This window comes from Coregonus lavaretus (genome assembly GCF_964263955.1).
Source record: "Coregonus lavaretus genome assembly, chromosome: 25".
NCBI classification, from domain to species: domain Eukaryota; kingdom Metazoa; phylum Chordata; class Actinopteri; order Salmoniformes; family Salmonidae; genus Coregonus; species Coregonus lavaretus.
Genome location: NC_140012.1, coordinates 7,248,645 through 7,320,733, shown reverse-complemented (window position 1 = coordinate 7,320,733; position 72,089 = coordinate 7,248,645). Strand labels below are relative to the sequence as shown.

The window sequence follows — 72,089 nt, the reverse complement described above, 5'->3', positions numbered from 1 at the left end:
GGACACATCAAACAGCAATAACAACAACAGGATAGCAACAAGCAGCAACACGAACTCTATTAACGACTCTGTCACTCGTATCCTTCCATGTAGTATTATTGTTTTACACACAACATCCATACAGTATACAGTCTATAAACAGTGAAATGTAGTTATTTTCAATTAAATAATGTATTTTATGGGTTTCATGTTTAATTATTGTTGGTTCAAATGGTCTATTTCTACCTCAAGAAATTCAATAAACTCAGCAAATGTATGTGCATGTGTGAACTAAACCATCAGTTGAATCTGGCTATACTGAATTCAGTACTGTACTGTACTGGGCTCCCGAGTGGCGCAGCGGTCTAAGGCACTGCATCTCAGTGCTTGAGGTGTCATTACAGACCCCCTGGTTCAATTCCAGGCTGTATCACAACCGGCCGTGATTGGGAGTCCCATAGGGCGGCGCACAATTGGTCCAGCGTTGTCTGGGTTTGGCCGGTGTAGGCCATCATTGTAAATAAGAATTTGTTCTTAACTGACTTGCCTAGTTAAATAAAGGATAAATAAATGATGCACATTAATCATTAATCAATGAAACACTCATACCGGTAAAAGGCTTAGAGATCTGATTGATGTACTGTGCACCATTTTACACACACACACACACACACATAAAACAGTACACCTACAAGCTGCATTTCTGTTATGTACTTTGAAGTAGGTCTATACAGGAAACCCCTCCTAGCTGTACTGTAAGATCCTTTAGTATTCTCACCAAGACAAAGAAACAGCCAGTACAGTATAGGAACAAACCTCCCTACACACCATGGCACAATGATCCTTCATACATAAATAATCCCAAGAGGGAGAAAATGTGTTCCTACTGTGTTCCTTTCAGTTCGCTTCTGTTTCCTCGAGTTCCTCGTGATGCTTCAAAAACTGTGGGGCGAGTCCACCGGGACAAAAACTGTCAGAAAGAGCTTATACTCACGTTCATTAGTCAATATTTGGAAACAAAGTATAAAATACAAAATATATTTCTTAAGACCAAACATTTTTAGCAGAACTAGCCACATGGTGGGTTCCAAGAAACAGAAAGAGATGAGATATGAGATTGTAAGAAATTAGCTTGTCATACCCTGGTGGAAAAAAAGCTGCTGGGACACTCAGGTAGTCCTAGTGAGAAAGTTTGGGAACCTCTGAATTAGCAGTAGTCTATCCCTCGGTGGTGAGGGAAACACCATGACTGACATTACCCAGCGGTGAAGGGCGCAGTCAGTCAGTCTGCCTGATAGCTGAAATACACAAACTGCCAACCTGACACCAACAACAACCTTTGGAATTACCCCATAGCCAGTTGCTAATGATATTCTAATCTTGTGCTCTGGCCCAATAGTCTTGAATATCTCTCTTTTTAAGTACAAGAACTGGATCGATTTCATATCCATTCAGAGCAATGGTGACCATGTGAGCTGACTAGGATAAATTATGGGCCCTAGTTATAACCTACAGTATAACCTAGCTATAGCCTTGTTATAACCTATAAGTAGGGACCAGAGTTTATCCTGGTCAAGGTCACATGATCAGGAAAACAGCCCAGACATATCACAAATAAAAGGAGAAAAGGAATAGGACGTTTTAGACTATTGGGACGCCTCCCGCCCTCCTCTTCCCCCTAGTGTCTCTGAGAGGTCCTGGTGTCATGGTGGGAGCCAGGCCGTCTGCCGAGGCCATTCCCCTGGGGTTTCTCAAACTGCATTGCAGGGGCCATGACCTGCCGGTCCGTTTGCTGCTGCGGTAGATATTAATTGCCTAATAAGACAGACTCGGGCACAAATAAATGCATGTCCATTTCCCCTCAGTGTATTCTGATAGGAGAGGAAAGAGAAGAGGAGAAATAGGGGAAAGGGGAGTTAAGTAGAGTGGAATAAAACAGAATTGAACAAGACACAGCAGTAAACCAAGAGAGAAAACTCCTTATTCATTTTTGTTCCGAGGGCAGCTCCTCCTGGGCTGAATGAATGTGATTGGTTAAATGAAAGCTCAACAATCAGCACAGTGAGAGTGAAATAAACAATAGGTTCACAGCTTTAACTAGCGACCTTGCCACACACAAGGTCGCTAGTTAAAAGCCCACCCCAACCCCTAAATTGAACCACTTGACTAAACGTTTTTGTTGTTTTCAATTTTTATCATCATATCCAATTGGTAGTTACAGTCTTGTCCCATCGCTGCAACTCCCGTACGGACTCGGGAGAGGCAAAGGTCGAGAGCCGTGCGTCCTTCGAAACACAACCCAGCCGAGCGGCACTGCTTCTTGACACAATGCCTGCTTAACCTGGAAGCCAGCGGCACCAATGTGTTGGAGGAAACACCTGCACCAGGCCCGCCACAGGAGTCGCTAGTGCACAATGGGACAAGAATACCCCTGCCGGCCAAACCCTCCCCTAACCTGGACAACGCTGTGCGCCGCCCCATGAGCCTGGACTCGAACCAGGATCTCTAGTGGCACAGCTAGCACTGCGATGCAGTGCCTTAGACCACAGCACCACTCGGGAGGCCCTACTTGCCTAAACTTAACCAATCACATTGGTTTCTGCCCTCGAGGCAGAGCTGTCCTTAGAACAAGATGGAATAAGGAAAACTCCAATCTGCATTTAATAACTTTATTATCACTATGCAGGTTACAAAGGACACACAATACATACTTGAATCTCTAATTAGAACAAGCAAAAGAACACCATGTAAAATGCTGAATTTGTGTCTATTCTACATGAACTGGTGAGATTTAACACAGAACACGATGATGAGTAATGAAATCGGCTGTTAGAGCAGCAAACCCTACAACTGGGTTTGTCAACAAGGGTATCCCTGAGAGAAAGTATGGGAAGGAATCCATCAACTTGGGTGACCCAGTTCTGGTGGTGAGGAGGGAAAAAGGTGACCACCTGACCCTCTCCGTGTTGCCTGGCCAGGAGGTGACCTGCCTGGGTAGAGCTCGCAGAGTGGCCGCCATCCATTGTCACATCCTCCTAACACTTCCTTAGTCCCTAAGGCAACACCTCAGCTTTAAGAGTCCTCTCTCTCCTGTAGCTTGTTCATCCATTTCGCTTACTCTTACTATAGAGGGTCAACTCAAGGACACTCTAAGACATTATTTAATAAGTACCTTTTTCATTTGTTTGTTGTGATATGAGCACATATAGTATATTCTCTTGTGCATCAGCGTTTCTCCACATCACTTCTCCTCCTGGCTGAGTTTGCTTTACAGGGCAGTGTTATTGATCCTGACAGAGCTTATCTCAAGGAAGCCCAAATACAGCAGGTCCCGTGACGAGCAGGCGGTTCAACAGCACTGAAATATAAATGGTAAGCCTCCCTCGCTGACATTTCCTACCACACACACAGCTAGCTGGCCTGTCCCGCCCTCCCCAGTTAGCATGCTTGTGTATGTGTGTGTGTGTGTGTGTGTGCATGTGAGTATGTGCGTGAGTATGTGTGTGAGTGTGTGTGTGTGGGGTTGTGGGGTGGGGGTGGTAGAGAAGACAGAAATTCTGTGTGTGTTTTGTGTGTGTGACACAAATGAGTGTGTCTGTGTGTGTGTGTGTGTGTGTGTGTGTGTGACACAAATTAGTTCTGTGTGTGTGTACGTGTGTGTGTTTTTGTGTATTTGTGTATCTGCATGTATTTCTTTGTGAGTATGTGGGGCGCCATACGTGTAATGTAACACCCCCTGTTCTCTAGCTGTCGCTGTGGTTAATTGAAATGTACATTTCAGGCTAGCTCAGCTCACCTTGCCCGCCCGCTACCCCCAGACACGTTACACGGGTGTGAGCATTACAACTGCTGGGTAATGGGACACAAAGTGGGGGATAGGGTGACGCATCCAATCCCACAGAGCGCAGCTCCGCAGCCCCACTTGGCATTGTGTTGCAGATTAAAATGTGTCCAGCCAGGGCCTGGTAGCATGGGGGCTCACAGTGAGGGCTTGGATGGACACACTGTTTCCTCTTCCGGCCTGAAGTGAAGACTATTGATGAGCAGTGAGTGAGGATGTCCCTGGGTACATCTCAATAGTGTAAAGTTTATTCCTCTCCTTGTCTGCTTTCCATCACCTTTATAATGACCTGGAAACCAATGACAGGTGAAAGCAATATGGTGGATGCCTAAAATAAATGTGCTTTCACCTGTCCAATTCTTTCAGTGTGAATGAAAGAAAGGAGACCAGGAGAGGAAGCTGTGTAGGACTATTGAGATGCTCTCCTTTCTCTTCCCATTTCCTTACTCTCTCTCCCCATTCTATTGGTACTCCACAGCTCCCCCTGTCCTTGAATATATCTAAAAGGAGGGCAGAGTAAAAAGGCTTCCCCAGTTTTCATCAACATTTCCAAACCTCATTGTCGTGGTTATCTAAGCCAAACACCAACAATTACAACTATACCAGTAATATTGGTCACAGCAGGGTCAATTTTGCAACTAGATAGCAATTTATTTTGATCAGTTTCAACAAGGCTTTTGCCAGGTTATGCCCAGTCTAGTCTATTCAGATGACGTTGCACATACAGTATACAGTATAGGTGCATGAGAAATATGGGTTGGTTTTATGTTTTTGAGGGAAAGAGGAAGGAAGAGTAGGGATAAACCATCTGCTTTAGAACAGACCGATTCTGGGTCTACTGAGAAAAGGATGACATTTTTATCAAAATAGCGAAGCCCATGGGTAGTGCCTGCCGTGTTGGTTCCCATTTCAAGAAGTTGATGTCATCGTTTTGCTCAATACACTCTGTTTCCACAGCAACCAATTATTCTTGCTCAACTCCTCCATGCCTCTCCAGCAAACCGGGAACATTCCCAGAACATTAGCTAAGATTCCCATTAAGTTCTAGTTAGGGTTTTATCTAACATTAGGATGATAACATCCTCCCCCAAAAATTGTTTTTGTTTTAAATTAAATATCCTTGGAATGTTTACCTAACATTCACTAAAATGTTGTGCACAACATCTGTAACAACCACCAAAGAATATTCCCCAAAGGTTCTCATTAGGTTTCCAGGTAATGTAATACACAGGAGGTTGGTGGCACCTTAATTGGGGAGGACGGGCTTGTGGTAATGGCTGAAGTGGAATAAGTGGAATGGTGGTTCCCATGCGTTTGATGCCATTCCATTCACTCCTTTCCAGACATTATTATGAGCCGTCCTCCCCTCAGCTGCCTCCACTGATGTAATAACACAATGTACCAGTAATGTTTTCCTAGCAGACCAAAATTGGTTCTGTGAAAGTTCACCGAACATTCATTAGGTTGCTGCAAATGTTTTCAGAACACAAAAACTGTCCAGTCGTGCTGATGTTTATACAATGTCTGAATAAAACATTCACCTGATGACGCAAGATCATTCCCAGAACACATCTTGTCTGTTCTTTAAAGGTTCCCAGCATGTTTCATTAAGTTGTGGGAACAGTCTGATGGGAACATTGTGGGGACATCACAAAATATATGTTCCCAAAATACAAAAACTGTCCAGTTGTGCGGATGATTCTACAATGTTTATTTTAGGGTGCAAAAAACATTCACATTCAAGAACGTTCCTAGAACACATTTATTCTGTTCTACACTATCAGTCAAAAGTTTGGACACACCTACTCATTCAAGGGTTTTTCTTTATTTTTACTATTTTTTACATTGTACAATAATAGTGAAGACATCAAAACTATGAAATAACACATATGGAATCATGTAGTAACCAATAAAATGATAAACAAATCAAAATATATTGTATATTTGAAATTCTTCAAATAGCCACCCTTTGCCTTGACGACAGCTTTGCACACTCTTGGCATTCTCTCAACCAGCTTCATGAGATAGTCACCTGGAATGCATTTCAATTAACAGGTGTGCCTTCTTAAAAGTTAATCTGTGGAATTGCTTTCCTTCTTAATGCGTTTGAGCCAATCAGATGTGTTGTGACAAGGTAGGGGGGGGGGGGGGGGGGTATACAGAAGATAGCCCTATTTGATAAAAGACCAAGTCCATATTATAGCAAGAACAGCTCAAATAAGCAAAGAGAAACGACAGTCCATCATTACTTTAAGACATGAAGCTCAGTCAATACGGAACATTTTAATAACTTTTAACGTTTCTTCAAGTGCATTCGCAAAAACCATCAAGCGCTATGATGAAACTGGCTCTCTTGAGGACCGCCACAGGAATGGAAGACCCAGAGTTACCTCTGCTGCAGAGGATATGTTCATTAGAGTTACCAGTCTCAGAAATTGCAGCCCAAATAAATGTTTCACGGAGTTCAAGTAGCAGACACATCTCAACATCAACTGTTCAGAGGAGATTGTGTGAATCAGGCCTTCATGGTCGAATTGCTGCAAAGAAACTACTACTAAAGGACACCAATAAGAAGAAGAGACTTGCTTGGGCCAAGAAACACAAGCAATGGACATTAGACCGGTGGAAATGTGTCCTTTGGTCTGGAGTCCAAATTGGAGATTTTTGGTTCCAACCGCCGTGTCTTCGAGAGACGCGGTGTGGGTGAACGGATGATCTCTGCATGTGTATTTCCCACCGTAAAGCATGGAGGAGGACGTGTTATGCTGTGGGGGTGCTTTGCTGGTAACACTGTCTATGATTTATTTAGAATTCAAGGCACACTTAACCAGCATGGCTACCACAGCATTCTGCAGTGATACACCATCCCATCTGGACCCAACACACCTCCAGGCTGTGTAAGGCCTATTTTACCAAGAAGGAGATTGATGGAGTGCTGCATCAGTTGACTTGGCCTCCACAATCCCCCGACCTCCACCCAATTGAGATGGTTTGGGATGAGTCGGACCACAGAGAGAAGGAAAAGCAGCCAACATGTGCTCAGCATATGTGGGAACTCCTTCAAGACTGTTGGAAAAGTCAAAAATCATTCCAGGTGAAGCTGGTTGCGAGAATGCCAAGAGTGTGCAAAGCTGTCATCAAGGCAAAGGGTGGCTATTTGAAGAATCTCAAATCTAAAATATATTTTGATTTGTTTAACACTTTTTCGGTTACTACATGATTCCATATGTGTTATTTCATAGTTTTGATGTCTTCACTATTATTCTACAATGTAGAAAATAGTAAAAATATAGAAGAACCCCGGAATGAGTAGGTGTGTCCTGTGGTAGAAATATTTAACTCAAAAATATCTCTAAAAAAACCGGAGCTTGTGAATTCAGAATATACTTTATTAAAGCGTAACAAAGCCGAGCTGGTCCATGGAGCAACTGCTTGCCCTGACCCGGAGCTCTCCTTTTTCACAGACACAAATGCATAGTCATGCTTATACAACCACACAGTTACTCCATTATATGTACATGATTAACATCCTTCGGTGTCACATGTTGTTTACTCACGAGGGCTACGTGCGCTTCTCTAAATGGGGCCTCTGTCACTTATCTCATTATATTGATGGCGTGACTCAAGAAATTATATACATACATACGTTAAAGAACAATCACACTCTGTATTGACTATATTCACTATCCAGGCATGCATCTGGAGTACAAAGTATCAATCACGTTCATTCTGTTTTATCCTTATCATTTCATAACACATTATAAAACACATCAATTAATACTTAAACATGGTTTACACATGTCATGTCCATAACATACATTTAAGCCTTTCCCAACAGCCATCCTCCCAGGACCCTGAGCCACTATGGTTTTTCCTTGTGACTATGTATATGTGGCTATCTGTGTCAAGTCAGAAGCACAGCGTTTGCACTAAAGAAATGTCTCTGCTCTGTTTTAACCATTTAATTGGTTCTTAATCCATAAGCATTTAAGGCATATAGGCGTTTCATTCTACAACATATGTACCTGAAAATCATCCATATATTCCCCCCTTTGGGACTTTCTAAGTCCCAACCAATAAAACAAAAGTTAACATAAAATGAGTGTAAGCATGTGCATATACTTATTCTTAGCCTTGCTATTTGTGATTTCATTTTATAAGAATATATATTCAGACCAATGTATCTTCCTCATTGTCTGACCCATCACGATGAGGACGAGGAGCCCAGTCAGGTACTGGGTACAAATCCAGAAGGTTTCCCTCTAAGCTAACCTCCAATTGCTGCTGTTGAGCTTTGTAACCATGACAGGCCCATCCACCCCCAGGGACAACACCATACAGACATTCAATTGACATCAAATGTTTTTACACCACTTCCCCCATCTTGTTTGATTATAGTATTTGTGATGGTCAGGACTTCCTAAGAAGGATAAGCATTCTGCAGGGCAATAGGGTCTCTCTGATCTTTTGAGGTGACAGAATTTTCGTTTAAAGTCAGCACAGTCCAGGTGGCTATGTGGACTTGGTATTACCATCAGTTCCTTTAATGGGGAGGGGGAGCATACTAGACTATCCATTTTCTTATTAATTACTTTAGCCGAATACTGTGCCCATCTGTACCAATCATTTTGTAATGCTCCCTCCCATAGTCTCCTTAGTTTTGTTGGTGTTTTCATTATTTCCGGTATTACTGCTGGGGCTGAGCTAGATTGTTTATTTTCCTGGTTTCCCCAATTAGTCAAAAATTCCCATACATTTTGAAAGAACCCAGTTGATTCTGTTGTTTCCAATTTTGTCATTATTGGTTTGGTTGTTACAATAATTGACAGTCCTTTGGTGATTGCCATGGTTGCATTATCTATCCCTATTTTTCTTTCCTGTCTAGGCTGACGTGTGGAATTAGGAGTAATATCAATCGTTGTTATATTGTTCCTTCTGACCATTTAGTGCTGACTATTTCCAAAACATATTTTGCATCATTCTCTTGTGTCAACTCCTCTAAGGTAATTTCCCAAGTAGTGTTTCCCTTATCAATTTCTATTTTACAGCCATATTCATCCCAGATTGCTTCTCCCATTGTTTGATGATTAGCCCACCCACAAAGTGATAGTTCTGGCAGAGGTTTGATCCTCCGTATTGGAAAGGATCTTTGAGTTTCTGTAGCTGTCATTTCTTGGGCTGGAATAAAAATACTAATTCGAGCTGTTTCCAATGGTACCTGCTTTTTGATTCTATTTTTTATTCTAGCTTCAGGGGCCAATTCCTTAAGTACTGGTGAGATCATAAGATGTTTGGCTTGTTTTATATCCATTATTTTTGCATATCTATTCCCTACAAGTTTTCCTTTTTTATTTATTTTTGGCTTAACTTCCACACAATGATTTTTTTAGGCATTTTATTTTAAACAGTGCATATCCTTCTATCTATCTACCTAGTCTAGGCTAGCCTGTGTACAATATTTGGTCTCTGTTCACAACAGATACTCTTCCTAGCTCAGTAAGGCTATCTCTAGAATACTGTATAGTTGTGGGCAAACTCATTACCATCTTTCATAGGTTAACTGCTATTAGTGTCAGAGCAATTCCACAGTTCTTCAGTTGTTGGGGACCAAAATAGGGCAGAGAAGTCAATCGTAGGGAATTCACCTTCCTCAATGGCAGGGGAGTCACTTTCTTCAATGGTGGGGAAGTCACTCTCCCCTCCATCTCCTGTTGTCCCTCCATTGCCTGGGTGATCGCTTGTGCTTGGGGCATCTGCCATAGCAGGTATCCTATCAGCAGTATTCCCTACCTCATCAGGCCCCATCTCCTGACTCTTCGGATTCTCAGGAGGGAGTGGCTGCTGGCCTTCGATGTTGGTGCCAAGGCTCGTGCTTGCTTCTACTTCTTCTTGGACTCCGCCTGGTGCCTCGACATCCTCAGCTTCCTCAGTACTACGTTGTACTTCCTTCCACCTGTATCGCTGTGGGCGTCGCTCGGATCACCGTGTATGGTCCTTCTCTCTTGGGCTCGTTACACTTTCTGCGAAACACTCAGATGTAAACTTGGTCTCCTGGAATCACCGGTTCTGGCTCCTCTGGTCCGGGTTCCGGTTCTTGCCTTTTTTCCTGGAGATAGATCACTTTATGTATAGCAGTTAGTTGTCTTACATATGCTTTAAGCTCCATCTCTAATTGTTCCAATGAGGGTCCTTTGTAGGGCCCTCTCAGAACTGGCACTGGCATGGGTCAACCACGCATTTCATGCGGGGTTGGGTGCGTATTTCTGCTAGTTTGCATGCAATAGCTAATTAAAGCTAGTGGTAGTGCATCCACCCAATTGAGCTTTGCACTGGTACAGATTTTATTCAATTTAGCCTTTAGGGTTCCATTTATTCTGGGTATTACTTCTCTGGTTAGAAATTTGACTACTGTCCCTGATCCTAGGTCTGCTGATGGTACCGCCTCTACCCATCTGCTAAATCTATCTATGATCACTAGCATGTATCTTTTGCCATTCACCTTTTTTTTCGAAATGGTCCTTCTGGGACTGGTATGTGACCTATAGGCGCGGCTATTCCTTTTTGTACATTGTTTTGTGCACACACCTCACATTTTGTTAATGCCTCATCTACCATTGCCTGTAGATATGGTGATCCGTATCCCTGTTTTTAAATTTTCCTTATCACTTCCCCCCTTGCGCAATGGTCAAAACCATGCGCATCAGTTATCAGTAGATTACGCAACACAATCAGCGGGTTTTCTGTTTTGTTCCATTTACTTGTTTTTGCTTGCTTCATCATGGGGCCCAAATCCTTGGCCTCCATTCCCTTGTTTACTAGTAAAGTGATGTGTGGGGCAGCACCAGAAACATTATTCCATTTTGCCACAAAGTCTGAGCCGTCCCTGTCTGTTACCTCCATTGCTGCTCCCTGTTTTCCTATGACTATGTACTGAGACATAATTGGTACTGATTTCCCATTTGTGTTTAACAACCATACGTAGCTGTTCTAAACGATAATCACGATAGGGATATTCTGATTTTCCCCTATCTGCTTCTGGTATCTGAGCCTGAATAAACCTACCCCACTTCTTCGCTGTCTTACCTACTTCTGTCTCAATGCCCCCTAACCAATATACATTTGCTGTATCCTGTGTCATTACCATTTGTAAGTTTAACCCTGCTTTATTTATAATTACCCCTTCAGAGGAACACCGAATTTGTATACCCATTTTGCATAGGGCATCTCTTCCTAATAAGTTGACAGGGGTGTGTTCTGATACGAGTATAGGGAGGGTTGCGGATTTGTCATCCGCTGTCAGGCGAACTGGAGCTGTCATTGGAATTAACTGCGTTTGTCCCAAGAATCCTACAGTTATGGCGTATTTGCCAGACATGGGGAGGTGAGAGGCATAATTTCTATCATCATGGGTGTGCCTCTGTTTTCTATTTGAACCAGCAGCATAGGTTCTTAATCAACTCGCGTAGTTAACACTGGAAACTGACCCTCCCCTGTAGGATTCTCTGGGCACCCCTAGTACCCCTGATTAGGCCCTGCCCATGTGTTCACAGGACCTTGGAATTGTTTCTGATTTTGTTGCCAGCCGCCAGTTTGTTTCCAATTACTTTGGTTTCTGTTCCCCTGTTGTTGCCAGGGGTTTGTGGGGAAGTCTGGTATGCCCTGGTTGTTGGCATTCCCAGCAGATTCCAGGTGGCCCTTGTGGGCCCCGGTTTCCTCCTTTTTGATTGTTTTGCAGAGGTTTTTGTTGTCTATTGTTCCATTGCTGGGGTTGTTGTGCATACACATTCACTACTGGTGGTGTGGGTTGCACTTGAGCCTGTGGCACAGGAAGCATATGTGGCCCTCCGGAGGAGACTGCAGCCACCATTCCTGTATCAGTCATAGGTGCTGTTACTGGAGCCTGGATTTTCTTCTTCCCTCTGTTTGTCAGTTCTTCCAGTTGGAGTTGAGTCAGCTTTCTCTGAATGTCTCTCCCCTGTTCTGTGAGTCTCTGTTCATCCTTTCTGTGTTTTTCTACTGCATGTATCACATGGTCACATAATTATTTGTGTGACTTTGAGGTTAGTCCTACCACATCCTCCAGCCTGCTTTTCACTGGCTGGGGTATGGCCTCTATCACTGAGTTTCGGAACAGAGTTGTCATTAGTGGGTCCCCTTCTGGGTCTCGTTCTGTTTCCAGTCTCCATCGTTTCATCTGTTCGTGTAGATAGGCAGCTGGATTCTCCATTTCCCCCAGTGTCCCCCCTTTTAGTGACTTGGGGTCAATTCTCGCCGGATATTCCAGTCTCAGTGCTCGCCAGACTTCAGGGCGATGTGAGTCAAAGTCCATCCCGTCTCCTTGCGGGTCTGTCACTTCTCTCCTCAGGTCACTGTTCCCCAGTGTATCCTCCATTTTTGCCTTTCCTACCACCCTTGCCAACAGTGCCTTCAGATCCCCCACAGCCAGCAGTTTCCCCATGGTTTGTTCCTCAAAGGTCCTTATCCATTTTCCTGCCCCATCATGCAAATCTGGCAGACGGGCAACCAATCCTTCCAGGTCCTGCGATCCCCATGGAACATAATGTGCCAGGGTACCTTTTATTAAAATTGGATATTGCCCTTCATATTTTTCAGTTTTTTTCAGTGTTCTCCTTGTCCGCACTCTTTCCTCCCTTACTTCTTGGTCGCAGACTCCCCCCCCCCATATTTCAGCCGCTGCTCCTTCCTCCTCCTCTAGTTCCCTGTCAGTCTGTTGTCTAACCCAGCTCTGTTCTCTCTTCCTTTCCTCCCTTTTCCTAAATGTTCTCGTCATTTTGTCTATTTCTCTTCCTGTTAGTTTGTTTGTTGCTTCGATATTTGTCATATCTTCATCCGGAGATTCCCCATCGTCTTCTTTTGTCATCTTCATTCTTCCCAAGGCCTCCCTTAGCTCTCCATAGCAGTCAAATCTGTTTGGCTTTGTTTCTGCCCTTTGTTTGATTCTTCCTGCTTCTTTCGGGTCCTTTTCTCTCCTCCGGGAAGATGTAAAAGGAGTTCTTTCTTCTTCCATTTCTATTTCTCCTTTTATTGATACTACTCTGGACACCTGTGGATATTGTCCACCGGTGTATGGCGGAGGTCCCATGGACCAGTCCACTTTCTTTCTGTTTGTTTTCTTATCATCCTTTCTCAACATGTTTCTGGCTTCTTGTATGTTCTTTAGCAGTCCTTCTCCCTCTATTTTAAACATGTTGAGTACTTATTTTTCTCTTTCTCTTTTGGCCATCCTCTTCTTTCCTGTGTCTTTTGTTTTATAGTTTTTTATTAGTGTTTCCATTTCCTCACACACTGTGACGTCAAACGTTCCTCCTTCTGGCCATTTGGTGCCCATCTTCCTGGTGCGTTGTTCCCATTTAATTTTAGATGTTTCTATTATTTCTACCTTGTGTAGGGGATATCTAGCACTCAGGATTTCTACCGCCGTTTTATTCATGTTTATGGCCTGTATTTTTGAACTCCCCAATGTCAGTCCCATATTCAACCCCCTTTTTTAAATTATAATAATTTTTTATATTATATTTATTTGTTTATTTTTTATCTATTTTAATATTCGTCCTATTTTTGTTCCCTAAATCCTTTTTATATTGGTACTTGCTTTTCTCTTATTGTTGATCTGTTCATGCCTTTGATTATTTTAACCAGAACTTGTTTGGTTATTTCTTATATCTCCGGATGTGCACTTTTCTCGCATGTGGAACACCTCATGAATCTTCCCCTTGCGTATTTCTCCTATTTCCCAACCACTGAATATCTAGTTATCATAAATATATGTTAGGTTTTTCTCTTATCTTTCCTGGTGTCCACTTTTCTTTTGTGTGGAACACCTCATGAATCTTTCCTTTGCGTATTTCTCCTATTTCCCAACCATTGAATATCTAGTTTTCATAAATATATGTTCGGTTTTTCTCATATCTTTCCTGATGTCCACTTTTCTTTTGTGTGGAACACCTCATGAATCTTTCCTTTGCTAGTGTTTTTCTTAACTTCAAACCACTTAACTGTATGTGTGTTTCTACCCCTAGTACTTTAATGGGCTTTCACACACCGTTCACTCTTCCTCTCTTAGTGTGAGACCGGATGCGTCCTCTCTACCAGGTTACACTTAAGCAACGGCCCAGAAGAGGTGTGCCAACCTTTCCCCACCAAAGACAGAAACTTTCACACTTTTTTATTCTTTTTTTTTTTTTTTCTCACCAGAGCAGAATTATTTTCACACTCACTTGCACTCTCACTCTTCCATACACTTGCCTAAGCTACCTGCAAATTCAACCCCCTTCCTGATTCACTTCCTTGACACAAGAAAAACGGTTTTATACAGGATTTTTGCCCACCTATGCAGCCCTCTAAGCGATTCACTTCCTCAACACGCCTTTGCAGGACTTGTACCTACCCTACGCTTTCCTAAGCGACCTGTAAATTCAGCCCTTTTCCTGATTCACTTCCTCGACACAGGAAAAGCGGTATTATACTGGGTTTTTGCCCACCTATGCAGCCCTCTAAGCGATTCACTTCCTCGACTTCCTCGACACGCCTATTTTCTGATCGCCCAAACCGATGGACAGCCGCTTGTGCTGAAGCGACCCAGACAGAATGATCAGCAGGATAAATCAAATGAATCGATCGAATTTGAACAAATGCAACCCGAACGAGACAGATAAAACACCCAACCTGACCACAACTGAATGAATCACAATAACCCAAGCAAACCACCCACCTGCCCGGACCGAGCAGATCTACTTAAACTATTTTATATGTATTGCAACCCTCAAGGCTTTTTATCTCTTTGTCATTTAGCATGCATTTCGAATTCAAAAGCTCCCAGTATCTGGTTTTCTAGTTCTTACATTTGGAGAGACCTACTTGGTGTACTGCAGCTGAGGCCGGGTCCCGGAGCGAACCACACAAACTTTATACTATTAAGTAAGAACTTTAGCTTACCTTTATTTAGTGGCCACTTTGTTTGTGTAGCTCGTACAAACCGTTCACAGCTGCAAGTGTTCACTGTCTCTGGTCCCTGTTTTTCACTCCTGGGCTAACTCGCCATTTATGTGGTAGAAATATTTAACTAAAAAATATCTCTCAAAAAACCTGAGCTTGTGAATTCAGAATATACTTTATTAAAGCGTAACAAAGCCGAGCTGGTCCATGGAGCAACTGCTTGCCCTGACCCGGAGCTCTCCTTTTATACAGACACAAATGCATAGTCATGCTTATACAACCTACACAGTTACTCCATTATATGTACATGATTAACATCCTTCGGTGTCACATGTTGTTTACTCACGAGGGCTACGTGCGCTTCTCTAAATGAGGCCTCTGTCACTTATCTCATTATATTGGTGGCGTGACTCAAGAAATTATATACATACATACGTTAAAGAACAATCACACTCTGTATAAACTATATTCACTATCCAGGCATGCATCTGGAGTACAAAGTATCAATCATGTTCATTCTGTTTTACCCTTATCATTTCATAACACATTATAAAACATATAAATTAATACTTAAACATGGTTTACACATGTCATGTCCATAACATACATTTAAGCCTTTCCCAACAGCCATCCTCCCAGGACCCTGAGCCACTATGGTTTTTCCTTGTGACTATGTGCATGTGGCTATGTGTGTCAAGTCATCAGCACAAACAAGTGACAACACTAGTTCCATTGTTACTCCAATCTCCACACAGCTACAACGAGAAGTTGTATCTCCATCTCATGTCATTGACATACCCAGACCAACTGCAGGGAGTTAGATGGAACTATCCATTATCAGAAGCACAGTGTTTGCACTAAAGAAATGTCTCTGCTCTGTTTTAACCCTTTAATTGGTTCTTAATTCATAAGCATTTAAGGCATGTAGGCGTTTCATTCTACAACATATGTACTAGAAAATCATCCATAGTCCAAACTTTTGACTGGTACTGTAGGTGCACTAGGCAGAAATTGTTCCGACATTTCCTGGTTGCTAAAATTAGAATAGTTCCCCTAATTTCAGTTTATGTGACAAAACAAGCAAGTATAGTATAGAGAATCATTGTACCACCTAAACCGTTGTGAAATGTATTTTGCATAACCAAAAATATTGTATTTTCAGCTGTTTGAAGCTGGTCTACAAAACCGAAAGTAAAAGACGCAAAAACGAAACTTAAGAACGGGAAGCATAGAAAAGCGCGTATAGAACAGATCTACCGCTTCTTAGACTTGCTTTCAATGAGAATGACATCTATAACTCACATTTCTATGTGATTTTGGTCGGGTCGCCCAAAAAGTTACATATTGCAGCTTTAAAGGTTCCCAAAATGTTCCATTAGGTTGTGGGAACAAAATATATGTTCCCAAAACACAAAAACTGTCCAGTTGTGCGGATGATTATACAAAGTTTATTTTAGGTTGCAAAAAACATTAACCTGATGTTACAAGAATGTTCCCAGAACCCCCTTTGTCTGTTTTTTAAAGGTTCCCAGAATGTTTCTTTAGGTTGTGGGAACATTGTGGCAATATGACTAGAGATAGGTTCCCAAAACACTAAAACCGTCCAGATGTGCTGACATTCAGACAATGTTTGTATCAGTGCGCAAAAAACATTCCTTTGATGTTGCAAGAATGTTGACAGAACAGCCTTTCTGAGTTCTTTAAAGGTTCCCAGAAAATGTAACTAGGTTGTGGGAACAGTATGTATACATTACAAGAGATCACAAAACACAAAATATGCTCAGTTGTGATGACATTCATACAATGTTTAAATTAGGTTGCACAGGACATTTCCTTAATGTTGCAAGAATATTATTGTGATATTCACGAAGGTTGCACAAAACATTCCCACAATGTTGCATAATATTTCACTATTTCCAAGTAAGTCTGTTTTTATGCCATTCATAGCATATTTGTTTTAGGTTTAAAATAATATTCCATTGATGTTCAAGCAATTTACATTTTACCTTGTCTTGGAGGGCCTTAGAACGTTTCAAGAATATCTAGAAAATATTATATTTAAGTTTGATTTAATATTACCACAAAATTCTCAGCATGCAAATGTGTAGCTCCTTAAAGCACATTGGAATACATCCCCATTATGTTTCTCTCCAGATTTAATGGAAGTTCGCATTTGAGGACTGTATTGTAGGCCTACTACAAGGTGATACAGTGCATTCGGAAAGTATTCAGACCCCTTGACTTTTTCCACATTTTCTTAAGTTACAGCCTTATTCTAAAATCGATTAAATGTTTTTTTTCCCCACCTCATCATTCTACACACAATACCCCATAATGACAAAGCAAAAAACGTTTTTTAGAAATTTTATTCAGACCTGTTACTCAGTACTCTGTCTCGAGTCTTCTTAGGTATGACGCTACAAGATTGGCACACCTATATTTGGGGAGTTTCTCCCATTCTTCTCTGCAGATCCTCTCAAGCTCTGTCAGGTTGGATGGGGAGCGTTGCTGCACAGCTATTTTCAGGTCTCTCCAGAGATGTTAAATCGGGTTCAAGTCCGGGCTCTGGCTGGGCCACTCAAGCACATTCAGAGACTTGTCCTGAAGCCACTCCTGTGTTGTCTTGGCTGTGTGCTTAGGGTCATTGTCCTGTTGGAACGTGAACCTTTGGCCCAGTCTGAGGTCCTGAGCGCTCTGGAACAGGTTTTCATCAAGGATCTCTCTGTACTTTGCTCCGATCATCTTTCCCTCGATCCTGACTAGTCTCCCAGTCCCTGCCGCTGAGAAATGTCCCCACAGCATGATGCTGTCACCACCATGCTTCACCGTAGGGATGGTGCCAGGTTTCCTCCGGACGTGAAGCTCTTCAGGCCAAAGAGTTCAATCTTGGTTTCATCAGACCAGAGAATCTTGTTTCTCATGGTCTGAGAGTCATTAGGTGCCTTTTGGCAAACTCCAAGCAGGCTGTCATGTGCCTTTTACTGAGGAGTGACTTCCGTCTGGCCACTCTACCATAAAAATCTGATTGGTGGAGTGTTGCAGAGATGGTTGTCCTTCTGGAAGGTTCTCCCAACTCCACAGAGGAACTCTGGAGCGCTATCAGAGTGACCATCGGGTTCTTGGTCACCTCCCTGACCAAGGCCCTTCTCCCCCGATTGCTCAGTTTGGCTGGGAGGCCAGCTCTAGAAAGAGTCTTGGTGGTTCCAAACGTCTTCCATTTAAGAATGATGGAGGCCACTGTGTTCTTGGGGACCTTTAATGCTGCAGACATTTTTATGATGGTGCTTTTCTATCTACCAATTTCTATGTTCTATGTTTGTGCTTTTCTATAAACCAATTTCTGTGTTCATGCTCTGTGTTCATGCAAGTGACTGACTGAACAAATCCTCACTATCAGTAGCTGCAATTTGGCAGTACGCCCAGACCTTGTTTTGAGAACGAAAGATATCTCAGTTTCAAGATATTAGCTTGGAGAGAAGAAGCCTAGTGAGGTATTGAACTGTCACATGTTATGAACCAGTATTGGCCGGTCACATGAACGAAACAAAACAGTAATGATTAATTAATTATGCTAAATCATGCTAATATGACTTGTCTGTGTATAGCCATATATAAGACAACTGCTGGGACTGCCCGAGCAGAGCTTCTGATTGACATGCATTGGTGCATTGAGTTGGTTGGAACCTCTCCAGCGCGCTGACAATAAACAATGATTCATTTAAGATTGACTTCGAGTGTCCCTGTGTAAAAATTTCCATAACATAATTTTTGGTACCCTTCCCCAGATCTGTGCCTCGACACAATCCTGTCTCGGAGCTCTACAGACAATTCTTTCGACCTCATGGCTTGGTTTTTGCTCTGACATGCACTGTCAACTGTGGGACCTTATATAGACAGGTATGTGCCTTTCCAAATCATGTCCAATCAATTGAATTTACCAAAGATGGACTCCAATCAAGTTGTAGAAACATCTCTAGGATGATCAATGGAAACAGGATGCACCTGATATCAATTTCGAGTCTCATAGCAAAGGGTCTGAATACTTATGTAAATAAGGTATTTCTGATTTTTTTTTTTTATAAATTTGCTTTGTCATTAAGGGTATTGTGTGTAGATTGATGAGGGAAATAAATAATTTAATCCATTTTAGAATAAGGCTGTAACGTAACAAAATGTGGAAAAAGTCAAGGGGTCTGAATACTTTCCGAATGCACTGTATAGACACACATGACATTATACACTGAGTATACCAACATTAGGAACACCTTCCTGAATTCCATGCTTCCTTTTTAGCCTATCCTCTGCGCCACTAGGGCACTTATTTTTTCAGTATATAGCCATGGCAGTATGATCAGTCATGAATTACATGCTTCCTTTTTTAGCCTTAGACATAAGTAACCCAGGGATATACTAGTAACAGGGTTATTCACCATCACTTTAACCATCCTCTTTATATGCTGCATACTTCTGGGCCCATATTTACAAGTTATCCACACCTACTCATTGGAAAAGCATTCCAGGTGAAGCTGGTAGAGAGAATGCCAAGAGTGTGCAAAGCTGTCATCAAGGCAAAGGGTGGCTATTTGAAGTATCTCAAATATAAAATATATTTTGATTTGTTTAACACTATTTTGGTTACTAAATGATTCCATATGTGTTATTTCATAGTTTTTATGTCTTCACTATTATTCTACAATGTAGAAAATAGTAAAAATAAAGAAAAACCCTAGAATGAGTAGGTTTGTCCAAACTTTTGACTGGTACTGTATATTGGGAGCATTTTTTTTAAAGTCAATTTTTACACAATGTTTATTTTTTACAGTAAGTCTAAATTCTTCATTTCTGACTGGATTTATACTGTACATCTGGACAAAATAAAGACATCCTCTCTTTTAGTAGTGTATCAGCCTCAATTTCACAGTTTTTCTCAAAAGAATCCCACATGGTTAAAGAATATGTGGGATTGAACCTGCAGTCTTTGGAAATGCAACCAGATCATTAACCCTCTGCACCCCCAGGGAATAGCTGTGACCTTGTGTTTTTCTAATATGCTCAATCAGGACACAGAACGCAATTTCTGAGTTATTAAAATGTTCCCATCCTCTTCATATGCTGTGTACTTGTAACACTGTATTTTATGATTTTGCTCTTTGCTATTGCGCTCTGTTTGTTGTTGACAATTTTAATTGAAAACAATCATAGTAAGGTACTTAATTGTTACCCAGAAATGATTTGGGGCTCTATTCAATCTGTAATGCGTTACAGATTGCGCAATAGAAATGTAAAGGTAATTTCCGATTGAGCCGACATATGCAGCATTTACCGTGAATGCAGTCAATCACGCTGTAACGCAGAATTTCTGCAATACTGATTAAATAAAGCCCTTGATATTGAGTTAAAAACAGCTGCGTTGGATCTTTAAATCAATAAAAGATTATTGAATTGAACCTGAATTGTTTTTTATATATTTATTGTGCCATAATTTTTCAGAATGGGTATTGCCTGCATTTGTATGTGTTTTGATTGAAATTGATAAAAGGTAAAATTGTCTTTTTTTACTTTAATGGTTCTGAGCCTGTATTTAAGAAGCATATGTATACACAAGAATACAAGTTATTTAACGAAAGCTCTATCCAACTAAAATCACTGTGATGAAGAAAGAAAATCATAAAATATAGTGCTTAACAGTACACAGCATATGAAAAGGATGGGAACATTTGAATAACTCAGAAATAACCCTGCAACACCACAATTATCCTTTGGTAGTTCAGAGGTTTACTGATCTGACTGCAGAGCTGAAAATTGCAAGTTCAAGCCCACACATTATTTCAACATGTTTCTTTTGAAAAAGAAAAACAGTGAAATTGCGGTTCAGATATAATCTACTAAAATAGAAGATGCCTTTACAGTGGGGAAAAAAAGTATTTAGTCAGCCACCAATTGTGCAAGTTCTCCCACTTAAAAAGATGAGAGAGGCCTGTAATTTTCATCATATGTACACGTCAACTATGACAGACAAAATGAGGGAAAAAAATCCAGAAAATCACATTGTAGGATTTTTTATGAATTTATTTGCAAATTATGGTGGAAAATAAGTATTTGGTCAATAACAAAAGTTTCTCAATACTTTGTTATATACCCTTTGTTGGCAATGACACAGGTCAAACGTTTTCTGTAAGTCTTCACAAGGTTTTCACACACTGTTGCTAAGATTTTCTATGGGATTGAGATCTGGAGACTGGCTAGGCCACTCCAGGACCGTGAAATGCTGCTTACGAAGCCACTCCTTCGTTGCCCGGGCGGTGTGTTTGGGATCATTGTCATGCTGAAAGACCCAGCCACGTTTCATCTTCAATGCCCTTGCTGATGGAAGGAGGTTTTCACTCAAAATCTCACGATACATGGCCCCATTCATTCTTTCCTTTACACGGATCAGTCGTCCTGGTCCCTTTGCAGAAAAACAGCCCCAAAGCATGATGTTTCCACCCCCATGCTTCACAGTAGGTATGGTGTTCTTTGGATGCAACTCAGCATTCTTTGTCCTCCAAACACGACGAGTTGAGTTTTTACCAAAAAGTTCTATTTTGGTTTCATCTGACCATATGACATTCTCCCAATCCTCTTCTGGATCATCCAAATGCACTCTAGCAAACTTCAGAAGGGCCTGGACATGTACTGGCTTAAGCAGGGGGACACGTCTTGCACTGCAGGATTTGAGTCCCTGGCGGTGTAGTGTGTTACTGATGGTAGGCTTTGTTACTTTGGTCCCAGCTCTCTGCAGGTCATTCACTAGGTCCCCCCGTGTGGTTCTGGGATTTTTGCTCACCGTTCTTGTGATCATTTTGACCCCACGGGGTGAGATCTTGCGTGGAGCCCCAGATCGAGGGAGATTATCAGTGGTCTTGTATGTCTTCCATTTCCTAATAATTGCTCCCACAGTTGATTTCTTCAAACCAAGCTGCTTACCTATTGCAGATTCAGTCTTCCCAGCCTGGTGCAGGTCTACAATTTTGTTTCTGGTGTCCTTTGACAGCTCATTGGTCTTGGCCATAGTGGAGTTTGGAGTGTGACTGTTTGAGGTTGTGGACAGGTGTCTTTTATACTGATAACAAGTTCAAACAGGTGCCATTAATACAGGTAACGAGTGGAGGACAGAGGAGCCTCTTAAAGAAGAAGTTACAGGTCTGTGAGAGCCAGAAATCTTGCTTGTTTGTAGGTGACCAAATACTTATTTTCCACCATAATTTGCAAATAAATTCATAAAAAATCCTACAATGTGATTTTCTGGAATTCTTTTTCTCAATTTGTCTGTCATAGTTGACGGGTACCTATGATGAAAATTACAGGCCTCTCTCATCTTTTTAAGTGGGAGAACTTGCACAATTGGTGGCTGACTAAATACTTTTTTTCCCCACTGTATTTCATCCAGATTCATAAATCCAGTCAGAAATGCAGAATTTAGAATAACTGTAAAAAATAAAATAGTGTGTAAAAATTGACCGTTCAACTTTAAAAAACACATCTGATATAATTCCTACTTTGAGACGCTTGATAAGGTCCCTTCTGTCTTATTTTTCATGATCTGATCTTAGATCAGCACTCATAGTCTTGGGTACCTTAAATATGGGCCCAAACGAACGCAGCATAAAAAGAGGATGGGTGAAGTGATGGTGAATAACCCAGTTACCAGTATTTCCCTAGGTTAGTTATATGTAAGAAGGCTAAAAAGGATGTGTGGAATGAATTCCTGATTCATCATACTTCCATGGCTATATACTGAAAAAATGAGATGTAAGAGAGCTTCCCTGGTGGCACAGAGGATAAAAGACCTGGCTTGGGACCAACATGTGGAGATTGTCAACATACAAAATAATATGGTTGTGTATGTATTATTAAATGCTGTTCAATTGTCCTATGAATGAAAATAAAATGCCATGTGTCTCTATATCACCTTCAAATGCGAACTTCCATTAAATCTGGAGAGAAACAATGGGGATGTATTCCAATGTGCTTTTTAAGCTTTAAGGAGCAACACATTCGCATGCTGAGAATGTTGTAGTAAAATTAGGTAAAACTTAAATATAACATTTTCTAAATGTTCTTGAAATCTTCTGAGGAACTCCAAGACAAGGTAAAATGTATATTGCATAAACATCAATGGAATATTGTGTTAAATCGTAAAGAAATATGCTATGAACATCAAAACTGACTTATTTGGAAATTGTGGAACATTGTGCAACATTGTGGGGGAATGTTCTGTGCAGCGTATGTGAATATCACAAGAACATTCTTGCAACATCCCAGACAACTCCCATAACTTGATGAAATGTTCTAGGAACCTTTAAAGAACTTAGACCAGGTGTTCTTTTGTTGTTGTTAACATTCTTACAACATTATAGGAATGTCCTGTGCAACCTAACTTAAACATTGTATGAATGTCATCACAACTGAGCATATTTTGTGCTTTGGGAACCTATCTCTAGTCATATCCCCACAATGGTCCCAAAATCTAAAGAAACATTCTGGGAACCTTTAAAGAATAGACTAAATGTGTCTAGGAACATTCTTGTAACATCAGTTGAATGTTTTTTGCACCCTAAAATAAACATTGTAGAATCCTCAGCACAACTGGACAGTTTTTGTGTTTTGGGAACTTCTCTTTTGTGATGTCCCTACAATGTTCCCACCAGACTGTTCCCACAACCAAATGAATCATTCTGGAAACCTTTAAAGAACAGATTAAATATGTTATAGGAAAGTTATTGCAACATCAGGTGAATGTTTTATACAAACATTCCATAATCATCAGCACGACTAGACAGTTTTTGAGTTATGAGAACAATTGCCGCAACCAAACGAATGTTCTGGGAACATTCACAGAAGCAATTTTGGTTTCTAACCAACATCAGAGTCAAAGGTTGGATGCTGTGGGATGCTATTCCCGAGACACACGAATCCTGCATTAATTCTGAGGTAAGTAACAGGCTGGGCTTACTGTTAAGGTTAGGGTTAGCTAACATGCTAAGTAGTTCCAAAGTAGCTTAAAAGTAGTAAGTAGTTGCAAAATGCTAAAGTTGTCCATAATGAGATTCGAACACACAACTTTTTGGTTGCTAGACATTAGATTACCCAGCTACCCCGACCACCCACCCAGGTGACGTTTATCAATATATTCGGCTCTATTTACTCTTAGATTTGAAAATGCTTGTTAGCATCAAAGTAGACATCATGCAAGACTACAAATCCCTGCAAGCTCCTGCAAGTGAACATTAGATAGTAAATCCAGAGATTTTTACCTCGATTCGGCAGTCTCGTCCAGATCATGACATTTGTAGTTCTTTATGTGGTCCTCTGTAGCTCAGCTGGTAGAGCACGGCACTTGTAACGCCAGGGTAGTGGGTTCGATCCCCGGGACCACCCATACACAAAAATGTATGCACACATGACTGTAAGTCGCTTTGGATAAAAGAGTCTGCTAAGTGGCATATTATTATTTATGATAGCCATATTAGCAGCTAATTAGCGTTTCATTTTGGGGGGCTGAATACAGGCGAATATATCGATAAAAGTCACCTTATCTTAGAGAGATTTACACGGTTATCAAAACGTCACACCAGGGTAAGCCTACACGGAACACAGACCTTATTTTAAGTGTTTCTAAAATCCCCTATGGGAAAAATGAATGGTGCAAAAATGATTGGAACCATTTCCCTGTTTGACTGCTAGGTTTTATGAGTATTATGACTATATAGATGTTGAATTCACCGATGCCAGCGCATCAGGCTGTAATTTTATAAAGTAGATGACTCAACTGTTGACTCATTTATACTCGCTTGTGTGTCTTATTCGGAATGCGGGCCTTGTGTTTGATATGGCTTTTTCTTTGCAACTCTGCCTAGAAGGTCAGCATCCCCGAGTCGCCTCTTCACTGTTGACGTTGAGACTGGTGTTTTGCGGGTACTATTTAATGAAGCTGCCAGTTGAGGACCTGTGAGGCGTCTGTTTCTCAAACTAGACACTGTAATGTATTTGTCCTCTTGCTCAGTTGTGCACCGGGGCCTCCCACTCCTCTTTCTATTCTGGTTAGAGCCAGTTTGCGCTGTTCTGTGAAAGGAGCTGTACACAGCGTTGTGCGAGATGTAAGTGACCCCAAACTTTTGAACGGTAGTGTATTTGCATAAGTATTCAGACCCTTTCATATCAGATTTGAAATTGAGCACAGGTCCTTCCTGTTTCCATTGATCATCCTTGAGATGTTTCTACAACTTGATTGGAGTCCACCTGTGGTAAATCCAATTGATTGGACATGATTTGGAAAGGCACACACCTGTCTATAAGGTCCCGCAGTTGACAGTGCATGTCAGAGCAAAAACCAAGCCATGAGGTCGAAGGAATTGACCGTAGAGCTCCGAGAAAGGATTGTGTTGAGGCACAGATCTGGGAAGGGTACAAAAAAATTCTGCAGCATTGAAAGTCCCCAAGAACACAATGCCTCCATCAATCTTAAACGGAAGATGTTTGGAACCACCAAGACTCTTCCTAGAGCTGGCTGCCCGGCCAAACTGAGCAATCGGGGGGGAAGGGCCTTGGTCAGGGAGGTGACCAAGAACCCGATGGTCACTCTGACAGTGCTCTAGAGTTCTTCTGTGGAGATGGGAGAACCTTCCAGAAGGACAACCATCTCTGCAGCACTCCACCAATCAGGCCTTTATGGTAGAGTGGCCAGACGGAAGCCACTCCTCAGTAAAAGGCACATGACAGCCTGCTTGGAGTTTGCCAAACGGCACCTAAAGACTCTCATACCATGAGAAACAAGATTCTCTGGTCTGATGAAACCAAGATTGAAGTCTTTGGCCTGAATGCCAAGGGTCACGTCTGGAGGAAACCTGGCACCATCCCTACGGTAAAGCATGGTGGTGGCAGCATCATGCTATGGTGATGTTTTTCAGCGGCAGGGATTGACAGACTAGTCAGGATCGAGGCAAAGATGAACGAAGCAAAGTACAGCGAGATCCTTGATGAAAACCTGTTCCAGAGCGTTCAGGTCCTCAGACTGGGGCGAAGGTTCACCTTCCAACAGGAAAACGACCCTAAGCACACAGCCAAGACAACGCAGGATGGCTTCGGGACAAGTCTCTGAATGTCCTTGAGTGGCCCAGCCAGAGCCCGGACTTGAACCCGATCGAACATCTCTGGAGAGACCTGAAAATAGCTGTGCCGCAACGCTCCCCATCCAACCTGACAGAGCTTGAGAGGATCTGCAGAGAAGAATGGGAGAAACTCCCCAAATACAGGTTTGCCAAGCTTGTAGCGTCATACCCAAGAAGACTCAATGCTGTAATCGCTGCCAAAGGTGCTTCAACAGTACTAAGTAAAGGGTCTGAATGCTTATGTTAATGTCATATTTAAGTTTTGTATTTTTTATAAATTAGCAAACATTTCTAAACCTATTTTTGCTTTGTCATTATTGGGTATTGTGTGTAGATTCATGAGGGGGAAATAAATAATTTAAACAATTTTAGAATAAGGCTGTAACGTAACAAAATGTGGGAAAAGTCAAGGGGTCTGACTACTTTCTGAGACCAGGCTGGGAAACTACCTGGAGTCTATAGTGACTTCTTGACCTGACCAGGAACAACTCTGGGTCCTGATTATAAACTATAAGAAATATGGCGTAAGAAATTAGAAATAAGGCATTATTTTTACATTTGATTTCTCTCCATCGGTGGAGGGGGACCTGCTGAGAGCTGTCCAACAACGCCTGGCCAAAACAGAGAACCTCACTGCACTGCTGACTGATATCAGAGATCTCCATGTCCAGATCAACAGGGTGAGACTCCATATAAAACAACTTACAAACCACACACACACACACACACACAATAAAGGGCACACAATAAAGAGCACACACAAAAAAAGGCTCACATACACACACACACATAGCATTATAAAATCCATTCGATTCAAACACTGTTCAGACATAAATGCTGATTGAAGTGTTCTTTGTATCTCAGATGCTGAAAGCGGTCCAAGCGGACTGTGCAGCCCACAGCCACAAGCCTGGCCTCTTGTTTCAACGGGGACTATGATGTCCAGGTAGCCACACACCTGAGCCTGGTGCAGCTCCAAAGCTCTGACCAGGGCATAGTCTGCAGTTTAAGAAACATAGCCCAAGCCAATGGTGAGAGGGATGATGCTGGACTGTAGCCTACGTCTTTATAGTTTTTGGTATTGATCCAAAAATTACTAATTGCTATGTTTTTATGGTGATGTATATTTATATTATATTTATTTATTATTTTGTCTATTTATGATTGTATGTTTATTTATATAAATGCTTTAAAAATGTTATTTAAAAGCTTTTTTATTGCACATTTCAGTTAAGTCTACTCAATAATTCCCCTGTAAGCTTTGTGAGCTGTTATAAACTTTTTTCCTAATGTGTCATTGAGAACGTTTTTTGGGGGGTATTCTTGAGTAATTACCAGCTTTACAATGTAATATTAAGATTTATTAAGTTATTGTTTGATATTTAATTGTGATGTATTTAGAAAAAATATTTTGATATGTCAAATGCATTCCATGAAGCCACCATTTGTATTTCATAAGTTAGATGAAAAATGATTTTTATAGTGACAATTCCACACACGTATCTGATAACCACAGGGAAGTGCAATTTCATACTGTATGTTGTCCTTCATCTAAGGAATATCGGTACATGTTATTTTGTCACGTGCAATGCATTAGCTCACACCAAATATTATTCCAACCCATGTCCACCCACTACTCCTACTGAACTGAATGGATATTTGAGCCTGAGCTAACTTTCATTTTGTATTTATGGAGTAAGAAGCCCTAAACTCTTTATTTTTTAAAAGTCAGTGGGGATCTAATGATGTAACTGTTTTAGATACATACAAAAGTATGTAGACACCCTTTCAAACTTGTGGATTCGGCTATTTCAGCCACACCCGTTGCTAACAAGTGTATAAAATTGAGCATACAGCCATGCAATCTCCATAGACAAACATTAGCAGAATGGTCCGTACTGAAGAGCTCAGTGACTTTCAACGTGGCACTGTCATAGGATGCCACCTTTCCATCAAGTCAGTTTGTCAAATTTCTGCCCTGATAGAGCTGCCCCGGTAAACTGTAAGTGCTCTTATAGTGAAGAGAACGTCTAGGACCAACAACGGCTCAGCAGCGAAGTGGTAGGCCACACAAGCTCACAGAACAGGACCGCTGAAGCGCGTAAAAATTCTCTGTCCTCTGTTGCGGGAAAGTAGGACAGGGGCTGTCTAGTAAAAGCAGTAGTTCCTTTCTAGATGCTTAGTTGACCGGCTACAGAGGAAGTTCAGGATTATTCAACACAGTGAGTAAGCATCTTCTGCAGTGTGGGATTATTATGGTTACTGTGGTCTTTCGCTGGGTCGTGTTCACTATGCACCAAACGGGAAGAAAACAGACTAAAACAGGGAGGGATGACCTCAATTTGACCAATAAGAAACAATAGTTTTGATTTTCCATTATAAAACATTTTGCTATGTTGTGCCCTAATGAATAAGGCCCTATATGTCTCAAACAGTGTTTATTTCGAGATTTACATAATGTCATGTGATCATCTGTCATGGGATTGTGACATTCACTAGCCATATTTTTTAGGACAAAATTCAAAGCCAGTCAAGGCAGGACGTCACTGTAAACAATGTTACAGGTAACCTATTTTTCTCTTACAAGAAATGCTGAAGGTCAATTAACTTATATTCAACTGTGTTTAAGTGAAAATATTAGAGTTCTGAAAAATATCAGCATAAAGAACATCCCTGGAAAATATATTTTAAAATAAAATACAAAAGTAATTACATTTTCATGATTCTTTATTATAAAAAAAAACCATTATGTACATTTTATCGATAGGATGCCAGGGGAGCAATACAAAACAGTGTACAAATTATGTTTTCACCGATATAGCAACCATTGAGATCAAAATGAAAGACAAAACTATCTTCGAATGAATGATGGATGCAACCATGGTTTAATAACACAACTATTTGGTCACCAACTCAAGAGTATGGTGAAACTGGCATTTCCATGCCAAGGTGATGAAACTACGATAGCATGTTCCGTCTATGAGGGGCCAAGCTTTGAGGAGCAAATCCTTACTTCCACTTTAGTCTAATTTTCACTTAGTCATGCATCGATGTCAATGTGGCCTCCTGTAGCTCAGTTGGTAGAGCATGGCGCATGAACTTCGGGGTTCGATTCCCACGGAGGGCCAGTATGAAAAATGTATGCACTCACTAAGTCGCTCTGGATAAGAGCGTCTGCTAAATGACTAAAATGTAAAATGTAATGTGAGACTACATGAAAATTTGATTTAAGTGGAAGTTGGGTTCGGCCCTGAGTGACTGGGAGAATAGAATCCATGGAGAAGGCGGCGGTGGGTGAGCTGATGCCCGGGCAGTGGGCACCATCAGGGGTCTATAAGGCTGAGATGGCCTTGGCTGCCACCCTCCTCCCCAGGGGCAGAGTCAGGTCAGTGATGCCCAAGACCACCTTGGGCTTGGCCAGCGCAGGAAGCTTCACCAGCTCTGAGACCTGGGGGCAGACACACAGACACACGCAAACAGACAGACACACATGAACAGCTGTGGCATTCTCCACATTCTTCAACACCACTCTAAAACCCATCATGGCAGTAAGTAAATATCTAATGCCAGAGGTCACAATTCCTATCAAAAGTTGTTAATCACTAACAACCAACTGCTATCACATGGTTAACCCTAGCTTTCCTCCCACCACTCACCATGGTGAAAGGCATGAACTGCAGAATGCTTCCGCGGCTGCCCTGCTCCAGACACTCCACACACTCCTCCATGAAGCTCTGCACAAACTGGGTGTGTGGCCCTGCCGTCTTCGAGCCCAGGATGGACGAGATCAGCAGGAAGAGGTTGGCTTCACAGGAAGAGAAAGCATGGCGGATGTAAGCGAGCGGTCAACTAGGGGACAGATTTACTAAGCGTTTTTTAAATTAAACATAGAAGGTAGAATGAAATCGTAAAATGATCATTATGACAAGCAATACAACATAAAGGCACATTGTACATTTTGAAAATATCAAAAGCAAGGGGGCAAACTGTCAATTGCTTAGTAGGAGAACATGCCCTGGTAAGCCATACTGGTAAGCCATGATGCCTGCTAGGTGCTAAAGGTTTGAGACAGGTGCGTTGTTCTAACCTAGGACGCGGTTAAGAGGGTCCCTCATGTTGACCGTGTGGAGCTGGGAGGCCGACAGGGAGGTGGACATGGACCGGTCACCTACAACACAACCACAGGAGACAAGGCAAAGATCAAAGGTCATTATAGTGACAATCAACAGGAAAGGAGAAAGGGAAAGGGTCTTCAATAGCAAAGTCAAGAGAGTAGGGGGTTATTGTGGTTCATAGGCAGGCAAGGTTAACCCCATATGGAAGTTTTGTCAATGTATCAATACGTCACTGCTCTGACATAACGTCCTTATTCAAAGAAACTCTCCTTACGTCTCAATTCTATAACCTTCTGCTCTAAGTTGGCACTGGTCCACTTCCCTTAATGGATTTCAAAGGAAAGGCCTGGTGTCAGAAATGAAGGGTTAAAAAGGCTTAGGTGTCAGAAATGAAGGATAAAAAAGGACTGGTGTCAGAAATGAAGGGTAAAAAAAGGACTGGTGTCAGAAATGAAGGGTAAAAAAGGACTTGTGTCAGAAATGAAGGGTAAAAAAGGACTGGTGTCAGAAATGAAGGGTAAAAAAAGGCCTGGTGTCAGAAATGAAGGCTTAAAAAGGCCTGGTGTCAGAAATGAAGGGTAAAAAGGACTGGTGTCAGAGATGAAGGGTAAAAAGGACTGGTGTCAGAAATGAAGGATAAAAATACAATCAAATGTTATTTGTCACATGCGCCGAATACAACAGGTGTAGACCTTCAGTGAAATGCTTACTTACAAGCCCTTAACACTTATTTTTCTTTAAACTGCATTATTGGTTAAGTAAAAAATAGATAAGTAAAAAATAAATAAGTATCAAATAACAAATAATTAAAGAGCAGCAGTAAAATAACAGTAGCGAGGCTATATACAGGGGGTCCCGGTACAGAGTCAATGTGCGGGGGCACAGGTTAGTCGAGGTAATTGAGGTAATATGTACATGTAGGTAGAGTTAAAGTGACTATGCATAGATAATAAACAGAGCAACGTGGGGGGGGATCGACAATGCAAATAGTCCGGGTAACCATTTGATTAGCTGTTCAGGAGACTTATGGCTTGGGGGTAGAAGCTGCCATGCGGTAGCAGAGAGAACAGTCTATAACTAGGGTGGCTGGAGTCTGACAATTTTTAGGGCCTTCCTCTGACACCGCCTGGTATAGAGGTCCTGGATGGCAGGAAGCTTGGCCCCAGTGATGTACTGGGCCGTACGCACTACCCTCTGTAGTGCCTTGCGGTCGGAGGCCGAGCAGTTGCCATACCAGGCAGCGATGCAACCAGTCAGGATGCTCTCGATGGTGCAGCTGTAGAACCTTCTGAGGATCTGAGGACCCATGCCAAATCTTTTCAGTCTCCTGAGGGGGAATAGGCTTTGTCGTGCCCTCTTCACGACTGTCTTGGTGTGTTTGGACCATGATAGTTTGGTGGCGATGTTGACACCAAGGAACTTCAAGCTCTCAACCTGCTCCCTACAACCCTGTCGATGAGAATGGGGGCGTGCTCGGTCCTCCTTTTCCTGTAGTCCACAATCATCTCCTTTGTCTTGATCACGTTGATGGAGAGGTTGTTATCCTGGCACCACACGGCCAGGTCTCTGACCTCCTCCCTATAGGCTGTCTCGTCGTTGATCAGGCCTACCACTGTTGTGTCGTCCCAGGGTCCTTATCTTAGTGATGAGCTTTGAGGGCACTATGGTGTTGAACGCTGAGCTGTAGTCAATGAATAGCATTCTCACGTAGGTGTTCCTTTTGTCCAGGTGGGAAAGGGCAGTGTGGAGTGCAATAGAGTTTGCATTATCTGTGGATCTGTTGGGGCGGTATGCAAATTGGAGTGGGTCTAGGGTTTCTGGGAAAATGGTGTTGATGTAAGCCATGACCAGCCTTTCAAAGCTACACTCACATGGCTACAGATGTGACTGCTACGGGTCTGTAGTCATTTAGGCAGGTTACCTTAGTGTTCTTGGGCACAGGGACTATTGGTGGTCTGCTTGAAACATGTTGGTATTACAGACTCAGTCAGGTACAGCTGATGCTCTCATGCATGCTTCAGTGTTGCTTGCCTCGAAGCGAGCATAGATGTAATTTAGCTCGTCTGGTAGGCTCGTGTCACTGGGCAGCTCGCGGCTGTGCTTCCCTTTGTAGTCTGTAATAGTTTGCAAGCCCTGCCACATCCGACGAGGATCGGAGCCGGAGTAGTACGATTCAATCTTAGCCCTGTATTGACGCTTTGCCTGTTTGATGGTTCGTCGGAGGTTATAGTGGGATTTCTTATAAGCGTCCGGGTTAGAGTCCCGCTCCTTGAAAGCGGCATCTCTAGCCTTTAGCTCAGTGCGGATGTTGCCTGTAATCCATGGCTTCTGGTTGGAGTATGTACGTATGGTCACTGTGGGGACAACATCATCAATGCACTTATTGATGAAGCCAGTGACTGATGTGGTGTACTCCTCAATGCCATCGGAAGAATCCCGGAACATATTGCAGTCTGTGCCAGCAAAACAGACCTGTAGCTTAGCATCTGCGTCATCTGACCACTTCTTTATTGACAGTGCTTCCTGCTTTAGTTTTTGCTTGTAAGCAGGAATCAGGAGGATAGAATTATGGTCAGATTTGCCAAATGGAGGGCGAGGGAGAGCTTTGTACACATCTCTAGTGTGGAGTAAAGGTGGTCTAGAATTCTCTGGCTGCACAGAAATGAGGTAAAATGGATTTAAGTTTCCATGCATTAAAGTCCCCGGCCAATGGGAGCGCCGCCTCTGGATGAGTGTTTTCCTGTTTGCTTATGGCCTTATACAGCTCATTGAGTGCGGTCTTAGTGCCAGCATCGGTTTGTGGTGGTAAATAGACAGCTACGAAAAATATTGATGAAAACTCTCTAGGTAAATAGTGTGGTCTACAGCTTATCATGACTGATGGTAGAGGCAGATTACCCACTCGCCGTTGGATCCTGACAAGGCACCCCGACCTACGTCCCTGATATCTCAGTCTCTTTCTCCTGCGAATGACGGCGATTTGGGCCTTGTCGGGTGTCTGAAGTAAATCCTTTGCGTCCGACTCGTTAAAGAAACAATCTTCGTCCAGTACAAGGTGAGTAATCTCAGTCCTGATATCCAGAAGCTCTTTTCGGTCATAAAGAGACGGCGGCAGAAACATTATGTACAAAATAAGTTACAAATAATGCAAAAACACACACACACACAATTGCACAATTGGTTAGGAGCCCGCAAAACGGCAGCCATCTCCTCCGGCGCCATTCCCATAAAAAGGACTGGTGAAATGCTTATCACTGGAGTGAGTCTTTAAGGACACTCCCTCCTATTTCAAGTCAAGACAAGTTTCTAAATTACTTTTTTCCCTCCACTACTCTTAAAGTGTGTGTTTGCCCAAAATGTCCCTCTACACCCCCTTTTTGCACATTGGGTTTCTACCTGACACTAATTAGTTTAATTACGCTTACACTAGTGGTGTTTTTACTAATGTCATAATCACCCTAGTGACATCAGGGGAAAAAAGTCACCCTTTTTCTTTCGACATGAAAACGGTTGTTATTGTTGAGCACTGAATTATTACAAAATAACAAAAGCTTTGATGAACCATGAGCCGTGCAACAGTCAACTTGCTGACAAAGTGAGGTTCCGAAGACAGTATTTTACAAAAGTCTTACAACGCTTGGAAGGCTCAGACGCAAGCTCATTTGCGTACGCCTGTCATTTGGTTGAGAGAACTTGTCTACTTGCTTTTGACGGGGGTTCATAACCTTACTCTGTCTTAAAAACCTTCATGGAATCTGGGTGAAGGCATTCATCCCCTAAGGAAATGGGGATGTCACATGAAAAGACACAGTATATTCACAACGTCACAAAGAGACTTTTGAAACTTGCGCTCTCCTGCATTGAGCAGAATATAACAATAATACCATCACCTATTATCTTTATATGTATGCAGGGCTGCATTCAGCAGGCACGAAGTTGTGGAACATTTCAGATAGAAATATATGATGCTGGGAACAAACATGCCTCTCTGACATGTAGAATAAGGAACCATATCAGCTCTATTCATAAATGTTTTATTTGCAACATTCAAAAAGTTTGCTCACTGAACCTGCCGCTGATGTACTTTCTTTGACACCAGAGAACAGCAAACTGACCTGGACTAGAAAGGACCACCGGCTCGTCCTCGTTGGAGCTGAGCAGACGCATGAGCTTGGAGGGCTGCGTGTCGTCCAGAGGGAACAAGCTACTGTAGTCCTGGGGTTAACGAGAGGCATGTTAGACTACATTACCCATAGCACTGGGGAAACATGACAATATAGTGTGTTGTGACTTTATTAAATGCACTTTAAATAAATTGATTTGTTTGTCTGTGTTGTTACCTCAATATCCTCCCGCTGCCTCTTGCGTTGTCGAGCTGAGGCCTGGCCTTTGTGGTGAGTGGAGAAGGAGCTGAGAGCACACCATACAGACAGCCTGGAGAACAAGAGGACAAGACTGTCAACTGGACATCAACAATGGAACACAGCCAAAACCAAAACTGTAAAGATGCAGAGAAGAGGAATACATTTGTTAAAATAAGATTCAGGAAAAACCTATTTATTCAGTAATTCATTACATATATACTGTACAGGGAAGATGTATAACTAGGGCCTGCTTCCAAGGCAAAGATGAAGCCTAGTCCTGGAGAAGTATCCACAAAACATCTCAGAAAAGGTCCTAGGAATACTGTTAAAACCTGTTTTAAGACAATAACAAAAAACTCCCAGCTCAGAGTAAGTATTAATTCAGTCAAAAACATGATTTTCCTGTGTTTTCTATATATTTCCATAATATGAGGTTGGAATAATACTGTGAAAATCAGGATAATGCCCTTTTAGTTTAAGAGCTGTTTGAAAAGGCCGCCTGACATTTTTGCCTGTTTTGGTGGGATGGAGTTTTGGCCTGCCTGGAGACATCACCAGGCGGTAAATTAGTTAATAAACCAATAAGAAAGAGAGTTCCAAACCTCTCTGCCAATAACAGCTAGTTTTCAGTTTTCCCCTCCCCACTCAGACCACTCCGAGATAGTCCTAGCTAAATTTTTGCTTGAGAAATTGCTCTTTGCTAAGAAGCTATTTTTGTTTCTTATTGACCATTTTTATTTAAAACAAATCACAGTAAGGACTTAAAGGGAGTATAGCACCTATTTCTCAATGCCAGAAACGCATATAATAGTAACTTAGAGCACCCCAAGAAAACATTCTCAAATGACAATGAATTGTTATATCATGTTGTTCTAAAAGTTGGGTTTGAGGTTCTCCAAAATCAGCTCTAACTTCGGAAACAATCCCATAACACCCCGCCGACAGCGTCACACAAATGAAAAACTTTGTAAAAAGTGGGATAAATTCGTGAGAATGAGGCGGGCGAATTGCTATAGTTAGCTATCCTCTTCCTCCATTTCTGAATGAATTTATGGCTATTTCTTTCTAGCTGGCAAAGTAAGTGAGCTTGATTTTGTTTGTGTACTGCCATATGTCGATAACATAGCTAAGTTTGTTACTGGTATGGGCTAGTAAATATCCTAAACCTAGCCAGCTAGATGGTGATAACCACAAGCTAAAACCGGGGAGAGAGGGAGGAGGGAATTTACTTTGTTTCATTTGCTGCTGGCTTTCTAATGGTCACTCAAATACGTATTTCCACAAGTAATTGATTAAATTAGATTTGTATTCTATAGTTATGTCAATATGTTGTGAATATTGTACAAAAATCCTCACAGCCGTTTTCCATACTAAAAAGTAGGCTACAGGCAATATGTTCCTCCACCGTGTGAGTCAAAGATATTACAATCTTGCGTTCGGGGCTTTCCGGCAGTCTTCGTGGTTTTTATATGCGGGGAGCATAAATTGTACAATTGTAAACTAACAAATACTTCAAGTTAGAACCCATGTACTGTATATTAGTTAATATACACCACCAACTGTCTCTCACTGTTCAAATAAACCTACCATTAAAATTATAGACTGATCATTTCTTTGTCAGTGGGCAAATGTACAAAATCAGCAGGGGATCAAATACGTTTTTCCCTCACTGTAGGTTAATTAAATAATAGAAAGAAAAATGTGATTATATATTAGCCTAGTGGTTATAAGTATATAGGCATATCATGTGAAATAGACATGTGAAATCAGTGTCAAAAGCACAAGAGATACTGTTGAATGTAGGTCTAGATTATTTATGGATTGATCATATAGAAATATCAAAACAGTCTTTCAACAACTCCAAAGCAAATTGCATGTGGCGCAGGAACCACTGACTCACTGCCCTTTTCAGGACTAGGCCTAATCTGTGTTCTGGAAACTGGCCCCTACAGTCACCTATTAAGCCAGGTAGCTAGCAATATACAGTCCCTATGATTTAGCTAGCTAGCACATGGGAAAGACATAACATTGTCACTGAGAACCCGAGAGCATACACTAGGAGGACTCAGTCTTACTTAGCCAAGGCCTTGCCGGGCGGGTCTGCCAGGCTGTGCCAGTGGGCCGAGTCTGTGAGCAGGTTGGGCAGGATGTGGCCCAGCAGGGTGAGAGTGATCTGCTGGGTGTCCAGGCAGAAGATGCTGTAGAGCAGCTCCACCACCCGGTTGGCCCACTCCTGGCGAGTCTCCTTCAGCAGCTCCTGAGTCACACATAGAAATTAGGAATGAGGAATGGATTGATACACACCTTATACCCTCCATACTCCACCAGCGAGCTGCTGCGCTTCCTTGGTGAGTTCCTGTGTCGTCACTGCTACCGGCTACTGAACCTGTCCCCAACGACCTAGGGCTGTGGCTGCAGAGCGTGGAACGCTTCCTGCTCGACCACGATTGGGGGAATCAGAACATCCTCAGTCCAGCCAACGTGGTGTTTGTCTACATGCTGTGCCGCAAGGTGGTCTCCTCCGAGGCAGCCACCGAGCACCAGCTGCAGGCTGTGGTGATCACCTGCCTCTACCTGACCTGCTCCTACATGGGCAACGAGACCTCCTACCCACTGAGACCCTTCCTGGTGGAGAGCTCCAGGGACATCTTCTGGGAGCGCTGCCTGTCCATCATCAACCTAATGAGAGCCAACATGCTCCAGATGAACATGGACCTGCATTATTTCTTCCAGCTGTTTGCTGACCTGAAGAACGAGAGCCAGAAAGAAGATGAGGAGCCGCTTACTCATCGGTCTGGACCGGTGAGGGGCCCAGGGGAGAGGGGCCAGGCTCTATAGTAGGCTTGGGCGGTATATCGTATACCAGGATATTTGGAAAAAGCCACGGGATAGTTTTTCAATACTGTAAATACCATCAAAACTATTTATTTGAAGTTTTTCAATAAATTGTAATACTTGTAGTTACTTTAAGTTATTACCTGCAGTCAACTTGTGCAATACCTTAGGAGTTAAGCAGATTGCGTACTTCATTTCACCTGTCACATTAGTTTAAATTATGAAACTTACCGTAGTTCCCTAGAACAGTTGAGCCAGTCACATGTTTGTTTGTAAATAGCAAAGGGAGAAAGCGAGTTTGAGAGTCCATAGCCTTCTATATCTATCAACGCTGTGCGGCGCACATAAGGTGATGAAGTTACACTTGTATGCAATTCAGTACTAAATGTTTGCCATCAGATATCTGCCATTTTTCCCCTGTGTTTCCTACTAGCGTTTTTTCCTCTGTTCTACTCCCATCTGCTCTGTGTACACACGCTGATCTTCCTTCAGAAAAGCATGCATTACAACTTTGTTCATTTGCACAATTTCTCTCGTTCACTTTTGTTTGTAAATGTCCACAATCACAGAAAATGACATTGGGTAGCTACAATCTATGCTTGTATAACTTTATGAGCTGGATTTACCTTGTCTTAGCAATTAGTTTCTGAGGTGGAAGTTGGGAGAGTTATATTTGGGAGTTGTGCTGAGGGAGGCCCCGCTCTCTCCTTTCCCAGATGTTTAGTTCATTTCATTCCGATCTCCTCTGCATTATTGTAGCCATTTGCTGCAGCCTGTCAACTATCCCTCTGCCTATCCCTGTTCTCTCCTCTCCGCACAGGCTACACAAACGCCTCACACCGCGTGGCTGCTGCCTCTCTAACCTGGTGGTCCCTGCACGCACCACCCACCTGGAGTTCCAGGTCTCAGGCAGCCTCTGGAACTGCCGTTCTGCTGCCAACAAGGCAGACTTCATCCCAGCCTATGCTACCCTCCAGTCCCTCGACTTCTTGGCGCTGACGGAAACATGGATTACCACTGAAAACACTGCTACTCCTACTGCTCTCTCCTCGTCTGACCATGTGTTCTCGCATACCCCGAGAGCATCTGGTCAGCGGGGTGGTGGCACAGGAATCCTCATCTCTCCCAAGTGGACATTCTCAATTTTTCCCCTAACCCATCTGTCTATCTCCTCATTTGAATTCCATGCTGTCACAGTCACTAGCCCATTTAAGCTTAATATCCTTGTTATCTATCGCCCTCTAGGTTCCCTTGGAGAGTTCATCAATGAGCTTGACGCCTTGATAAGTTCCTTTCCTGAGGATGGCTCACCCCTCACAGTTCTGGGGGATTTCAACCTCCCTACGTCTACATTTGACTCATTTCTCTCTGCCTCCTTCTTTCCACTCCTCTCCTCTTTTGACCTCACCCGCTCACCGTTCCCCCCTACTCACAAGGCAGGCAATACGCTTGACCTCATCTTTACTAGATGCTGTTCTTCTACTAATCTCACTGCAACTCCCCTCCATGTCTCCGACCACTACTTTGTATCCTTTTCTCTCTCGCTCTCCTCCAACACTACTCACTCTGCCCCTACACAGATGGTAATGTGCCGTCGCAACCTTCGCTCTCTCTCTCCCGCTACCCTCTCCTCTTCCATCCTATCATCTCTTCCCTCTGCTCAATCCTTCTCCCTCCAATCTCCTGATTCTGCCTCCTCAACCCTCCTCTCCTCCCTTTCTGCATCCTTTGACTCTCTATGTCCCCTATCCTCCCGGCCGGCTCGGTCCTCCCCTCCAGCTCCGTGGCTTGATGACTCATTGCGAGCTCACAGAACAGAGCTCCGGGCAGCTGAGCGGAAATGGAAGAAAACTAGACTCCCTGCGGACCTGGCATCTTTTCACTCCCTCCTCTCTACATTTTCTTCATCTGTTTCTGCTGCTAAGGCCACTTTCTACCACGCTAAATTCCAAGCATCTGCCTCTAACCCTAGGAAGCTCTTTGCCACATTCTCCTCCCTGCTGAATCCCCCCCCCCCTCTCTGTGGATGACTTCGTCAACCACTTTGAAAAGAAGGTTGACGACATCAGATCCTCGTTTGTTAAGTCAAATGACACTGCTGGTCCTGCTCACACTGCCCTACCCTATGCTTTGACTTCTTTCTCCCCTCTCTCTCCAGATAAAATCTTGCGACTTGTGCCTGCAGGCCGCCCAACAACCTGCCCGCTTGACCCTATCCCCTCCTCTCTTCTCCAGACCATCTCCGGTGACCTTCTCCCCTACCTCACCTCGCTGATCAACTCATCCTCGACCGCTGGCTATGTCCCTTCTGTCTTACATTTACATTTACATTTTAGTCATTTAGCAGACGCTCTTATCCAGAGCGACTTACAGTTAGTGAGTGCATACATTATTTTTTTATACTGGCCCCCCGTGGGAATCAAACCCACAACCCTGGCGTTGCAAACGCCATGCTCTTCCAACTGAGCTACACCCCTGCCGGCCATTCCCTCCCCTACCCTGGACGACGCTGGGCCAATTGTGCGCCGCCCCATGGGTCTCCCGGTCGCAGCCGGTTACGACAGAGCCTGGATTCGAACCAGGATCTCTAGTGGCACAGCTAGCACTGCGCTGCAGTGCCTTAGACCACTGCGCCACTCGGGGACCACTGCGCCTCTCGCTCTTCAAGAGAGCGAGAGTTGCACCCCTTCTCAAAAAACCAACACTCGATCCCTCTGATGTCAACAACTACAGACCAGTATCCCTTCTTTCTTTTCTCTCCAAAACTATTGAGCGTGCCCTCTTTAGCCAACTCTCTTGCTATCTCTCTCAGAATTACCTTCTTGATCCAAACCAGTCAGGTTTCAAGACTGGTCATTCAACTGAGACTGCTCTTCTCTGTGTCACGGGGGCTCTCCGCACTGCTAAAGCTAACTCTCTCTCCTCTGCTCTTGTCCTTCTAGACCTGTCTGCTGCCTTTGATACTGTGAACCATCAGATCCTCCTCTCCACCCTCTCCGAGCTGGGCATCTCCGGCGCGGCTCACTCTTGGATTGCGTCCTACCTGACCGGTCGCTCCTACCAAGTGGCGTGGCGAGAAGCTGTCTCCGCACCACGTGCTCTCACCACTGGTGTCCCCCAGGGCTCAGTTCTAGGCCCTCTCCTATTCTCGCTATACACCAAGTCACTTGGCTCTGTCATATCCTCACATGGCCTCTCCTATCATTGCTACGCTGACGAGACACAACTAATCTTCTCCTTTCCCCCTTCTGATAACCAGGTGGAGAATCGCATCTCTGCATGTCTGGCAGACATATCAGTATGGATGACAGATCACCACCTCAAGCTGTACCTTGGCAAGACGGAGCTGCTCTTCCTCCCGGGGAAGGACTGCCTGTTCCATGATCTCGCCATCACGGTTGACAACTCCGTTGTGTCCTCCTCCCAGAGTGCGAAGAGCCTTGGCGTGACCCTGGACAACACCCTGTCGTTCTCCGCTAACATCAAGGCGGTGACCCGATCCTGTAGGTTCATGCTCTACAACATTCAGAGAGTACGACCCTGCCTTACACAGGAAGCGGCACAGGTCCTAATCCAGGCACTTGTCATCTCCCGTCTTGATTACTGCAACTCGCTGTTGGCTGGGCTCCCTGCCTGTGCCATTAAAGCCCTACAACTCATCCAGAATGCCGCAGCCCATCTGGTGTTCAACCTTCCCAAGTTCTCTCACGTCACCCCCCTCCTCCGCACACTCCACTGGCTTCCAGTTGAAGCTCGCATCTGTTACAAGACCATGGTGCTTGCCTATGGAGCTGTGAGGGGAACGGCACCTCCGTACCTTCAGGCTCTGATCAGTCCCTACACCCAAACGAGGGCATTGCGTTCATCCACCTCTGGCCTGCTGGCTCCCCTTCCTCTGCGGAAGCATAGTTCCCGCTCAGCCCAGTCAAAACTGTTCACTGCTCTGGCACCCCAATGGTGGAACAAGCTCCCTCACGACGCCAGGACAGCGGAGTCACTCACCACCTTCCGGAGACATTTGAAACCCCACCTCTTTAAGGAATACCTGGGATAGGATAAAGTAATCCTTCTACCCCTCCCTTACCCCAACCCCCCCAAAAAAAAAAAAAAAAAAAAAAAAACACATTGTAAAGTGGTTATCCCACTGGCTATAAGGTGAATGCACCAATTTGTAAGTCGCTCTGGATAAGAGCGTCTCCTAAATGACGTAAATGTAAATGTAGTTTGTTTTTGCACGTTAGCATTTAGCTAACAGCGTCTATGTGATTTCGTTATTAGCTTGTGCTAATTTTGTTAGCATTCTGGTAATAGAGGGCCTTTATGTGCTATGCCGCTAAATCCAGGTATATGAAAGTCTGGATAGCAACCAAGCCTACTCTATAGACTGAAGTGAACACCCCTGTCCCACTACTGCAAGGAGAGTAGAGGACATTTCTGCTGCAGTGCATACAATACAGGAGATACGACCTAAGACACAACATTTGATGGTCACACTACATGTTCAGAAATATCTATTTTATTTTCATTTAATAATAAATTGATGTTTTACTCTTTGAAAACATCAAGCCCAGGGATTTTTCTTAGTTACATAAAAAAAACTATACTTAATAACTTTTTTTGTTGCATTACAACCTGTAATTTAAATTGATTTTTATTTGGATTTCATGTAATGGACATACACAAAATAGTCCAAATTGGTGAAGTGAAATTAAAAAAATAACTTGTTTCCAAAAATTCTAAAAAATTAATAACGGAAAAGTGGTGCGTGCATACAGTGGGGAGAACAAGTATTTGTTACACTGCCGATTTTACAAAGCATGTAGAGGTCTGTAATATTTTATCATAGGTACACTTCAACTGTGAGAGACGGAATCTAAAACAAAAATCCAGAAAACCACATTGTATGATTTTTAAGTAATTAATTTGCATTTTATTGCATGACATAAGTATTTGATCACCTACCAACCAGTAAGAATTCCGGCTCTCACAGACCTGTTCGTTTTTCTTTAAGAAGCCCTCCTGTTCTCCACTCATTACCTGTATTAACTGCACCTGTTTGAACTCGTTACCTGTATAAAAGACACCTGTCCACACACTCAATCAAACAGACTCCAACCTCTCCACAATGGCCAAGACCAGAGAGCTGTGTAAGGACATCAGGGATAAAATTGTAGACCTGCACAAGGCTGGGATGGGCTACAGGACAATAGGCAAGCAGCTTGGTGAGAAGGCAACAACTGTTGGCGCAATTATTAGAAAATGGAAGAAGTTCAAGATGACGGTCAATCACCCTCGGTCTGGGGCTCCATGCAAGATCTCACCTCGTGGGGCATCAATGATCATGAGGAAGGTGAGGGATCAGCCCAGAACTACACGGCAGGACCTGGTCAATGACCTGAAGAGAGCTGGGACCACAGTCTCAAAGAAAACCATTAGTAACACACTACGCCGTCATGGTATAAAATCCTGCAGCGCACGCAAGGTCCCCCTGCTCAAGCCAGCGCACATCCAGGCCCGTCTGAAGTTTGCCAATGACCATCTAGATGATCCAGAGGAGGAATGGGAGAAGGTCATGTGGTCTGATGAGACAAAAATATAGCTTTTTTGTCTAAACTCCACTCGCCGTGTTTGGAGGAAGAAGAAGGATGAGTACAACCCCAAGAACACCATCCCAACCGTGAAGCATGGAGGTGGAAACATCATTCTTTGGAGATGCTTTTCTGCAAAGGGGACAGGACGACTGCACCGTATTGAGGGGAGGATGGATGGGGCCATGTATCGCGAGATCTTGGCCAACAACCTCCTTCCCTCAGTAAGAGCATTGAAGATGGGTCGTGGCTGGGTCTTCCAGCATGACAACGACCCGAAACACACAGCCAGGGCAACTAAGGAGTGGCTCCGTAAGAAGCATCTCAAGGTCCTGGAGTGGCCTAGCCAGTCTCCAGACCTGAACCCAATAGAAAATCTTTGGAGAGAGCTGAAAGTCCGTATTGCCCAGAGACAGCCCCGAAACCTGAAGGAACTGGAGAAGGTCTGTATGGAGGAGTGGGCCAAAATCCATGCTGCAGTGTGTGCAAACCTGGTCAAGACCTACAGGAAACGTATGATCTCTGTAATTGCAAACAAAGGTTTCTGTACCAAATATTAAGTTCTGCTTTTCTGATGTATCAAATACTTATGTCATGCAATAAAATGCAAATTAATTACTTAAAAATCATACAATGTGATTTTCTGGATTTTTGTTTTAGATTCCGTCTCTCAGAGTTGAAGTGTACCTATGATAAAAATTACAGACCTCTACATGCTTTGTAAGTAGGAAAACCTGCAAAATCGGCAGTGTATAAAATACTTGTTCTCCCCACTGTATGTTTTCACCCCCTTTGCTATGAAGCCCCTAAGTAAGATATGGTGCAACAAATTACCTTCAGAAGTCACATATTTAGTTAAATAAAGTCTACCTGTGTGCAATCTAAGTGTCACATGATCTCAGCATATATACACCTGTTCTGAAAGGCCCCAGAGTCTGCAACACCACTAAGCAAGGGGCACCACCAAGCAAGCAGCACCATGAAGACCAAGGAGCTCTCCAAACAGGTCAGGGACAAAGTTGTGGAGAAGTACAGATCAGGGTTGGGTTATAAAAAAATATCCGAAACTTTGAACATCCCACGGAGCACCATTAAATCCATTATTAAAAAATGGAAAGAATATGGCACCACAACAAACCTGCCAAGAGAAGGCCGCCCACCAAAACTCACGGACCAGGCAAGGAGGGCATTAATCAGAGAGGCAAAGATACCAATGATAACCCTGAAGGAGCTGCAAAGCTCCACAGCAGAGATTGGAGTATCTGTCCATAGGACCACTTTAAGCCATTCACTCCACAGAGCTGGGCTTTACAGAAGAGTGGCCAGAAAAAAGCCATTGCTTAAAGAAAAAAATAAGCAAACACGATTGGTGTTCGCCAAAAGGCATGTGGGAGACTCCCCAAACATATGGAAGAAAGTACTCTGGTCAGATGAGACTAAAATTGAACTTTTTGGCCATCAAGGAAAACACTATGTCTGGCGCAAAAAGAAATTGCTGAACACCAGCGGAACCCATCCAACTTGAAGGAGCTGGAGCAGTTTTGCCTTGAAGAATGGGCAAAAATCCCAGTGGCTAGATGTGCCAAGCTTATAGAGACATACCCTAAGAGACTTGCAGCTGCAAAAGGTGGCTCTACAAGGTATTGACTTTGGGGGGGTGAATAGTTATGCACGCTCAAGTTCTGTTTTACCCCCAAAAATATTTTGCATCTTCAAAGTGGTAGCCATGTTGTGTAAATCAAATGATACAAACCCCCAAAAAAATCAATTTTATTTCCAGGTTGTAAGGCAACAAAATAGGAAAAATGCCAAGGGGGGAGGGGGGGGGGGGGGTGAATACTTTCGCAAGCCACTGTAGGTGTGCCATTCCATCTTTATTGAGTTATGGAGGACAGAAATGACTTTACTTCTTTCCATTTGATTTGTAAATTAAGTGCATCCGCATTAGTCAAAACTAGTTTAGCTTTGCTTGCTAATAGGCTATTTGTCTAAAAGTAGAAAATAAGGTGTCTAATCCATATTGTGCTATAAGACATTCAGCATTAACATGTTTAACTAGTGCTACATCTTTGATGAAAATCTTGTAGGCGTGAAAACACATCAAAAGAAATCGTAGCCCATTGTCACCTTGCAAGGATTCCAAAATACCAAAGTACAGTAACTCCACTGCCGTATAGGCCAACTGCCCCCGCCCCCTCCCCCTCTCATAACATTCACTAACCTTGACCAGGTTGTTGGTGAACCAGAATACCCCTCCTGTGTGCAGCAGGCTCTCAAAGAGGTGTAGTGCGCCACTGTCCACCCAGCCCTTCCACAGCACCGAACGGAATTGCTTGCGGAGGGCTTCGTGGATGGGCTCCTTGGCCGAGAGCAGGTTGCGGTAGGGGATGGGCTCCTGGCCCTCCATGGGCGGCCGCAGTGCCAGGCCTGTCTGCTGGAACACGTCAGCACACATGTTCTCCAGGATGGAACTCATGATCACCACCCTGGGGAGGGAGGGAGAGATGAAGGGTTAATGACTCTTGTGCTCATGTGATTTTCAGTCTGGTTGCTATACACTGGTGGTGAATTATGTGAGTTGCCTGGTTACGATGTGAAGCGGTTTGAACACTAAGGCTAAACAATCAGGCTAATGCTTTGGTTGTTGAAAAACATTGTCCAGCGGCAGTGCATGTGTAGAGCGAGCTGTATGTGTGTGTCAGACCTTGGTTCAAATACTATTTCAAATATATCAATTACTTTCACATACTTTTCGAAGTAAGTATTCAGATATGTTATATTTGAAAAGACAAGTAGTTGAAAATTGGAATGACTTTGGAAATGCACTTGGAAAGTATTGGCATGCATTTGAAAATACACTCCCATACATTTAACCGAGGTTTTTGAAAATAGTATTTGTATTTGAAATAAGTATTTGAAAATGTATAGGTAATTATTTGAAAATACTTCCAATAGAAGTAGTTGATTCGGGGCACATAAGAAAATACTAATACACAGAAAATAAGTATTTAAATAACAAATAAAGTATTCAAACCCCTTGACTTTTTCCACATTTTGTTACGTTACAGCCTTATTCTAAAATTGATTAAATTGTTTTTTTCCCCCTCATCAATCTACACACAATACCCCATAATGACAAAGAAAACAATTTGATAAATGTTTGCTCATTTATTAAAAATAAAGAACTTACATATCACATTTACATAGGTATTCAGACCCTTTACTCAGTACTTTGTTGAAGCACCTTTGGCAGCGATTACAGCATCGAGTCGTCTTGGGTTTGACGCTACAAGCTTGGCACACCTGTATTAGGAGAGTTTCTCCCATTCTTCTCTGCAGATCCTCTCAAGCGCTGTCAGGTTGGATGGGGAGCGTCGCTGCACAGCTATTTTCACGTCTCTCCAGAGATGTTCAATCGGGTTCAAGTCCAGGCAGGCTCTGGCTGGGCCACTCAAGGACATTCAGAGACTTGTCCCGAAGCCACTCCAACGTTGTCTTGGCTGTGTGTTTAGGGTCATTGTCCTGTTGGAAGGTGAACCTTCACCCCAGTGTGAGGTCCTGAGAGCTCTGGAGCATGTTTTCATCAAGGATCTCTCTGTACACCACCATGCGTCACCGTAGGGATGGTGCCAGGTTTCCTCCAGATGTGACGCTTGGCATTCAAGCCAAAGAGTTCAATCTTGGTTTCATCAGACCAGAGAATCTTGTTTCTCATGGTCTGAGAGTCTTTAGGTGCCTTTTGGCAAATTCCAAGCGGGCTGTCATGTGCATTTTACTGAGGAGTGGCTTCCGTCTGGCTACTCTACCATAAAGGCCTGATTGGTGGAGTGTTGCAGAGATGGTTGTCCTTCTGGAAGGTTTTCCCATTTCCACAGAGGAACTCTAGAGCTCTGTCAGAGTGACCATCGGGTTCTTGGTCACCTCCCTGACCAAGGCCCTTCACCCCCGATTGCGCAGTTTGGCCGGGAGGCCAGCTCTAGGAAGAGTCTTGGTGCTTCCAAACTTCTTCCATTTAAGAATGATGGAGGCCACTGTGTTCTTGGGGACCTTCAATGCTGCAGAAAGTTTTTGGTACCCTTCCCCAGAACTGTGCCTCGACACAATCCTGTCTCAGAGCTCTACGGACAATTCCTTCGACCTCATGGCTTGCTTTTTGCTCTGACAAGCACTGTCAACTGTGGGACCATATATATACACAGGTGTGTGCCTTTCCAAATCATGTCCAATCAATTTTATTTACCACAGGTGGACTCCAATCAAGTTGTAGAAACATCTCAGGGATGAACAATGGAAACAGGATGCACCTGAGCTCAATTTCGACTCTCATAGCAACGGGTATGAACACTTATGTAAATAAGGTATTACCGTTTTATTGTATTTATAAATCTGCAAAAATTTCTAAAAACCTGTTTTCGCTTTGTCATTATGGGGTATTGTGTGTAGATTGCTGAGGATTTTTATTTATTGAATCTATTTTAGAATAAGGCTGTAACATAACAAAATGTGGAAAAAGTCAATGGGTCTGAATCCTTTCCGAAGGCACTGTATTTGAACCCAGGTCTAGTGTGTGTACCGTTCATTGTAGAACTGCAGAGTGTTCTCCCCGTACAGCGGGGTCATGAGCTGGCGGATCATGGTCTGGGGCTTCTCCCTCTCATCCAGCCCCAGCATCCTCACATGGGCTACCAGCCAGGCCACAGCACAGATAGCCATGCTGCATACCTTGCCCTTGATGTTGTCTGTTATCTTCTACCCTCGGGGGGGGGGGGGGGAAGGAGAAGAGGGGAAGACGAGTGTGTGAACTCTGCACATGTACGACAAATGAATTAACTTTATGAATGGTTTAAATGAGGAAGAGAATAAAAATGTAATACACGCAACCTCTAACCATTATGTCAGCAGTGTCATTTAGACCTACACGCTATGACCACTCATTTTCCACTATGGCAAGAGCAAGCTGACTTCTTTGATTCAACGGTTCACTGACTACGTCGTATTGAGCGCAAAGTAGGACAAAATAGACTGTGACACATAATACTGGACTCACCTGCACGGCCTCCACAGACAGCACGCCGTTCTCCCAGGCGTTCAACACCTCCAAGATGGCCGCCGGCGTGCTGAGGCAGATCTCGTGCCACTTCATCTGACTGACACACAGCAGTAGATAACAAATCGGTATAGCTTCAGGAAAACAATGAGTCATGCCAATAAATTGATTTAAGGAAGGAAAAGAGATGGTGCAGAAAGGACTCCAGTTTAAATAATGTTTTTTCCCCACTGGTTTAAATTATGCTCCTCAAAAAATACATTTGAACATGGCGGACAACATTTCAACCATAGCCTGGACTTCTTCCTTTGTTTTGTTTTTTAACTCAGCAGCTGAGAAACACTGAATTCCACTCCGATTCTGACCCTAGAGTCAAAGATAGAACCCATCACTCACACTAGCTTCATCTCAGAGGAGTTGTTGAGGAGGGCCACCAGGCTCTCCACCTTGCCAGACTCGGGCCTGAAGCAGGGGTGGTCTGGGTTCAGGGTCTTGCCCTCTTCTGGCATGCAGGTCTGCAGCCACGTCTCAAAGAACGGGGTCTCCCCTGAGGGGCTGGGATCCGACAGGATCACCTGGATGGGTCACAACATAGATTCATATCATATAATAATATGGAGTGGGAAATATTATATCAATTTATATGAGGGCCAGGTTCTGACCATTAAACTTATGTAACATCAGTCATATTACACATCATATGAATGTTGCAAAGACATTGCAGCTGTGCCAGTCAGATAGCACAAGCAGAAAGCTATTGGGTGTTTGGCCACCTAGTGGAGTTGTGCTGAAAGAGCAGGACAATGATGCAAAATCTACAGGAGAAGTGCAAGGGGGGACCTGACATGGGGGACCTGACCCTGATTCAGCTCTCCTGCTCTGAGACACTTTCTGAATACGGACCTAGATCACTTACATAGATAGCATTAGTACTAGGTGTGAGACCAACCTCTGATCCGTAGGTCTGCACCACGTGACACAGCATGAGGAAGGATATGTCGAACAGCAGGGCTCGCACCGAGGCAGACTTGGCTACAACGAGGTAGAACAAATAGTCCCCAATGTCAATATCAAATCTGTTTCAAAAACTCCCACACCCAGCAAGTCCCTAACGTTAATGTTATTCAAAAAGTCCCATACTCAGCAACACTCATGTACTCACATCCTTCTCCACTGATGTGCTTCGGAAACTCATTCAGCCTGAGAAGCAAAGACAGAGCATCAATAAATCATCTCCATTAAACATTGTGTCCCTCTTACATCATGTAGATTTTCCCATTTTGCCCTTTAAAATTCACTCCACAGTAATATGGTTTGAGTCTGTCAATAAATTGTATTGAACAGTCCTGATTGACTTTTAGTGGCTTGATGTGTGTCTCACTTGATGAACTTCCGGGCGAAGGATTTTAGTTTTCCCGTGGCTGCGGCTGCAGCCAGTAGGAGGTCCAGGCTCTTCCCAGACAGCATGTGTCCCAGCACCCCCAGCAGGCCCTCTGGAGACTTGGAGTGGTCTGCGTCCACCGTCTAACACAACAGGAGAAGACAGACATAGAAAACAGTAATGAGAGTGTGATATGGGTGACTTGGAAGACGTTCAGCAAAAGTTGGAGCTCTGGGAGAGCTTTATTATGAGGTGAACTAACGGTCCTAACATCCGTACTTATTCAGGGATATAGTAGAGGGTCAAAGTCAGCGTCACGTTCATTAGGGCACACCGTAGCGAAACATTTTCCAATGGAAAATGACAACAAGCGTTTCTATTAGACTAGTTCAAATAGAACCTCCCCGTTTCGTGCCTATTGAACAACATGACCCTGCTGACTGTAAAGCTGTGTAAGGTTAGGTAGGGTTGGAATGGGGAGAAAGAGGACCTTGAGGATGTTGGTGACAGTGGGCTCGGCTCGCAGGATGAGGCCTGGGTTGGGCTGGATGTTGGCGTTTTCTGCAGTCTTTAGCCGTGGAGCGTACTCCCTGTTCTCAGCCCTCAAGAAAAGGTTGCAGATAGAGAAAGAAAGGGAGAAACAGGGAGAGAGAAGAGAGACAGAGGGAGAGAGCAAAACACTGACAGACAGGCAGGCGGAGAGAGAAAGAGTAATGTAGTGATAGGAAAGAGGAGACAGAATGACAGATATTAGCTCCAAACTTGATGTATTTTATACTGTATCATTCTCTTCCAGTGATGTTACACATCTGAAGGGGCAGGATGGCTACCCGTACCGTTTAGAAGTGAGGTTGGTCGTGTTGGAGTCCGACAGGAGACCCAGCTTATTGCACTCCTGCAGTAGCATACTTAGACAGTCGCAGCTGTAAAAAAACAGACATGGAGTGAAAAGCTTGTCAGACACTCTATAACCTGTCAGAGTGTTATAAACATGATTATAACATGATAATATGCTTCCTCTGTTCTGTTTTCCATTATCACTCACTTGCATCTCTGGTCAGCCTTGTCCAGCAGTGGTGTGAGCTTCAGCAAGTACTCAAAGGCAATGTTCACGTCATCCATGAAGTCCTGCTGCAGATTGACCATAAAGCATGTCAAGACAGAGAGACCAGCACTCTTCACTATCCTACATTCATATCACTCAGTGGTAATAAATATTGAGTATTATATCATGGTATTTTTGAATACTAGTTTCTGATTGGCTGGAAGGGCATTCTAGAGCAAAGGTTCTCAAAATGTTGGGGGCCGGGGACCACTTTTGTGATAGCAAATTCATCAGCGACCCCTTCATAATCAGAACAAAACTTGAGTGAGATAAAAATAGGAGTTTTACTATGACTTCAGCAGTGCATGGCCAGAAAAACTAGTTTTGGCCCTGGGAAGTAACATTTTAAAGGCCCATCTCTTGGCCACGAAGAGAAAATGTTGCAGTTTTCAAGCTAATATCCTGCAATTCTTCACATCTTGCCACGAGGCAGAGAGAAAACTTTGCAGTTTTAAAGTTTAAATTACAGTGCATTTATGTAAAAAATTTAAAATACAATAAGTATTGAATTCACAAATGGATCATTAGTGAAGTACTGCGGATACCAATATCAATGTGAGCTTCCCAGGCCCATGTTTGCCAGGACTAAGAACATCAATTGTAGATTAATAATATGACATTGTGTTGTATTGTATTACACACTTTAAACCTATCCCACGGATCCCTTGGCCAAAAGTAGTTTAATCTGTTGTTAGTAATATTCAACAGTGATGCTAACTTTCACGCATTGGGCGTGAGACACGCATTGGACCCTCTTCACACGGTCACACGCCACACCTCTTATTTCTAACGCATTGGAAAAAGTAGGCCTGCTGCTTTTATTTTCTGATTAATATTCAGTGCTTTAACTTTTCAACTGTGCCTCCAAATCGTTTTGAAATCACTAGCTTTCTTTAAAGAGTGTAGCCTCAGTTTTGATGATGGCAATTTGCATATACTCCAGAATGTCATGAAGAGTGATCAGATGAATTGCAAAGTCCCTCTTTGCCATGAAAATGAACTTAATCCCCAAAAAAACATTTCCACTGCATTTCAGCCCTGCCACAAAAGGACCAGCTGCCATCATGTCAGTGATTCTCTCATTAACACAGGTGAGTGTTGACGTAGACAAGGCTGGAGATCACTCTGTCATGCTGATTGAGTTAGAATAACAGACTGGAAGCTTTAAAAAGGAGGGTGGTGCTTCCTCTGTTAACCATGATTACGGCAGGTAGCTTAGTGGTTAAGAGCATTGTGCCAGTAACCGAAAGGTCGCTGGTTCTAATCCCCGAGCCGACTAGGTGAAAAATCTGTCGATGTGCCCTTGAGCAAGGCACTTAACCCTAATTGCTCTTGTAAGTCGCTCTGGATAAGAGTGTCTGCTAAATGACTAAAATGTAAATGTAAATGTTACCTGCAAGGAACTGTCATCATTGCTTTGCACAAAAAGGGCTTCACAGGCAAGGATATTGCTGCTAGTAAGATTGAACCTAAATCAACCATTTATCGGATCATCAAGAACTTCAAGGAGAGAGGTTCAATTGTTGTGAAGAAGGCGTCAGGGCGCCCAAGAAAGTCCAGCAAGTGCCAGGACCATCTCCTAAAGTTGATTCAGCTGCGGGATCGGGGCACCACCAGTGCAGAGCTTGCTCAGGAATGGCAGCAGGCAGGTGTGAGTGCACGCACAGTGAGGCAAATACGGCCTGGTGTCAAGAAGGGCAGCAAAGAAGCCACTTCTCCCCAGGAAAAACATTAGGGACAGACTGATTTTCTGCAAAAGGTACAGGGATTGGACTGCTGAGGACTGGGGTAAAGTCATTTTCTCTGATGAATCCCCTTCCCGATTGTTTGGGGCATCCGGAAAACAGCTTGTCCGGAGAAGACAAGGTGAGCACACCATCAGTCCTGTGTCATGCCAACAGTAAAGCATCCTGAGACCATTCATGTGTGGGGTTGCTTCTCAGCCAAGGGAGTGGGCTCACTCACAATTTTGCCTAAGAACACAGCCATGAATAAATAATGGTCCCACCACATCCTCAGAGAGCAACTTCTCCCAACCATTCAAGAACAGTTTGGTGACGACCAGTGCCTTTTCCAGCATGATGGAGCACCTTTCCATAAGGCAAAAGTGATAACTAAGTGGCTCGGGGAACAAAACATCAAAATTCTGGGTCCATGGCCAGGAAACTCCCCAGACCTTAATCCCATTGAGAACTTGTGGTCGATCCTCAAGAGGCGGGTGGACAAACAAAAACCCACAAATTCTGGCAAACTCCAAGCGTTGATTATGCAAGAATGGGCTGCCATCAGTCAGGATGTGGCCCAGAAGTTAATTGACAGCATGCCAGGGCAGATTGCAGAGGTCTTGAAAAAGAAGGGTCAACACTGCAAATATTGACTCTTTGCATAAACTTAATGTAATTGTCAATAAAAGCCTTTGACACTTATGGAATACTTGTAATTATACTTCAGTATACCATAGTAACATCTGACAAAAATATCTCATAACACTGAAGTAGCGAACTTTGTGAAGACCAATACTTGTGTCATTCTCAAAACTTTCGACCACGACTGTACACTTGACCTGTGCTTTTTAAAACATTTTATTCCACCCTGGTCATGGGCCTAGGCCTTGAGAAAATATGAATTGCAGGAAATTGGCTTTAAATCTGATTATTTTTCCTGGGACGGGATGCCCATACCCCCCAGGTAGGGGTGGAGCCAATGACATTCAGGAGAGTTCTCACTCCAAGCCATCTTCAAAAGTTGGCAGCCCTGTATTCAATAATGTTTTTTGTTTGTTTCATTTATTTATTTATTTGATCTGTCTGCAGTACCTCCCCTGTTCTAGACCGTGCATTATTTCCCTATAATACACGGTAGAATTCAATGGCTATGAAGTTCATTCTTACATGTTCTATGTTTGAGCTGCTTTTGAAAGCAAAAGTCGAATTGAAAACATTACTGGCATTGTTGAATTAAATTATCATAATAGCAAGCTAGGACTGATGGTTTGGTTAACCAAGCTAGCAAGTCTGTTTGGTTACCAAGGCAACTACTGCAGCTATCTAGTAAACTTGCTAGCTACTTCAGTGAATGTTGAACACATCTCTAGCGGCAAATGTGTTAAATTATAGCCTTGGTGTAAAAGGGATAATGAACTCGGGGCTCTATGCGTTCTCAGGAAAATCACGCAACTCCGTGGATGGTTAGTTCCACTCGGCTGACGCGTCGTCGTTTATTATTTTCCACAGAACGCATAGCCCCTCGTTGATTATCCCTTTCATGTTTCCAATGTATTTATTACTGGTATAGAAACTTGAAACAGATATTATAACAATTTATTTTTATGGATGTAAAGAGAGAATAACTCAGTACTATACCTGTACCTTCTCACCCTGGGGATACTTCTTTAGTCTGAGGAGAACCTGGGGGATCTAGAGATGAGAGGATCGTCAGTAAGATGGTGACATCATGGGCTCAAATGAAAAGAACACATTAAAATGCTTGCTCCAAGGACAATAAAACATGAATGTAGTGTAATTATCCGGCATTCATTGTGAGAAGTACCTTAAGGAAGGTGAAGGCGGTCCACTTGAGCTCCTCAGTGCCCTCTGGTGACTCAATGAGGCCAGTGAAACACGCCTTCCAGATCTCCAACACAAAGAGTGGCACAGGGATACGCTGCACAGGGGAACACACCAAGGTTGGGGGTCAATATTCCATTTCAATTCAGTCAATTCAGGAAGTAAACGGAATTACAATTTCCCTCAACTCAAAGTGAAACTCAAAGTGAAAGTCGCATATGCTTTACATACGTTAACTCTAGACCAAACAAGGCTCACCTGCATCCTCTTGATCATCATCAGCTGCTCCACCAGTGGCTGGGTCTCCCCTGTCAGGTTCATGGTTCCTTCCAGCATGATGAAGGCGTGGACCGAGGGGAACAACGAGTGGTGCGGGGGGTCTGATTGTTCGGACAGCATCGTAGGAATACTAAGGGGGAAGATAGGTCAGATGATAATAAAAAAAATTGCCATTTACCAAGGCCATTGGCTTGTACCCCATAAGTGCTACATTCTCACCTCTTCACCAATGAAATACACTCCTCCAGCTTGCCTCTCAGTGTCTGATTGGTCAGACTGCTGAGCCCCTCTGTCACTGTGAGCAAAGCTTGCTCCACATTGGTCCAGGAGGCTTTTGAAACATATCATATGATGTGGAGTCAAACATACCAATGAAATTCATTCAAATCAAATGCTACAACAATATTAATATATTGTGATTTCAGTTTTATCAAAATAATATGCAGCCAACTGCATGTAGTTATAGGAAAACCTCTTAGAAGATTCCGTAGCCCCTGACTGACCTTGGTCCTCTAGGCGAGCGATGTGGACCAGGGCCCTGTTCTTCGTGCTGTTCACCAAATCCCTTAGCCTCTCCAGACAGGCCCTCAGGTTGGCTTCTGTGCTGGCCGACGGCCCCAGATCCCTGAGCCTCTCGCAGTAGCAGGCGCAGCCCGTCAGGAGCCACACTACCACGCCCAGCAAGGCCCGGCACAGCCCGATGCACTCCTCCGCCTTCCCGTGGCAGCTGGGATGGAGGGTGGATGGGGGTAGAATTGATGTTTGGGATTATTCTGGGGTATTATTTTTCAATGTGAAAGGTGACTTGATGTCGGAAATGCACTCACTCTCTGACGCTCTGAGATAATCCTTCAACCAGCAGACTCATAACTACAGTCGTATGAAAAAGTTTGGGCACCCCTCTGAGGCTTGCATAATAATTTACTCTGTCGTCACAGAAAATGATCACAGTGGCATGCCATTCATTTTCTAATAAAAGCTGAGTACTGGGGTATTGTCCAGACAAAGATTTTTAGTGTAGCAATATTAAGTTGTATGAAATTAAATCAGATGTGAAAAATAGGCTATGCAAAAATGTGGGCACCCTTGTCATTCTGTTGATTTGAATACCTGTAACTACTTAGCACTGATTAATTGGAACACACAATTGGTTTGGTGAGCTCATTAAGCCTTGCACTTCATAGACAAGTACATCCAATCATGAGAAAAGGTATTTAAGGTGGCCAATTGCAAGTTGTTGTTCTCTTTGACTCTCCTCTGAAGAGTGGCAACATGGGGGCCTCAAAACAACTCTCAAATGACCTGAAAACAAAGATTGTTCAACATTATGATTTAGGGGAAGGCTACAAAAAGCTATCGCAGAGATGTAAGCTGTCAGTGTCCACTGTGAGGAACATAGTGAGGAAATGGAAGACCACAGGCACAGTTCTTGTTAAGGCCAGAAGTGGCAGGCCAAGTAAAATATCGGAGGTAAAGGCGAAGGATGGTGAGAACGGTCAAAAACAGCCCACAGACCACCTCCAAAGACCTACAACATCATCTTGCTGCAGATGGTGTCACTGTGCATCGTTCAACAATTCAGCGCACTTTGCACAAGGAGAAGCTGTACGGGAGAGTGATGCGGAAGCAGCCTTTTCTGCACACGCGCCACAAACAGAGTCGCTTGAGGTATGCAAACGCACATTTGGACAAGCCAGCTTCATTTTGGAATAAGGTGCTGTGGACTGATGAAACAAAGATTTAGTTATTTGGTCATAACCAGGGGCGTTATGCATGGCGGCAAAAGAACACAGCGTTCCAAGAAAAACACTTGCTACCCACAGTAAAATTTGGTGGGGGTTCTATCATGCTGTGGGGCTGTGTGGCCAGTGCCGGTACTGGGAATCTTGTTAAAGTTGAGGGTCACATGGATTCCACTCAATATCAGCAGATTCTTGGGAATAATGTTGAAGAATCAGTCACAAAGTTGAAGTTACGCCGGGGCTGGATATTTCAACAAGACAACGACCCAAAACACTGCTCAAAATCTACCTGGGCATTTATGCAGAGGAACAAGTACAATGTTCTGGAATGGCCATCCCAGTCCCCAGACCTGAATATCATTGAGAATCTGTGGGATGATTTGAAGCGGGCTGTCCATGCTCGGCAACCATCAAACCTAACTGAAGTGGAGATGTTTTGTAAGGACGAATGGTCCAAAATACCTTCATCCAGACACTCATTAGAGGCTATAGGAAGCGTCTAGAGGCTGTTATTTTAGCAAAAGGAGGCTCTACTAAATATTGATGTGATTTTTCTGTTGGGGTGCCCAAATTTATGCACCTGTCTAATTTCGTTTTGATGCATATTGCACATTTTCTGTTAATCCAATAAACCTAATTTCACTACTGAAATATTACTGTCTCCATCAGTTATTTGATAGATCAAAATGAAATTGCTGATCCAAACACCCAAATATTTATAAATGGAAATCATAGAAATTGTCAGGGGTGCACAAACATTTTCATACGACTGTATTAGTGCTTCAACCATATTTAATAAAAAAAATCAAAAAAGAAGGTGTGTCATCTCTTTCTCGGCAGAGCCAGGATGAAACATTTTCAAGGGATAACACCAATGCCAAATCGAAAGGAAGGAAGAATATAACAGGATTGGAGTGGGACGGGATAAAGCAAGTGTGCAGTACCTGAGACGGTGGCAGAACATGTCCATAATCTCCAACAGGGACTTGACGCAGAGCTCTCTGGAGAAGTCATCAAACTTCGGAAACAAAAAGGAGCATGTCAGAGAGTTGTCAACCGATGAAAGCATGCATGTCTAGTAGCAGTCAGACAGTTATTGGCCAGCGTGACAGAAAGAGGAGCCCAAACTCACCTTACTGATGGCTAAGAGTACACTTGAATAAGAGACCATCTGAGGAAATACAATGGTTTCCATTAGTAATAATTGTGCATAAATCAAGCACCTTTTGTCTCTTTTCACCAGCAAATCTTCTACACCGTCTTTCCTACTATGGGAAGAATATGAACCCTTCAATATCGCTACAACCAGATCTTATATTAGTCCAGGAGATATGCACCAAATTTTAGGTGATATGTTCACTTTTTCATAAAAGCATGAAACTTACTACACTTGTACTGTTTGGGGCCCTGAACATTTTCAGATATGGAGCCATCGCAGAAACACCTCCTGCCGGCCATTTTCCATTCCACCATAGCGAAAACATGTATTTTGTGTCATATCTCCTGAACCAAACACAGAAAAGGTGATGTCTACACCGATGTTTTGATGGTCAATGATTACAACGGTGCCATGTACAACATCATAAAGAGTTCTGATTATTATATAATGGTAGACTGCCATGGTAAGCAATGGGAAGAATTCCAATACAATTGCTGTTTCTGACAACGTACGCAATAGAATATTATTTCTGCTGTTGTCTTGCCGCTGGTTGTGAAAGTAGATACTGTGTAAATTCATGGAACACAGGAAGGCCTTTGAAAAAAGCAGGACCCATGGACTTTATAACATTAATAATTTGGGTAGGTGCTTACATTTGTCCTATTTCACAATGTGTTTTTTGCATATCCCACTCCCGAGACACCTTCGGAGAGTGGGGTCACGGCCAGGGTCTGCAATTATCAACGGTGACCGTGGAGCAATTAGGGTTAATTGCCTTGCTCAAGGGCACATCGACCGATTTTGCACCTTGTCGGCTCGGGGAGTCGAACTAGCGACCTTTCGGTTACTGGCCCAACACTCTAACCGCTAGAGAAACCCCTCGCCGCGGTATCGGCTGTGGGTGGGGTCAGCCTGGGCCGACCCTGCCCACCACACGTTTTCATTTGAGGAGCAGAGCGGGGTTCGTATATACACTACCAGTCAAAAGTTTGGACACACCTACACATTTAAGGGTTTTTCTTTATTTTTACTATTTTCTACATTGTAGAATAATAGTGAAGACATCAAAACTATGAAATAACATATGGAATCATGTAGTAACCAAAAAAAAGTGTTAAACAAATCAAAATATATTTTAGATTTTTCAAAGTAGCCACCCTTTGCCTTGATGACAGCTTTGCACACTCTTGGTATTCTCTCATGCACCCAGGACCGAGTTTGGGAAACCCTGGTCTAACCTATAGATTGTGCACCCATGAAATGGTGTATCAGCCTACTCAGTGACACTGTATTCAGTATTCAGACCCCTTGACTTTTTCCACATTTTGTTACGCTACAGCCTTATTCTAAAATTGATTAAATCGTTTTTTCCCCCTCAATCTACACACAATACCCCATAATGACAAAGTGAACACAGGTTTTTAGAAAACAGAAATACCTTATTTACATAAGTATTCAAATCAAATCAAATTTTATTTGCTACATACGCCGAATACAACAGGTGCAGACCTTACAGTGAAATGCTTACTTACAAGCCCTGAACCAACATTGAAGTTTTTTTATTTTTTTAACGGTTAAGTAAAAAATAGATAAGTAAAGAACAAAATTAACAAATCATTAAAGAGCAGCAGTAAAATAAAATAACAGTAGGGAGGCTATATACAGGGGGTACCGGTACAGAGTAAATGTGCAGGGGCACCGGTTAGGACGTGGTCCTCTGTAGCTCAGCTGGTAGAGCACGGCGCTTGTAACGCCAAGGTAGTGGGTTCGATCCCTGGGACCACCCATACACAAAAATGTATGCACGCACGACTGTAAGTCGCTTTGGATAAAAGCGTCTGCTAAATGGCATATTATTATTATAGTCAAGGTAATTGAGGTAATATGTACATGTGGGTAGAGTTAAAGTGACTATGCATAGATAATAAACAGAATAGCAGCAGCGTAAGAGGGGATGGGGTGGGTTGGGGGGGACAATGCAAATAGTCTGGGTAGCCATGATTAGCTGTTCAGGAGTCTTATGGCTTGGGGGGGGGGGGGGGGGTAGAAGCTGTTAAGAAGCCTTTTGGACCTAGACTTGGCGCTCCGGTACCGCTTGCCATGCGGTAGCAGAGAGAGCAGTCTATGAATAGGGTGGCTGGAGTCTTTGACAATTTTTAGGGCCTCCCTCTGACACCGCCTGGTTTAGAGGTCCTGGATGGCAAGAAGTTTGGCACCAGTGATGTACTGGGCCGTACGCACTACCCTCTGTAGTGCCTTGCGGTCGGAGGACGAGCAGTTGCCATACCAGGCGGTGATGCAACCAGTCAGGATGCTCTCGATGGTGCAGCTGTAGAACTTTGAGGATCTGAGGACCCATGCCATATCTTTTCAGTCTCCTGAGGGGGGGAATAGGCTTTGTCGTGCCCTCTTCACTACTGTCTTCAAGTTCTCAACCTGCTCCACTACAGCCCCGTCGATGAAAATGAGGGCGTGCTCAGTCCTCTTTTTTTCCCTGTAGTCCACAATCATCTCCTTTGTCTTGATCACATTGAGGGAGAGGTTGTTATCCTGGCACCACACAGCCAGGTCTCTGACCTCCTTCCTATAGGCTGTCTCATCGTTGTCGGTGATCAGGCCTACCTCTGTTGTGTCGTCTGCAAACTTATTGATGGTGTTGGAGTCGTGCCTGGCCATGCAGTCATGGGTGAACAGAGAGTACAGGAGAGGACTGAGCACGCACCCCTGAGGGACCCCCATGTTGAGGATCAGCGTGGCAGATGTGTTGTTACCTACCCTTACCACCTGGGGGCGGCCCGTCAGGAAGTCCAGGATCCAGTTGTAGAGGGAGGTGTTTAGTCCCAGGGTCCTTTGCTTAGTGATGAGCTTTGAGGGCACTATGGTGTTGAACGCTGAGCTGTAGTCAATGAATAGCATTCTCACGTAGGTGTTCCTCTTGTCCAGGTGGGAAAGGGCAGTGTGGAGTGCAGTAGAGATTGCATCATCTGCGGATCTGTTGGGGCGGTATGCAAATTGGAGTGGGTCTAGGGTTTCTGGGATAATGGTGTTGATGTGAGCCATGACCAGCCTTTCAAAGCACTTCATGGCTACAGACGTGAGTGCTACGGGTCGGTAGTCATTTAGGCAGGTTATCTTAGTGTTCTTGGGCACAGGGACTATGGTGGTCTGTTTGAAACATGTTGGGATTATAGACACAGTCAGGGACATGTTGAAAATGTCAGAGAAGACACTTGCCAGTTGGTCAGCGCATGCTCAGAGTACACGTCCTGGTAATCGGTCTGGCCTTGTGAATGTTGACCTGCTAAAAAGTCTTACTCACATCGGCTACGGAGAGGCTGATCACATAGTCCTCCGGAACAGCTGATGCTCTCATGCATGCTTCAGTGTTGCTTGCCTCGAAGCGAGCATAGAAGTCATTTAGCTCGTCTGGTAGGCTTGTGTCACTGGGCAGCTCGCGGCTGTGCTTCCCTTTGTAGCCTGTAATAGTTTACAAACCCTGCCACATCCGACGAGCGTCGGAGCCAGTGTAGTATGATTCAATCTTAGTCTTGCCTGTTTGATGGTTCGTCGGAGGGCATAGCGGGATTTCTTATAAGCGTCCGGGTTAGAGTCCCGCTCCTTGAAAGCGGCAGTTCTACCCTTTAGCTCAGTGCGGATGTTGCCTGTAATCCATGGCTTCTGGTTGGGGTATGTACGTACGGTCACTGTGGGGACGACGTCATCGATGCACTTATTGATGAAGCCAGTGACTGATGTGGTGTACTCCTCAATGCCATCGGAAGAATACCGGAACATATTCCAGTCTGTGCTAGCAAATCAGTCCTGTAGCATAGCATTTGCTTCATCAGACCACTTCCTTATTAACCGAGTCACTGGTGCTTCCTGCTTTAGTTTTTTTATTATAAACAGGAATCAGGAGGATAGAATTATGGTCAGATTTACCAAATGGAGGGTGAGGGAGAGCTTTGTACACGTCTCTGAGTGTGGAGTAAAGGTGGTCTAGAGTTATTTTCCTCTGGTTGCTCATTTAACATGCTGGTAGAAATTAGGTCGAATGGATTTAAGTTTCCCTGCATTAAAGTCCCCGACAACTAGGAGTGCTGCCTCTGGATGAGCGTTTTCATGTTTTCTTATGGCCTTATACAGCTCATTGAGTGCAATCTTAGTGCCAGCATCGGTTTGTGGTGGTAAATCGACAGCTACGAAAAATATAGATGAAAACTCTCTAGGTAAATAGTGTGGTCTACAGCTTATCATGAGATACTCTACCTCAGGCGAGCAAAACCTAGAGACTTCCTTAGTATTAGATTTTATGCACCAGCTGTTGTTTACAAATATACACAGACCGCCACCCCTTGTCTTACCGGAGTCAGCCGTTCTATCCTGCCGATGTAGCGTATATCCCGTCAGCTGTATGTTATCCATGTCGTCGTTCAGCCACGACTCGGTGAAACATAAGATATTACAGTTTTTAATGTCCCGTTGGTAGGATAACCTTGATCTTAGGTCGTTCATTTTGTTTTCAAATGATTGTACGTTGGCTAATAGGATTGATGGACAAGGCAGTTTACTCGCTCTGCGTCGGATCCTTAGAAGGCACCCTGACCTACGTCCACGATATCTCTGTCTCTTTCTCATGCGAATGACTGGGATTTGGGCCTTGTCGGGTGTCTGTAGAATATCCTTTGCGTCCGACTCGTTGAAGAAAAATCTATCTTTTTGGTCATAGGAGACGGTGGCAGAAACATAATGTACAGGATAAATTACAAATAACGTGAAAACACACACAATAGCACAATTGGTTAGAGGGCCGTAAAACGGCAGCCATCTCCTCCGGCGCCATCTTGGTATCAGACCCTTTGGTATGAGACTCGAAATTGAACACAGGTGCATCCTGTTTCCACCTGTGGAGTCCACCTGTGGTAAATTCAATTGATTGGACATGATTTAGAAAGGCTCACACCTGTCTATATAAGGAAACCTGGCACCATCGCTACGGTGAAGCATGGTTGTGGCAGCATCATGCTGTGGGGATGTTTTCAGCAGCAGGGAGACTAGTCAGGATCGAGGGAAAGATGAACGGAGCAAAGAAAGTACAGCGAGATCCTTGATAAAACCTGCTCCAGAGCTCTCGGGACCTCAGACTGGGCCGAAGGTTCACCATCCAACAGGACAACGACCCTAAGCACACACCCAAGACAACGTTGGAGTGGCTTCAGGACAAGTCTCTGAATGTCCTTGAGTGGCCCAGCCAGAGCCCGGACTTGAACCCGATCTAACATCTCTGGACAGACCTGAAAATAGCTGTGCAGTGACGCTCCCCATCGAACTTGAAAGAGCTTGAGAAGATCTGCAGAGAAGAATGGGAGAAACTCCCCAAATACAGGTGTGCCAAGCTTGTAACGTCATACCCAAGAAGACTCGAAGCTGTAATCGCTGCCAAAGGTGCTTCAACAAAGTACTGAGTAAAGGGTCTAAATACTTATGTAAATGTGATATTTCAATTTTTTATAAAAACCAGTTTTTTGTCAAAATTGGGTATTTTGTGTAGACTGATGAGAGGAAAAAACAATTTAATCCATTTTAGAATAAGGCTGTAACGTAACAAAATGTGGAAAAAGTGAAGGGGTCTGAATACTTTCTGAATGCACTGTATGTAGAGTATACGCAAATATTAGTGTCCTCTGTAAACATTGTGTCGAGCATGGTGGAAGTGCTTGTCGGTCCCAAATGCCACCCACCACTCCTCAAATTATATTTAAGAAAATAACATTTCCATTTTGGAGCACTTCACAATTCTCCTTCATGCACGCACAACATCAGAAACACCATTCCGCCATAACCAAATAATTTATTTTGCATCATATCTCCTGAACCAAACATGATAACATAGAAAACTGTGTGACAATTGTTGTTTGAAAAGGGCCAAATAATATTTGTATTCATTGATTTTTATGTGCTGAACCAAAGCATAATGTTTGTGTGGATTTGTACCTTATCTGTTCCTTTCTTCATGAATATCTCAAAACGAGCTTGGTTGATGTTATTTTGACTGTTAGTGCAATCATAAAGGAGAATTGTGAATTGCTCAAAAATGGAAATGTTCTCTTCTGAAATATATATATAATTTAAGGAGTGATGTGTGGCATTTGGGACCCACATGCAGTTGAGGTACGTGCTGTATGTGTCCCTGGGTCCAGACAATTACAAAGGTTCCTGTGTTCTGTGATTTTACAATGTTACACACAGGGTTCGTACAGACAGTGGCAAGTAAAATTCAAAGACTTTCAATAACTTTTTCAAACACTAATATTTATTTTCAAGGACCATCAATTTCTAATAGTTCCTATTATGCAATTGTCTCTGACTCCTGAGTGGCGCAGTGGTCTAAGGCACTGCATCGCAGTGCTAACTGTGCCACTAGAGATCCTGGTTCGAATCCAGGCTCTGTCGCAGCCGGCCGCGACCGGGAGACTCATGGGCGGCGCACAATTGGCCCAGCGTCGTCCAGGGTAGGGGAGGGAATGGCCGGCAGGGATGTAGCTCAGTTGATAGAGCATGGCATTTGCAACGCCAGGGTTATGGGTTCGATTCCCACGGGGGGCCAGTATAAAAAAATAATATATATATATATGTAATCACTAACTGTAAGTCGCTCTGGATAAGAGCGTCTGCTAAATGACTAAAATGTAAAATGTCTCTAGTCGCCACCTGATGGCAGTATATCGCCACAACCTCATGAAGAAAAGAAAAAAACATACGAATAATAATAATAATAATAATATGCCATTTAGCAGACGCTTTTATCCAAAGCGACTTACAGTCATGCGTGCATAATTTTTTTTGTGTATGGGTGGTCCGGGGATCGAACCCACTACCTTGGCGTTACAAGCGCCGTGCTCTACCAGCTGAGCTACAGAGGACCACATACTATTCATCACTACCTTCCTTACAAGTTCTACTCAATAATACGTGTTTCACTACTTATTTACTACATACATGAGTGGTAAGTCAGTACTGATGATGTTGACTGATTTCCTTATTTGAACTGTAACTCAGTAAAATCGTTGAAATTGTTGCATGTTGCGTTTATATTTTTGTTCAGTGTACATTATATAATATTATTAAATTGTCTTTATATTGAAATTGTCTTTATATTTCACAAAATGTTTGGTCGCAAAGGCTGTCCCAACACATGACATGAAAGTGAATTCTAACAGTGTAAAAAGGCTCTTAGTTGACTCTAAATGTTGTATTCTATACCCATTTGAAGAGAAACAAGTTGATGTGTTTGATAAGATTAAAGATTCTCTCAGGGGACCCTATTTACATTTTAGGGGACCCCAGATGGGTCCCTGACCCCAAGTTTGGGAGCCACTGTACTACTAACCTCGCTCCCTGCTTGCTTCAATGCTTCCTCTCTCTATGCATCTTCTTTGCCTCCTTCATTGCAGCCTGACTCACCACTGTCTGTCTCACTACTCTCTGTAAAGAAAATGTATTTTGTCATGAGAACCTATAGTAGACCATCTTTTGATTATAGCTAGCTTAGTTGTAGACTCATTCTCAGAGAGTCAGGGGCGTTTTGTTTGGGGGATGTCTGTTGACAGAGCAGAGTTTCCCGTTGGACAGTGGTGAATGAATGCGCTGCTAACAAGGCAAATCCGGGGGAGCAGGCAAACGTAACGAGCATACATGAATCGTTCACTTGTTCACAGAGGTAGGCGCGATCAAGAAGCCTTGAGCGTTGATCAAAACTGGGAACACAGTAAGTGCGTAAATGATAATGAACAAAATAATAAGGTGAGTAAACGCTATTTCACAAATAAAAAGTTGCGTAAACGGTGTTTACCCTCCACTACATCCCTGGTTGGGTATGGCAAAACCCATTCATAAAACATCAATATCCTGCCATGCAGGATTGAATCTATATTTGCCTGGCATTTTAGCTATTGACGTTTGGCGGCGCCTAATTAGTCAGTTATGTACCTGCCTGTCTGAGTGGCAGTGTGGGTGGAATGAGCAAGCTCGCCTAGCAACCCGAGTGTGAAACGTGAGGAAATAAAACTCGGTAGTCTGCCTGGAAATGAATTCACTAGACCAAGACATTTTTCTAATATTTTTCATATTAACATATTTGATCAGTACTTTTCAAGTAGCAATTTGAGAAAATGTCTGATTTTCAAGGTATTCTAGTACTTGAATTTCAGAGTGCCAAATTCAAGTACTTTAAGCACCTTGTGTGAACCCTACACACAGTATCCGCATTCACAGCAATAGACAACAGTATGCCACAGAAATAATATTCTATTGAGTACGTTTTCAGAAACAGCGATTTTATTGGATTTCTTCCCATGGCAGTCCACCATTATATAATAATCTGAACTGTTTATGATGTTGTACATGGCACCATTGTAATCATTGACCATCAAAACATAGGGTTAGACATGACATGTTCTATGTTATCATGTTTGGTTCAGGAGATATGACGGAAAATACATTATTTGGTTATGGCGGAATAGAAAATGGCCGCCATGAGACATTTTTGCGATCGCTCCATATCTGAAAATGTTCAGGGCCTCAAACTGTACAAGTGTACAAACTTTCATGCTTTTAGCAAAACGTTTTTCACATTATCGCCTGGACTATGTGTGTATTTCGAGGTTATGTATAGGGTAAAATATGGGTTTCAAAATGTCAACCTTACCTGGGAACTGATGGCATACTTGAGGTAGGACAAGATGAGCGGGTTGGGAGAAGGGCCAATCATTGCCTGCTCCATGAGAGCCTCTGGAACATAGGGAAATACAACAATAATTAAATCATACTCATTCATTGTTTACTTTCCACTTCGCAAGCATTTACATGGATGATCAACATAAGTCAGCTGACCTGCCAAGTTGAGGTAGTCCCATGTGGCTCCCTTTGGGAAGTTCTTTTTGATGTTGATGGCCCATTGATAGTCACTCCAGCGCTCCTTCCAAGCCTGGAGGATGGCTTGTTTCAAATTGACCACCTTCATACTGACAAGTGCCACACACATTATCAACCACATGGAAATCAAGTGTTTGTTTTTTTGCATATGAAAATGTCATAAGATGTATAAGCTCCATGATATACGTTTTTCTTGGTGAAACGTCGGACCGCAATTAAGCGTATAGTGCAGATCTGACACGCGCGCATGAACCAGAACCAGTCTGGTTGTAAACAAAGTGTTCAAAAGTTGTTTATTCGTATTTTGGAGAAATGACACCCTACCCAGACAGATAACAATTTGAGCGCGCTTTACCAACATCGTTGCTTTGGTGAGAAATAGCAAAAGTATTGAAGCCAGTCACTAAACAAAATGTGCCAACACATCTGGAAAGGAGATGTTAAAGAAGGCTCAGCCGCGCACGTAACGCCATGCGGACCAGACAGAACTAATACTAATAAATAATAATAATATGCCATTTAGCAGACGCTTTTATCCAAAGCGACTTACAGTCATGTGCGCATACATTTTTACGTATGGGTGGTCCCGGGGAGGCGTTCTAGCTAGCTTATTGTTTTTTACCGTGTAGACTGTTTGCAAGACAGTTGTTCACGTATTACAATGTACATTTGAGAAATATAATTATCTACCAAAAACATGACTAGCGAGCAATCTGTCTTCCTCAGCAAAGTGGCTAGCTAGCAAGCTAGCTAACTATCATTAGTTAGCTACAGTAGCTAGCTGTCTGTACTGTCTGTGCAGGCAAATTGAAGTTGCACGAGTGGCTTGCAACGAGAGCCCTGGCGTATTCAATATGAATACTATGATAAACTACCAGTTAAATGAATACTTACATGAAACGTCCAGAATGTATCAATTTAATAGATAAATGTAAAGTTAGCCTAATGTGGGACTCAATCAGATTTACAAGACAATGAACGCCATCTTTATTTTTCAACGATTAGAACAACATCGTTAGCACTGATTGGTCAAGAGAAACAGTTCTGAGTAAACAGCAAGCCCATTGGTTTATTTCGTTCAAACCTGTCATCACCAATTTTTGACACTAGATGTCACCACTTTCACACTTATGTTGAGCTCCATGCCACAGAACAATTAAATTTGTAACAAATCAACTTAGACAACTCTAGTGCCCAAAAGCCCATTTTAGCATGGGCAGCGCCATTGAGGAATTTCACATGTTGAAGTAGTCAACTGGGTGGGGCCTCCTATGGGTTAAGGAAGGATCACATAATTCCATCCAGGTCACCAGGAGGGGTCAGCCAATTAATTATACTTGTGAGCAAACATTCCAACCATAACTGCATGGGGCAGTATATCGGCAACCTTGGCTTCATACCTGTTCAAACAGCACACTCCAGGTGGCAGTATGCGCCCTTTCAGTTTGTCCCCTGTAGCTCAGTTGGTAGAGCATGGCGCTTGCAATGCCAGGGTTGTGGGTTAGTTTCCCACAGGGGGGCCAGTATGAAAATGAAAATGTATGCACTCACTAACTGTAAGTCGCTCTGGATAAGAGTGTCTGCTAAATTACTAAAATGTAAATGTTTACCAACCAATAGCAGTAGTAGAGGAAAAAAATGGACTACTTCAAAATGGAAATGGCCTCAATGGTGCTGCACGTGCTCTCACAGATGCCATAAAAGGACAGATGCAGAGACGTGTAATCTATCTATGTCTATGACAAATCACCACAGAGAATACAGTGGGTTAGGTGTAGAATAACAAAAAATGGTTGAATGGATGTTACTAATTTAATGGTAACATATCACACTAAGGCCTTCCGAGTGGCGCAGCGGTCTAAGGCACTGCATTGCAGTGCTTGAGGCGTCACTACAGTCCCAAGTTCGATCCTAGTCTGTGTCACAGCCGGCTGTGACTGGGAGATCCATGAGCCGGCACACAATTGGCTCAGCGTCGTCCGGGTTAGGGGAGGGTTTGGCTGGCTGGGATTTCCTTGTCCCATCGCGCTCTAGCGACTCCTTGTGGCGGGCTGGGCGCCTGCAAGCTGACATCGGTTGCCAGCTGGACGGTGTTTCCTCCGACACATTGGTGCGGCTGGCTTCTGGGTTAAGCGAGCAGTGTGGCTTGGCAGGGTCGTGTTTCGGAGGACGCATGGCTCTCGACCTTCGCCTCTCCTGAGTCCGTAGAGGAGTTGCACCGATGGGACAAGACTGTAACTACCAATTTGGGAGTAAAAAAACAAATAAACATATCACACTAAAAAGGCCACAATAGGCATACTAGGGCTGAGCCATTAACCGAAATGTCGGTTATATTTCGTTTTTTTATGCAACTAGAAGACCGACATCGGTTCAATTACTTGAATTGTTTTTTTCTGAGCTCAATGTGCACATTGCACAGTTTCTCTAGAGATAAATCAGATACAGCCTGAACTGTGCGACGTAGTACGGAGTTGTAGTTTCCAACAGGACCAATATTTTACATAGTTTAGCACTTAAAACGTGGTAATTAACTACAATGACCATAATCCATTGCGCATCTACTTGTCTGGTCTGTGTTTCTTTTACGCCTGTTACGGAAGAGACAGATGAATGCACTATTGTGAGGGCATGTAGAGAGCAGCTGTTGTTTCACGAGCAGTGGAGGCTGGTGGGAGGAGCTACAGGCGGATGGGCTCATTGTACTGGCTGGAATGGAATAGTATCAAACACATAATTCATATGGAAACCACATGTTTGACTCCGTTCCATTGATTCCATTCCAGCCATTACAATGAGCCCATCCTCCTATAGCTCCTCACACCAGCCTCCACTGTTCTCAAGGTATCTCTACCTGAAAATACATGATCTAAGTGATTGATAGTTGGTATTCAACAGTTATAAAAGTATGCCTTATTTACTTTGAAGAACTACAAAATAGTGACTTTGTCAGAAAGCATAGGCAGCATCTCTATAGCGATGAGATGATGACTTGGAATGAAATAATAAAGTCATCAAATAAAACAAATGTAATATACACAACAAAATATTTTATTAACATAAAGTAATGTGAATAAATTATGGTTAATAAGTGATAAGCAGTAATGGGCAGTCAATACCATCATGGGACTTATATTAATTGTTTTATTCTATGCTATTACAGTATTCAACCCACATAATGCCAGTGGTGTAAATACTTAAGTAAAAATACTTTAAAGTACTACTTAAGTAGTTTTTTTGGGGTATCTGTACTTTACAATTTATATTTTTGACAACTTTTACTTTTACCTCACTACATTCCTTAGGAAAATAATGTACTTTTTACTCCATAGATTTTCCCTGACGCTCAAAAGTTCTTGTTACATGTTGGCAGGACAGGAAAATGGTCCATTCGCACACTTATCAAGAGAACATCCCTGGTCATCCCTACTGCCTCTGATCTGGCGGACTCACTAAACACACATGCTTCGTTTGTAAATTATGTCTGAGTGTTGGAGTGTGCCCCTGGTTATCCGTAAATAAAAAAAACAAGAAAATGGTGACATCTGGTTTGTTTATTATAGGGAATTTGAAATGATTTATACTTTTACTTTTACTTTCAATACTTAGGTATACTCTAGCAATTCAATCAATCAATCACATTTATTTATAAATGTATAAAGCCCTTTTTACATCAGCAGATGTCACAAATTGCCATACAGAAACCCAGCCGAAAACCCCAAACAGCAAGCAATGCAGTTGTAGAAGCACGGTGGCTAGGAAAAACTCCATAGAAAGGCAGGAACCTAGGAAGAAACATAGAGAGGAACAAGGCTCTGAGGGGTGGCCAGTCCTCTTCTAGCTGTGCCGGGTGCAGATTATAAGAGTACATGGCCATTTGAGGCCAGATTGTTCTTCAAGATGTTCCAACGTTCATAGATGACCAGCAGGGTCAAATAATAATCACAGTGGTTGTAGAGGGTGCAACAGGTCAGCACCTCAGGAGTAAATGTCAGTTGGCTTTTCATAACCAAGCATTCAGAGGTAGAGACAGCAGGTACGGTAGAGAGAGAGAGAGAGTCGAAAACAGCAGGTCCGGGACAAGGTAGCACATCCGGTGAACAGGTCAGGGTTCCCTAACCGCAGGCAGAACAGTTGAAACTGGAGCAGCAGCATGACCAGGTGGACTGGGGACAGCCAGGAGTCATCAGGCCAGATAGTCCTGAGGCGTGATCCTAGGGCTCAGGTCCTCCGGGAGGGGAAGGAGAGAGGGAGAGAGAGAGAATTAGAGGCATACTTAAATTCACACAGGACACCAGATAAGACAGGAGAATTACACCAGATATAACAGACTAACCCTAGCCCCCCGGCACATAGATATTGGAGACTGAGACAGGGGTGGGTCAGGGGACACTGTGGCCCCGTCCGACGAGACCCCCGGACAGGGCCAACCAGGCAGGATATAACCCCACCCACTTTGCCAAACCACAGCCCCCACACCACTAGAGGGATATCAACAGACCACCAATTTACTACCCTGAGACAAGGCTGAGTATAGCCCACAAAGATCTCCTCCACCGCACGAGCCCGAGGGGGCGCAAAAACGTACAGGAAAATCACGTCTGTGACTCAACCCACTCAAGTGACGCACCCCTCCTAGAGACGGCACGGAAGAGCACTAGTAAGCCAGTGACTCAGCCCCCTTAATAGGGTCAGAGGCAGAGAATCCCAATGGAGAGACGGGAACCGGCCAGGCATAGACAGCAAGGGCAGTTCGTCGCTCCAGTGCCTCGCCGTTCACCTTCGCACCCCTTTTTATTTTTTATTTATTTCACCTTTATTTAACCAGGTAAGCCAGTTGAGAACAAGTTCTCATTTACAACTGCGACCTGGCCAAGATAAAGCAAAGCAGTGCGATAAAAACAACACAGAGTTACATATGGGGTAAAAAACATAAAGTCAAAAATACAACAGAAAATATATATACAGTGTGTGCAAATGTAGCAAGTTATGGAGGTAAGGCAATAAATAGGCTATAGTGCAAAATAATTACAATAGTATTAACACTGGAATGCTAGATGTGCAAGAGATTATGTGCAAATAGAGATACTGGGGTGCAAAAGAGCAAAATAAATAACAATATAGGGATGAGGTAGTTGGGTGGGCTAATTTCAGATGGGCTGTGTACAGGTGCAGTGATCGGTAAGGTGCTCTGACAACTGATGCTTAAAGTTAGTGAGGGAGATAAGAGTCTCCAGCTTCAGAGATTTTTGCAATTCGTTCCAGTCATTGGCAGCAGAGAACTGGAAGGAATGGCGGCCAAAGGAGGTGTTGGCTTTGGGAATGACCAGTGAGATATACCTGCTGGAGCGCAGACTACGGGTGGGTGCTGCTATGGTGACCAATGAGCTAAGATAAGGCGGGGATTTGCCTAGCAGTGATTTATAGATGGCCTGGAGCCAGTGGGTTTGACGACGAACATGTAGTGAGGACCAGCCAACAAGAGCGTACAGGTCACAGTGGTGGGTAGCGTATGGGGCTTTGGAGACAAAACGGATGGCACTGTGATAGACTACATCCAATTTGCTGAGTAGAGTGTTGGAGGCTATTTTGTAAATGACATCGCCGAAGTCAAGGATCGGTAGGATAGTCAGTTTTACGAGGGCATGTTTGGCAGCATGAGTGAAGGAGGCTTTGTTGCGAAATAGGAAGCCAATTCTAGATTTTACTTTGGATTGGAGATTCTTTATGTGAGTCTGGAAGGAGAGTTTACAGTCTAACCAGACACCTAGGTATTTGTAGTTGTCCACATACTCTAGGTCAGACCCGTCAAGAGTGGTGATTCTAGTCGGGTGGGCGGGTGCCAGCAGCGTTCGATTGAAAAGCATGCATTTAGTTTTACTAGTGTTTAAGAGCAGTTGGAGGCTACTGAAGGAGTGTTGTATGGCATTGAAGCTCGTTTGGAGGTTTGTTAACACAGTGTCCAATGAAGGGCCAGATGTATACAAAATGGTGTCGTCTGCGTAGAGGTGGATCTGAGAGTCACCAGCAGCAAGAGCGACATCATTG

The 72,089-nt window shown here is 43.3% G+C and overlaps 1 protein-coding gene and 1 pseudogene across 3 annotated transcripts; one reads left to right on the top strand and one right to left on the bottom strand.

Annotated features, from left to right (window-relative positions):
- Positions 1-28,637: 28,637 nt before the first annotated feature.
- On the bottom strand, positions 28,638-67,031 carry LOC311100474 (mediator of RNA polymerase II transcription subunit 24-like). Of its 2 annotated transcripts, none has more exons than XM_084141394.1 (26): positions 66,936-67,031; positions 66,000-66,130; positions 65,815-65,897; positions 57,081-57,119; positions 56,893-56,966; positions 54,710-54,933; positions 54,426-54,537; positions 54,186-54,336; positions 53,911-54,024; positions 53,724-53,777; positions 50,302-50,387; positions 50,093-50,179; positions 49,747-49,846; positions 49,257-49,399; positions 49,038-49,075; positions 48,825-48,907; positions 48,272-48,450; positions 47,876-47,975; positions 47,402-47,577; positions 45,050-45,314; positions 36,481-36,662; positions 34,382-34,475; positions 34,157-34,256; positions 30,014-30,094; positions 29,583-29,731; positions 28,638-29,374 (listed from the first exon to the last, which is right to left on the bottom strand). In XM_084141394.1, exons 2-26 carry the CDS (start codon positions 66,127-66,129, stop codon positions 29,258-29,260), a joined length of 2,961 nt encoding a protein of 986 aa, XP_083997520.1. In that variant the 5' UTR covers position 66,130; positions 66,936-67,031; the 3' UTR covers positions 28,638-29,257. The 2 variants fall into 2 exon arrangements, with proteins under 2 accessions (XP_083997520.1, XP_083997521.1); XM_084141395.1 differs by having other exon boundaries at positions 53,730-53,777.
- Positions 36,687-37,211, top strand: LOC311100497 (cyclin-dependent kinase 5 activator 1-like; annotated as a pseudogene). The gene has a single exon. The product of its transcript is annotated as a cyclin-dependent kinase 5 activator 1-like (transcript).
- Positions 67,032-72,089: the final 5,058 nt, after the last annotated feature.

Bases quoted from the DNA above. Each gene is read 5' to 3' on its own strand.
- LOC311100474 (XM_084141394.1), bottom strand. From the start codon at position 66,129: ATGAAGGTGGTCAATTTGAAACAAGCCATCCTCCAGGCTTGGAAGGAG. The intron at 56,967-57,080 runs GTGAGTTTGGGC...TTGTTTCCGAAG, and splicing joins TACTCTTAGCCATCAGTAAG to TTTGATGACTTCTCCAGAGA. The intron at 54,934-56,892 runs GTACTGCACACT...CCTCCATCCCAG, and splicing joins ATGTTCTGCCACCGTCTCAG to CTGCCACGGGAAGGCGGAGG.